General features: G+C 44.6%; 1 protein-coding gene across 3 annotated transcripts; it reads left to right on the forward strand.

Annotated features, from left to right (window-relative positions):
* Nucleotides 1–24,403: 24,403 nt before the first annotated feature.
* On the forward strand, nt 24,404–59,018 carry ANKRD10 (ankyrin repeat domain 10). Of its 3 annotated transcripts, none has more exons than XM_053563439.1 (6): nt 24,404–24,790; nt 28,488–28,640; nt 32,679–32,770; nt 44,232–44,467; nt 53,312–53,407; nt 57,481–59,018. In XM_053563439.1, exons 1-6 carry the CDS (start codon nt 24,575–24,577, stop codon nt 57,951–57,953), a joined length of 1,266 nt encoding a protein of 421 aa, XP_053419414.1. In that variant the 5' UTR covers nt 24,404–24,574; the 3' UTR covers nt 57,954–59,018. The 3 variants fall into 3 exon arrangements, with proteins under 3 accessions (XP_053419414.1, XP_053419417.1, XP_053419416.1); XM_053563441.1 differs by lacking the exon at nt 24,404–24,790 and adding an exon at nt 26,194–26,321; XM_053563442.1 differs by lacking the exons at nt 53,312–53,407; nt 57,481–59,018 and adding an exon at nt 43,235–43,329 and having other exon boundaries at nt 24,410–24,790.
* The last annotated feature ends 1,930 nt before the right edge of the window (nt 59,019–60,948 follow it).

The following is a 60,948-nucleotide window of genomic DNA, read 5'->3' on the forward strand; positions in this document are numbered from 1 at the left end:
TACTCAGAGGTGGGCCTGTAGGAAGTGATTGGTCATAGGGCTCCCCCCTCGTAAGTGGGATTGAGGCCCTTATAAAAGACACTTCTTGAGTCTCTTGCCCTCCCAGACATAGCACTCTCCTCCTCCACGGGGTGCAGAGACCAGGCCTCACCTGGGACGCACGGGGCAGCCTTCCCCACACAGCACACCTGCAGGCACCCTATCTCCAACTTCTCAGTCTCCAGAACCTTGAGAAGTACATTTCTGTTCTTTAACACTACCTGGCCTCGGGGTTTGTTACAGCAACCTGGATAGACTGGGACACTCCCCTTCCCACCTGCCCAAATTCACTGTGGACATTCATTCCTTAGGGAACGGAGTAGGTCAAAGAGATTTGGTATCTTCGATGCCCCTTATAGCTCCAGAACTCCATGGTTAGTTGTGTCCATTATATATTTTCACTTTTCATTAATCTATGGAAATGTCCTAACTTATCCAAAGTGGGGGGAGAACTCCCAAGCCTCCATGCATGCATCCCCCGTTTCAGGAACTGTGAACCTTTTCCACCTTGTTTTTACACACACACAAACACTCACTCGCTTTTGTCGTCTTGACACTATTTTAGCACAGCCCACATGTCTTATCACTTCCTGTAAAACAATTTCTTGCTAAATGTTAAAGGCATTGTTTTTATTTATCCACAATTTTGTTGTCACGCGAACAGAAATAACTCAAATCCTTTGTCAGAGCTGATTGTAATTGCTACCCAAGAGCAGGGTGTGCCAGTGCTGGCCCCTACCTGGGACCTACTTTCTCCAACCAACCCACAACGATCCCCAGAGTCAAGCTAGGGTGGATAGTCCAGCCTGGCCTGGGGCCTGTGGGGAAGGCAGTGGTCACCAGATCCCAGCAGTGTCATAGAAGCTGCTAACATTTGTAGCAGCCCGTATAGCCCTTGGCTAGGAGGAGTGAGAGTTATAAGAAATACCTGTATAGCTCAATAATGGAACACCTTGGTGAAAGGGCCTAGAGAGGGATTTAGCTCTCCTAACAAGCCTGAGAGCTCGAGAGATGAGAGCAGTGGTGAATTGGCAGTCTCTACACCTGTGGTGTTGAGAGCACGAGATCAGCCTTATATGAGGCTGGAGGAGCAGGCAGTGGGGAGCATGCGCATTCTATCACACGGACACCCTTACTCTGGCTCTGTCTCCTCTTCTGCTGCAGAACGCCAGCACGGCGTCTCTCTGCTGGAGATCACCAAGCTCTGCTAAAGACTAAGATCTATCTATTCTAAGACTGCTTTACTCTAAGACACACTCTCTCTCTATAGCTAAAGTAGATAGCCCTCATGCACCTAACAGACCTGAGCAAGGTAGCTTAGCCATCCGTGTCCGGAACCTATAAGCTGGGCCCGAGACCCGGCCTGACCCAGGCCCTGACAAGTGGTGTCAGGATTGAGTTGTGACAAACATTTCTGCAGAAACTATACTTTGAGGCGCAGAGAGGACAGTGCCTTGGAGGTGCTGGGGCCAGAGGGACCTGCGTCCTCACCTGGTGCTGCCATTCCCTGCCTACTTGCTCTGCCCACAGCTGTCCCCGCCCAGCCCTTTTGGTGAGGCTGAGTGGGACCTGCCACACGCCCTGGTTAGTAGGACTGCCAGCCACCACCGCCACTCCTGGGAGCCGACCCCTCACCTAGACAGGTAGAACCTTAGGTGACCCTCAAGGCTGCCCAGGCCAAAAGACCAATTAAGGGACAGTTCCTACAGCCCTTTCTTAGGGGACACAGGTTCCTTGCTCTGTGCGGGTCTCCTGCCTCAGTGGGCACTTTTGCCGCTTGCCACAGGTGCTGCCTCGACCGCCTGGCGTGGCTTTCTCACGCGTAGACATGTTGAGTGGAGGTAGAAAGGAGCATGGTCCACAGGGTCCTAGAGATGGCAGTCGCAGCCTTATCACCCCAAATTAACTAGAGCAAAATCCCAGAGCTGGACGGGAGGCAGAGTGTGTGTGATGTAAGTGCCGAGACAGAGCAAAGGCCATTGTGACCGGGCAGGCAATCGGGCACACTTTAAGAGGGGCACAGGGAGACTGTGGTATAAAGCAGCAGCCTGGACAGCGCTTTCAGAGGCCGCCGCCGCATGAAGCCTCCTGCCTCGCTGCACACGCTGACTGGCTGACGGGCACAATACTTCCATTATAATCACGGACACACACAAAATGAAAAGAATATTTTTAACAAAGTGCTTGCGCGACGCAGCTGTGCCCGTTCCTAATGATCATTAATGTCTCCTCCAAAGAGAACCGTACTTTTTGTTTGTTTCATTTTCTGAAGGTCAGCACACTGGAAGCAATTGTCATCACCATCACAGACCTTTTTACATATTTCCCCGCATTGTTCTAAGCGTGTGTGCAGATGAGCCCATTGGTATGCAGATTGTCTATCATTAAGACCATTTGGAAATCAGCTTTGTCACTGGTTTAGTGTAGAAACTTCAGATTCCTGCAGACACCACCCAGAGCTCTGCAGCTTGGGAGGGGAAGGTGTAGTCGCCCTGCACAGCCCCCTGTCCCTCGACCTGGGGGCGGAGGGACAAGGCTGACCTTAACCATGACCAAAGCCAAAGAAACGTACAGGACACTGAGAAGCCTCACCTCTAAGGAGGAACAGCCGTGAGTGGCAGAAAGGAGGAGCCTTGTGGTGGGTGCCACGGAAGAGAAAGCGGCACTGAGAACCATGGAGTGTCCTCGTCACTCCCGGCAGACAGGCAGCAGAGCCACAGGTCAGAAGCCCGTAGATCCTGAAGACACCAGACGTTCAGACTGTCAGGTCACCTGGGAGACTCCACCTCTTATCTCCACCTCTTATCCTGACATCCACATCGCAGTGCTTGCTACAGAGGAGAAATAGGGTGGGAGTCTCTGAGTCCTCTGGCCTCCCAGAATAGAACCAGGAAGTGAGAGAGTGTTTCATGCTGTGACTCCATCTCTCCAAACCATATTTCTAACCTTCCAGATGCATTTATTGTAGGAACTGTTCTGTTAAAAGACAAATTTGGGTACTTTAAACGTCCATGAGTTTGCTAGGCATTCAGCAATTCAGGATTGGGCAGCTCAGAGCTCCCCTGAGGGGATGGAGCGGAGATTTATATTCAGTGTCCTCAGAACCAAGACAATGAAAATATTTGATGGGGTAAAGTGGGACGTTCCTGGTTAGAGGTTGTTGGTGATTTCTGGTTGGTTTGAAAGGACCAAGCTAACTCCATTTTCTTAAAACTAACTCCATTTTGTCTCACAGCCTTCACTGACCCCACTTTGCCCCATAGCCTTAAATTTGCAGCTGCATACCAAAGGTGATAGGCAACCTGCTTCCTCCCCCATCCCCAGCTCCAGTATGTCTGCCCTGAGCAATAACAGCACTCACCCTTGACCCCAGTAGTAGTAAATCCTTCCCCAGGCTAATCAGCCCACATCAAACATTGTCCAGTTCCCTAAGCCCCTATCCCCCCTCCCTTTTTCCTTTCTGTATCTTTAAAACTGCTCTTCCCTCTGGGGTCGGGGTTTCTCTGCTCTCCTGCTGCATCAGGAACGGAGAAGCCCAAGCCCGAGCTTGTGAGTAAACTGCCTCTTGCTTTTGCATTGGACTTGGTCTTCAGGTGATTTATGAGGGGTACCCCGCGACCTGGGCACAACAAGTTAAACTCGAGTTTCCTTTTCTGTTTCCGTGGAGTTGAGCTTCAGTTTGCTTGGGTAGGAATCCAAGCAGCTAGAGCCATCTCAGTGTAATGACATCCCAATTAATTATTCTAATAGTTCATAAAGGAGGTAAAAATGTTGCTTTTTACAAAATGGAGGGTGTCTCCTCTTCCTTTGCTCGCTCAAAATGGTTGCATAAGCCAGTTACCCTTAGAACCAGCACATGGCCTCTGCACTCACAAGGGATGAGTCCAGGGACCAGGAAGGCGGCTTTTGGCTCAGAGCCCCTGGATCAATCGTCCTCCCTCCTCAGCCAGCCGTGGGTGGGCACCCTTCCCCCCATTTTCAAGATAAGAAAACCACGTCCTAGAGAACCTCCCTATGGCCAGCTCTCCTCACCCACACAAATCCTTCCCCTGTGCGGCACTCAAAAAGAAGAGCCTCATCCGTAAAAAGAAAAGTAAATGCAAGGTCAGCCCTGTAATCCCAAGTTTTTGTTTCTACTCTAGGTTCAAGTTTTGACCTGCCATCAAGTTTAAAACATCTGGGTGATGAAATGGCCTCAGTATTAGGTAAGCAGGTCCCTGGTATCACCTATCAACTTCCAGTCTGCGCATGATAATGGTGGTTGGGAGCAGGCATGTCCCCAGTAACCTGGTACAAGTGGCAGGTGGTGAAGGGAACTGACTTGGCTTGAGGCTAGAATCACGTTGCCGTGGCCCATATTAGTGCACACATTGGAGGGTCAAATCAAATTTCCAAGAAATTAAGACATAGAATTTTAGACCATTAGACTTATAAAGCTTCTGGAAATCTCGCTTCTCAAAGTGGACCCACCTGTTTTTGGCCCAATGATATGGCCACTGCCCTGCCAGCAGGAGTGTGTCTTACTGCAGCTGGACTGTCGTCCACCTATTTCAAGGACTTTGCAGGACATCACGGAGTTGGTGTCCCTAAGAAGCCATTCCCAGCTTCCTACAGGGAGCAGGTTGGATCCCATGGGCCAATTTGGTGACAGAGTAGTTAGAGAGGGCGAGTTGCAGAGATAGCCCACCCCCTGGACAAGAGGGGCCTCAGCAAGGTCGTGGGTCACTGGAGCAGGGCTTGGCCAGGTGGTTTAGGCAGAGCCCCAGGAGGAGCCTCTTGGTTGTACTGTCAGCCCAGGTCCTGCCCTCTGCCTGCCCTGGGGCCCTGTCCAGCCTCGGTGTGCACCCTGTTACCCTGACACTGTGCATAGTCACGGCTGAGGAATCTCACTTCCTATGCATAGCTGGCTGGAATGGACAGAGACCAGGGGCCAAGGCCAGGTTGTCCTTGATCCCTAGCATCTGTGTAGTGTCTGGGACAGAGTGGGTCCCCAATAAATACTTACTGTTCAAGTGAAGAGCCCCTCTTGTCCCAGACCCCACATCTATTGAGATGCCCTGACTTTTCAGGACCTTAAAATGCCTAAGACTGGTGCTTCTGTGCCACAGCTGGCCAGAGTCTTCTCCAAGTGGAAGCCGGTGCTGCTGGGCAGGACGGAGCCTGGGGGCAATGCTCGACCTTGAGGGGCTATGCTCCTGGGTCACCAGCCGTTAGCGGGAGGTGACACCTGGCTTTGGTGCATGTCCCCATGGTCATCCCGGCCGCCCCTTGGGCTCCTGCCCCACACTCAGGATGGTGTCCATGGCACAGACACCTGGTCCCCTTCCAGGCAAGAGGAAAGGGTGCAGGAGCAGACGCCTTTTCACTTTCTGTCAGTAGCTGTAGGTGTGAGTTCAGTTGCTGTGTGGGGTGCTGCATGGAGCTGAGGTCTGGGCTGGGGGCATGCCCGTCACCAGAACAGTAAGCACTGTGCTGATGGGCGACTTGCCATCCGCCCTCCCCTCCATTTCCCCATGCCTGGTGTGCACTCTGTGTGGCTGTGCGTGTCTGTCACTCAGCTTCCATTCACAAGTGAGGACATGGGGTGTCGGGATTTTGCTCCACAGTTTCTGAAGAGCCCTGTGTGGGGTGGATAGGCCACTGCCTCCCTGAACACATCCAGAAGAACCAAGACTGTCCCAACAACCTGGGCAATGAGTATGTCCCACTGAGACCACTGCTGCGTCACCTTTTCTCTCCTACTAGGAGGAGGAAACATTTTCCTCTGGTGTGTTGGTGACGTCTTCATTCCCGCGACAGTTCAATCTTCTCCCCTGTGCTCACATGTCCTGCATGGACTGATGCTGGGGTGGCCATTGTTGATGCTACTGGGGCTGCAGGACTGCAGTGGGACTTCCCGAGAGAAACCCGAGGGTTCCAGGCAGACCAGGACCAGCTGGTCACTCATGGGGCTCCAGGCTGCACTGTCCAGGCCTGCAGCCTGGGGAAGAGACTGTCACACTAGAATTAGTGGCAGCTTTTTGCTGCCATTTACTTAGTGCCCACCTTGTCTAGGCACCCTGTTGAGTGCTTTCTGCATACGCTGCTTTATTTGATCCCCCAAAAGCCCTTGAGACAAACGTACACCCCCCATTCTACATACAGGAAGCTCAGGGTCAGAGCTGTGGAGGGACCTGTCTAAGACCACAGTCTAGGGAGAGCAGAGCCTGAGTGTGAGCTGGGTCCGCTGGACACAGAGTCCAGGCATCTTGGGCTGAAAGCTACCTTGGGAGGTTGTAAGGTCATGGAGGAAGAGAAAAGAAGGCCACGTTTACATAAAAATCAGGAGAGATGCACGGAGGACAGCTTGGGAGAGTCTCAGAGACTGGACAGGTGACCACAGGGCAGGGTGGAGGATTATGGCCACATCTGGGGCCAGGTGTCCAGCACCGCATCTCAGGGGGCCACGCTAACTGTCCAGGACGTCTAGTCTCGGTTCCTCTGCACATATTCAGGGAGGCAGCAGCCTGCACACCCCAGCCAGGTTTTTCAGAAAGTCAAGTCCTAAATCCACTGAGCCCCTGGAGTGTTCTGTCTGCCGGGTTCACAGACCAGCTTGGGTGCACGGAGCAAAGGTGTCCGTGCTGCCCTGCTGGTTCTAACATGAGCTTGTGTGCTTTTCCCAAGATGAAATTCTCGTCCGAGAGATTTTAGAGCCAAATAAAGCAAAATTGTTTGAAACAAGAAGACCACTCATAACATCAACACCAGAACAAACAAAGAAAAGCAAGTATATCTTTTTCTTTTAACTCTGTGATTGGTATCGGTACATGACCCTATCTCATTACCATTCTTCAAGACCAGCTATTTCTGGGCACAGGTGAATGGACATTTGAATGGAGCAATTGTCCACAACCACTTCTGTGGCCTTCTCAAGACAGAGGAAGCCACACCTCGCCAGGCAGGGACGGAGGACCCTTATTCTAGATCTCCAGAGTGCACATCCAGGCACATCCCTTCATAGGATGTGAGCGGAGTTTAGCCAGGGTGGGAACACGAGGCACCAGGCAAATGAGAACCTTGAACTATCTTGCACTTTACAGTCAGTCCAGCATGCAGGGTCTCATCCCAGGCTCACCTGAGGCTTCTGAGAAAACAGGGCACTCACTATTTTCCCGTTTGACAGAGTGTGAAACTAAGGTCTAAGGAATGACTTGCCACGGCCACACAGTGAGTACTGAACAAAGGCAAAGAATGCACTTTTCCAAAGTGCAGCTTCCTGGTGTCAGAAATATGTGTTGTTAAATAAAACACACAGACAGCCAAGACAGAGTATTGATGAAGAGCTTGCAGGCAGAGAGCAGTGCATGGAAATGCATTTAGCATCAGGAAAGTTCAGCATTTTGTTGAGATTTTGCATCCAGATGTAAATTCTTTCTTTTTAGATGTAAATTCTAATTCCTGGGATTAATTAGTTCCCCCAACATCTGCTGAGGCCCAGACTGCTGGGTTCAAGGCATTCAGATGGCACCTGACTCTGTTTACAGATTAACTTTCCAGCACATATTTTCAAACTGAATTTGTAAACTATATTAGCATTTGAACTCAATCAACATTGTAAAATAACATATGGGCCAAAAATGTTCACAAGTGTGTAATCAAGAAACTTTTGCAAATTTTTTCATATTCTTCATCAAAGAAGTCCGTATTAAAGAGAATTTTCAGACCAGTACTCTTAAGAAACTTGAAGAAAAGCCACTCCCTTCTGAAAATATGGACATACTTCCCTTGGAAGGTAATTTCAGCCCAGCAATTACCCCTGCCTAAGTCAGACGCACCGGGAGGCAGGGGTGAGGTGGCTGCAGTGGGGAGACATTGGTGAACTAGAGAATGCGGCTGCTTCCCCGAGTTAGGCAGGTTCCCAGGTCACTGTCGAGCTGAGGACCCCCCAGCTCCCCACTCCCGTGGGCCCCCCTGGAAACCACCCCCAGGGGCACAGCCGAGTGCTGTCTTGAACAGCAGTCGCCCAGAAGGAGAGGAGGAGCTACAGGTCCCTTCAGCCAAGTCACTTCTCCCCCAGTAGAAACAAAGAGCCAGGGCATCCCCCAGAAGAGCCCCCAGGAGTGGAGAAAATCCTCCCTTCAAAGATGTATTTGCTGGGGGAAAAACACGTGCAAAAGTTCAGAGGGTGAGAAGCTTGAGCCCTATGGGGTGAAAGGGCGTGTCCGTACCCAGGACACAGGCGGGACATCTGTGGTGTGCCCTACACACAGGCCTGGGTCAGCTCCAGAGCTGATGGTGTGTCAGGCACAGGGAGGGGATCTTATTAGAAACAGTGTCCAGGGCCCTCCAAGCATTGCTGCAGGGACCCAGGAATCTTTTGCCATCCTTCCTTCTACATGGATTGGTTAAAATTGTACTGTAAGAAGAGCTGTCCCTTCTTCACTGATGTGTTCATTTTGGTGTAAACTTAGGTTTACTTCATCCCACGGGCTGCAAACCACTCACGTTCACTCCGAAGCCTTGGTGCGCTCAGGGTTCACTGCTGAGAGTGCTGGAGTCTGGCTAGCACATTGCCATCCCCTCAGCACCAGGGCTCCAGGCTTCTCTCAGAACATCCCTGCCCCCACCCTGCCATCAGCAGTTTCTCCAGAGGGTCCTGGTTTCTGTTATTGGAGGACCTGTTAGAAAACAAGCTGTGGGCCAGATGTGCTCACTGCCACTGGGTGTCCCTGCTTCCAGCCCTCCCAGCAGACGGAGCCGGGAGAGGCAAGTCTGTGTGCAGATCTGTGTCCACATCTAACTGTGCTGATGCTGAACACCACGAGCTCAGACCCAGGCCTTGCAGTCCAGTCCTGGCCCTCTCCTGTCCTTTTAGCTGTGGGAAACCTGGCTGTCGTTATCCAACGCGTTTCCCAGTCCTGGAGCACACAGGACGCGGTGTCAGGGCTGCTAACACGCACCCCGCAGAGAGACACTGGGACTCGGGGACTCGCCTGAGCCGGGGACTCGCCTGAGCCCGGGACTCGCCTGCAGCCTGGCGCCTTCTGCCTACTGGTGTTTAGTCAAGTACCAAAGTTTCTTGTCTGCTCCTTTCTTTTTCGCTGTCTTCAGTGTGGTTATGTTACATACCTCTAATATTCCATGACACGACCACGGCACTAACATGCCTGGAAGTCTCACCCCACCTCATCCCACTCACGGGCCCCACTGCGCATTCCTCCAGCCCATCCTCACCTGCTCCCTGCAGGTCCTCAGGCTCTGCACCTTCCGATTTACCCTTCCTGTATTTCTTTTTTTTTTTTTTTTTTTTTTTTTTGTAGAGACAGAGTCTCACTGTACTGCCCTCGGGTAGAGTGCTGTGGCGTCACACGGCTCACAGCAACCTCTTAACTCTTGGGCTTACGCGATTCTCTTGCCTCAGCCTCCCCAGCAGCTGGGACTACAGGCGCCCGCCACAACGCCCGGCTATTTTTTTTTTGTTGTTGTTGCAGTTTGGCCGGGGCTGGGTTTGAACCCGCCACCCTCGGCATATGGGGCCGGCACCCTACTCACTGAGCCACAGGTGCCGCCCTACCCTTCCTGTATTTCTAACAGGTGCATGTGCACTATATTATATCCTTTTCTTTCTTACACAAAAGCACACTATAAACACTCTTTTGTCCTTTTCATTTTAACCTAACAATGTACACGGTAAATCACTCCATGACACTTTTGACAGCTGCGCAGTTCCCACTGTGTGGTGTGCTACCGTTCATTCAGCCACTCTCCCATGCTGGTCACCTAGATCATCCAGTACCAAACAGTGCTGTGATGGGTAACAAGTTTTGTATTGTTGGAGGTGTATCTTCAGAATAGATATGGACAAGTGGCTTGCTGAGTTAAAAGATAAGTGCATCTGTCCTTGTGTTAGAACCAGCAAGTCCTCCCTCAGGAGGCTGCAGTTTGCACAACTGCCAGCAACAGACACAAGTGCTATTTCTCCACAGCCACAGCTGCAGAATGTCATTGTACTTTCCCGGTTCTGTCAGTGTGACAGCTGAGAAGTGGCATTTCAAGTGTCATTTCACTGAGTGAGTTCTCACATGCTTATAGATCATTTTTATGTATTTTTGTTGAAATATTTTTCTCATTTTTCTAAGCTTTAATTTTTAAGACTTTCTATTTTCAAGGTATTTTAGTCTTTTGTCTGTGATACACAAACATTTATCTTATAAACATTGTCTCTCAGTCAATTTTTTGCACATTGCCTGAGAATTTATAAACACAGGCTTGTGCGGGTTTAGGATTTAAATTGTCCTCGTCAAGTTGAGAAACACAGTGACTTTTTGTGTACTTGATAGTGAATAGAAGGGAATAGTTTGAACCAGAATGTAAAAGCAAACATGAACTCTGAGGAACAGTGCATCATGAACGAGGGAGAGTCAGTAGACATAATAATAACTGTGTTAGGTGACAAGAAAGAGACAGTGGCACAATCTCTGAAGTGTGGAATAAGTGTGCCTTGGGACACTCACTTCCGCTTAGGATGCAGAGACCTGCAAAGAACTTTGTTTCCATTCTAACAATGAGAAAAAGACAGATAATATGCAAGGCGACAACTTTTCTTGAGTCTTGCAAAAAGCTGAAGTCAAAAGGCAACCAGATGGGTAGAATCCCTGTGAGGGACGGGCATCTCTAAGGAGCTGTGAGACTTATGGACTGGCTCACATTTGGCAGAGCACAGGAAGGACAGGTAGCTATCACACAATGGGTTAGAAGAAAACAGCAAGGTTTAGACTAATTCTGAAAGGCCAAGTTTTGATTAGCTGAGCCCCAGATTCAGAGGATATTCCTACACCTTCCTGGGGACTGGAGCCTGGGAAGCCCTTGGCTGGGAGGCCAAGCAGGCAGGATGTGACTGGCTGCTGCTGGAGGCCAGGCTGTGATCTGGGCCCATTCCCCAGCACTGGAGTGGGGGGGTCTTTATACCCCAGGACACAGGCTAACACCTGCTGCTTCTGGAAAAATGGAAGAAACAAAATCCTCTGCCCCAGAGAGAGACATAGAAAGCACTCTCAGGACACGGGCAAAACTCACTGTTGTTGGCGTCATAAAATTAAAACCTTCTACCCTGAGAAAAGAACTAGAAACTGTCTTGGGCCCAGACTCTACATTAACACTACCAAAATTGCTTCATAGATTCCCCAGATTTCTTTATGTAACTAATCATATTTACAAATAAGGACAGTTTTGTTTCTTCCTTTCTAAACTTATATTTATGACTTTTAAAAAAATTTCTTGCCTTATTACATTGGCTAGTACCTCAAGCATAAAAGCATCAAAAGTAAGGGTATCTTCCAGATCTCAGTAGGAAATAATTGTGTTTTATTGCCATTAGGTATGATATTAGCTGGAGGTTTCTTATAGATGTATTTTATGAGTACATCGTCTTATTTTGGTGAGAATTTTTATCCTGAGTTCTGTCATTATTTTTCTGCATATGTGGAAATAATGATCACTTCTTTTTCTTTGTTATGTTAAAATGTTGGACTTTACTGATTGATTTTTGGTTGCTAAGCCAACCTTGCATACCTATGATAAGGACTACTTGGTAGTGTTCTATTATCAGTTTTTGCTATTTTGTTTTATTTGACTTGCAAATAATTGCTATGTATTTTTTGCATCTACATTCAAAGAATTGCTAAAGATTTTGCATCTATATTTATGAGGAATATTGGTTCATGATTTCCTTTGTTTCTTTTCTTTCTTTCTTTTTCTTTTGTCAGGGGGAATTGTCATAATATTTTGGCAATAAGGCTAAGTTAGCCCCATATAACAAATTGATATCATTTTGTTTTCTGCAAAAGTTTGAGTAAGATTGATATTATTTCTTGCTTACATGTTGGATAGAATTCACCAGTGAAACCATCTGAGCCTGGAGTTTTATATTTTGGAAAGAACTCTGATAACAAATTAAGAATTTTAAATAACTCTATGGATATTCAGATGTTTTGTTTCTTCAAATATTCAGTCAGGGTAAGCCCCTTCACCTTCCTAGTCACCAGGGACTTCAGGATGAGGGCCCTGGGTGGAAGGAGCCCAGCAGTACCACATGACGCTTCCATATGGGCACATGGAAGGGGCTTCCATCAGCTCTTGATCTAGGGCCGGCATGCTGGGGGTGGTGTGCCCAGAAGTGTCCATCACAGCATTCAATTCAAAGCCCACCTCCTGACTTGTGGTCAGTTTTGTGGTCATTCATTCCACAAGTAGCACAATCCCAAGTTTCTTGTTCCTCATGGTTCAGCCCTAAACTGAGTCCTGCCACTGACTTCCCCAAAGGTACAAGTATACACTCTGAAACATTTTCCATATGATCCACATCTTTGGATGAGGCAGAGAAGTTTCAAAGTGAGGCTCACGGGAATGAATCACTTAGTATGTGAAATTGCAGCCACTACAGCAGGGAAAACTGTGGAAACTCACTCGGTCCCCTGAGCTAGAGTAATTTTATTACACGGTGGAAAGGACTGATAGAACTTCTAATGTGGTTTCTCCTTTTCCTGACGTTCGATCTTTTTTGGCATAATCTTTTATATTTAGCGTCTTAATATTTGTCATATTCTAATGGATGGTCCATGAATGGTCCCTGAAGATAAAAGAAAAGGAGGCAAACAGAAGTTACCTGTTATGTATGTGATGGTGAACGTACATGTTTGCTGAATAATTTTAGATGCAACCTGTCAGGGCTGATGAAGAGTGGAGCGACGTTCATAGTGGCATATGGAGACTGAGGAGGGTCCAAGTTGAGCCCAGACTCTAAAGCCAGGTGGCCTGTATGAAGGAAAAACTAGAGAAAGGATTAAGCCACAATTGTTTCTCAAATCTTGATCGTTGTCCTTAACTTTTCCCACAGAAGAGGAGATAGAAACAGCGCATCAGATTAAAAGCCTGGTAGCTCTGGAGAAAGTCATTGCCGATCTTCGAAAAACTTTAGGTAAATGAAACCTAAGACCTTATTGAGGGTGGATGAGTGTGAAACATTGAGAAGTGAACACACCCACTTAGGGGACACGTGCATCTCTGAGTGGCTCTGACTTGGAAGAGCCACGCTCAGTCTCGGACCCAGGAAAACCTCCCAGGCCACATGGCATCACCAAGCCCCGCTCGACAATGCAGGCAAGACAGTTAGTGGCTGTCCCATTCAGGGTACATTCTTGGGCTGTGCTGTCATCCAGGCCAATTTTGCTGCTTTAGACACTATCCCACAAGAGATATCACAGCCCCAGTCCCCTGTAACTCAAACATGGGGAGGCGGGGCCTCCGGCTTGATCAGGCTCCTGCCATCCAACTGGCACCTCAAAGCTCTTTGAGGGACAGTGGGGACTGGCAGGGTTTGAGTCCCCGGGCAGTGCTGGGGCATCACAGGGACGGCCTCCAGCAGGCTGCCTGTGAGGGGAGGAGGGAGGACAAGCCCTGCCTGCCACACCCCAAGTCCACAGCCACCCGACTCAGCCTGCAACTCCATTTGTCTTCTGCCCAGGACCATCCTGACTACCTCCACCCCTACAGGGCCCCATCCCTGGCATGGCCTCTGTCCCTGCCATCCCTGCAGAGGTGTCCCAGATCCTGTGATCTCAGCCTGGCCTCTCTGCATCTCTCACACCTTAGCCTCCCAAACCCAGGGTACCAGCTGCACTTCTCCTCCACTTCCTCACTGTCCCCTCCCTCCAGTTTCAGCATCCTGGGACATCAGAAGTGAGCCTTCTGCTCCCACTGCCCCTCACTCACCTGTAGAGCCTGACGGCCAACTCATCGTGAGGATGGGTGCTGGGCTAGGACTGAGAACACAGGCTTGGGGTCAGTCTGGCCTGGGTTCAAATCCTGACTCAGTGGTGCAAGTGGTGTGGCCTTGGGGAGACCTTGGGTGGTGCCCACATGTGTGGAGGGCAGGGGGTGAGCTGCAGTTTGCAGAGCGCTGAGCACCCGAGGGAGGGGGTCCGACGATGCTTCAAGTCCACCCGCCACAGCCCAGCAGCCCCATAGCTCAAGCCCGTACCCAGGTGTGAATGAACCCCAGGGGAGTATGGAACGCAGGCTGTGGACCAGTGGATTACTCACAATTCCAAAGAAAATCTCCTCTTTCCAAACAGAAAATAGTCTGAATCAAAAGAGAAAGCTGAACAAAAGTATGCTGAGACCCAGACAGCACAAGGGGAGACAAGTCCTGTACTAACAGCCACGCCGACCCGAGAAGCTGCCGCTTACTCCCACCCGCAGGAACAAAAACTAAATACAATTACTAACCATTTTGTAAAAAGGAAAATTGTTTTATTATTCAAAAAGTGCCAGATAAAATTAACCTATTTAGATATTAAGTCAGAGGCAATGCATTTTTATTCCTTGTCAAAAAATAAAAATACTTTTTCATATTTGTCATATGAAAAATAACAGTATCCAAAGCTTACTATTGGCCATAGGATGAGCTTTTGAAGATACGTGCGTAATCCTAGAGACTGTGTATTGATAAGTTTCTCCAGAGAAACCAGCAGTGTGTGTGTGTGTAAGTAAAGAGGTTTATCACAAGGCATGATGAGCTCTTGTGGTGTGGAGGATGACAAGTCCAAAGACCTGCAGGCTGCAAGCTAGAGACCCAGGGAGCTGATGTTTCAGTTCAATTCTGAAGGCAGGAGAGGGACAGAGGTACCAAGAGCCTGCAGTGCCGCTGCTCTGCCCCTCCTGCTGCCCTGGGCTGGTCACAGTGAAGCCAGTGAGGAGGATTCATTTGGGTTGGTGAATTGTCCAACCAGTCCGCAGGCTGCTGGTGGGAGGTCTTGCCATGGAGGCAGGTGGTGTGATCTTGGGGGCACCTGGGTGGGTTGCAGGACCCTTAAGTGTGCCCAGGACTTTGATGGGTACCTGGGCAGGTTGGGGGGCCTTGGATGGTCCCATGACTGACAGCAGAGTGGCTCAGCCATCCATGGCTATTAGGGCCAGGGAGATACTTGGCATCCTGCCAGGGAATGGCAATGTCTGGGGCTCTCCCTCCACCCAGGTCTGACTATGGCAGCTGCCACAGTGCTATTCACATAGCAGCAGAGCTATGGAGATGGTAAGAGGATGGTGGCAAGTGCTGAGGACTCTGGGAGGCAACTGGGGGGACTTGTGGGGTACACAGTACCCAGTCACAGCGTGAGTTAGGACACTTGACCTCTTTGCTCCCTCCTTGGCCAGGTAGGGAAATGGGGAGGTGGCTGCAATGGAGCCCAATTCGCTGCAGACCAGGTGCTGGAGGGCTGAGAGTGCAGAGTGGAATTTGTTTCAATGTCCTGAGACCAGAGGTTGATGGGACCCCCCCCCCAGCCTTCTGCCCACTGCTGTTCCTCCCCTCCCCTCCCCTCCGTAGCTCCCTGATCAATGTGGAGGCCTTGCAGTGTTGGGGGAATGTGGAGCCCCAGAGATCCCTCCCCTGACCCTTCTCCACATGTGGACACTTCCCCCAGGTACTTTCCAGGTTTGCCAAGCACATCACCCCGGCCCTCTGCACTGCTGTAGGCGTCTCCCATCCCTTCTCTGATGATTCTCTCTCTGAGATGGTCCATCCGTGGGTGAGCCTCTCCCGCAGCTCTTGCTCCTGGACAGTGGCAAGTGCAGGCAGCTTCTAGTTCATCAGTTGGCCTTGGGCGGGAGTTTTAAATCTGCGGTTCCCAGATTAAATGCTCCATTTAAAAGCAAAGCAAAACCAAAACTGAGTTCCCATTGCTGGGAAATCTCCTGTTAGAGGGAACTCACTGCTTTTGCTTTGCTTTGCTTTTAACTAGAGTATTCAGTCCACTTTGATTATTCTTTTTGTCCCATCTGTTCTCTATTCCTTTTTGTCCCCTTTCTTGTCTTCTGTTACATTTATTTGATACTTTTATTTCCATTTTTCCTTCTATTGCATTATTAGTTATACATTCTGTAACGGTTATAGCTGTCACCACAAGCCTCTCTGGCTCACCAGAACTCAGACTCATCAATGCTTCTCCTATTTCATGGACAATGCAAAGGCAACAGAGTATTTCATGCTTGGGCTTTTTCCTACATTTTCCACCGTTTTTCTTCTCTGGGTTCTAACCTAGATGTACAAATGGAAACAAGGAATTTCTCCCCCTGCTGGCCACCCAGTGCCCTCATCTGGCACGGACTATTCTGGGCTCTTGTCCAGCGCAGCATAACCAGAGCAAAGCCGGTAGCCCAAGAACAAAGCCCAGAGTGGACTGGTTAGTCTCGGCAAGAGAAGCCCCATGGTCGTCTGTGCAGTTAGTGGAGAGGAGAGAATGAGGGCAAGCGGAGGACCGTCTGCAGATTGGTGTGCGGCTGCGGGCAGGCGACTTCCGCCTCTCTTCCCTGCGGGATGGAGCAAGATTCTCCTCTGAGTCCAAGCCGGGCTCAGTGGCTTCTATGGTCTGAAGCTGCATATGCATTTTAGTTTTGCAAATTAAAATCCAGACGCGTGACATATGTTCTGTGCTGGCGTCTCGGTGTTAGAGGCATTGTTCGGGGGAAGACGTACGTGCCTCAGAGCTTTTTATATATCATGTTCTTGGTGTCTTTAATCTCCATCTGCTATGTCATTTCATAGCTGGAAATTGTTAGAAGTTTGATGCTGGAAAAAGAACTTTTAATTTTCCATGAGGTTAGTTTTTTTTAATTTAAAAAAATATTTTATTATGTGCATAGATTGTTTATTGTTTATTTTTATTTTTTTTTTTTGTGTGGTTTTTGGCCGGGGCTAGGTTTGAACCCGCCACCTCCAGCATATGGGACTGGCGCTCTACTCCCTGAGCCACAGGCGCTGCCCAAGGGCATAGATTGTTTAATATTTAGGGGGAGAGGGTTTGGTGGTGATTCTTGAGATTTCCTTTTTGCAATAGAAAAAATGCAAAGGTATTTGCCAAACCATGGTTCAAAATGTATTATGAAGTTGCAGATATGAAGCAGACACAGACAAAGCGTCAACAGGGTGGAGTGACGCGCAAACAGGTGCCCCCCACATGGCGAACAATTGTCTGAGTGCCATGGAGGGTTCAGGGATGGTGGGTAAACTTCTGGAAAACCAGTAAGTTAGAACTTTAGCACATACCAAAATACATCAAGAGGAGTTAGATATTCAAATGTTAAAAGAATAATAGCACTAGAAAGGCTAAAAGAAAATATCAGAAAATTGTTCCAGTCTGAATCCAGTTTGTAATTTAAATAGGAGAGCTCTAATGTAAAGAATGTATTAAGTGTGATAAAAGGGTAAGATAAAGATGCAAAGAGCTCTAATGGGTACAGCAGGGCCGAGGGAGAGGCCCAGGGAAGGACAAGGAAGGCACCCTGTCCCCAAGATGAGGGTCCAGACTTGGTGGTAAGGCAGCTGCAGACTATGGGTGGACCCAAGCTGGCCTGGGTACACAGGGCTGTGTTGGGAAACACCTGGGCAAGGGGACCCCAGGCTGGGCTTGGAGAGGCTGAGGGGCTGTACACTCCAGGCAGGGCTGTGGCAGATCCCCCGGGGGTCCCCACCTCCCCTCACCACTGATGCTGAAGAGGCAGACACAGCAGCAAGCCCGGTCAGAGCAGGGAGAGCCTCTTCCTCCCACCTGTCCTCCTGGAGCTCCATTGAAGGCAGTTAACACTGCACCCCCTGGGAAGGGACACCAGTCCATCAGGGCAGAGCAGACGCCCAGCCTGAAGCTAAGAGGCAACTGCTGTACCCATTAGAGCTCTCTGTTCATCTTTATCTTACCCTTTTATCACACTTAACACATCCAGATAGAGCAGACACCCAGCCTGAAGTTAAGAGGCAATATGTTGATAACTGGCACAGGAATATTTTTATACTCTCAGCTCACTTTTCTAAGATTGACTCCAAGAACAGAAACTACACATAAAAAGTACTGCCAGACCTGACTGCCTAGAATAGAGACATTTTCCTGTGAGACAGGTCAGAGACCCTGCAAGGTCACAGAGTTGGTGTCCTCAATTATAAAAGGGCTCGGATAAATTAGTAAGACATTTACAAATTATCCAAAACACCAATCAACTCAGAGCAGTAATACACAATATATGAAAACATATAAAAATAGAAATATGTTCAGTAGCAGCCTCGTTAAAATTTTTAAAAGTGCAAATTAACAATGGTATTTGGTAGGCGCTTAATAAATACTTGTTGAATGAATTATTTTTGCATAGTAGACTTCCTAACTTTAAGAATATGGATAATACCTCATAGCAGCCAGGTTGTGCAGAAATAGGTACTCTCCAACCTTGTTGATGGGAATGTAAATTAGTCACAATTTTTTTGAAGGAAACCTGGGAATATTTCTAGGAAATGTGGGAAATTAGACCCAGAAATATATATCACAACACCTGGCTATTTTTTTTATTGCAGTTGTCATTGTTGTTCAGCAGGCCCAGGCCAGGTCTGAACCCGCCAGCCTCGGTGTATGTGGCCAGTGTCCTAACCACTGAGCATGGGTGCTGAGCCTGGAAAAGCCATTATAATGTGTAGAAAACTGACCCAAAGATTTTACCTCAGAAAATTGGACTGGTAAGCAAAGAACTATGTATAAATATATTCATTGTAACATTGATTATAATTGCAAAACAGATGCATCTGTCAATAAAGGATGAGTGAGTTGTCCTGCAGCACACGCTGGAACACTGCATGGCCACTGAAGAAGGGCAGATGTGTGATGGCCAGCACTGGAAGCTGTCTGAAATTCACTGAGTCAATGACTCTGGTTACAGACAGTGTGTGTAATGTGATTCTCTTACTGGAAAACTCGTGGGGATACTAACATACAAATATGCAGCTTGAGAGTCTCTTACTTGAAATTCTTGGAACCAGAAGTGTTGTGGATTTTAGATTCTTCTGGATTTGGGGATATTTGCATTTTATGCACATACAAGTCGAGTGTCCCAAATCTGGAAATCTGAAGTCTAAGGTGCTCCAGTGAGCATCTCCTGTGAGCATCATGTGGGCACTATTGGGAGCGATTTCAGATTTTCAGATCTGGGATGCTTGACTTGTATTTATATTTCTGTACATACCCTGCATGAGAAGGGTTAAAGCCAGTGCTATTAGGTTTACATTTAAAAAGATCCTCGGGCTGTTGGACAGGAAAACTTGAGAGGCTATTGCTTAGGCATGAAAGCATGGGTGGTGGTCCTGGGAATAGAAGATCCTGCACTTGAGATATATTTGGAGATAAAGCCACTAGGCCAACAGATGCAACCATCTCTGCAATAGAATTACAGGGGCTTTCATCTCACATTCTACTTCACATACTATTGCAGAAATGTCTAGACTTTGTCACAAGAACCATTATTTTTGCCAAAAAATGCCCATTTTCAAAGTCAAGCAATATAGGAATTTTCAAGAAACAAATGTTCCCACATTATACCATGCAGAAACTCTCAGGTGAAAATCATTTGCCAAATCTATTTATGGAGAGAAGTATAAACAGATAAAAGATGGCTTTTTTTTTCCAAAAAAAAAAAGAAAGACTGCATTGTACGTAGTATTTCACACGAAAAAGTTGTTAATGCAGACTCCTATCATGCACACACTCGGCTTCCTGAAGGTGGCCAGATGATTTCCACTGTACATAGCCAGCAGGGAGGGAGGAGAAAGGCATTTAAACCACAGAGGAAGGGGCCGGTGATGGGGAATTAGAAGACCTGGCCCTACAGCTGATCGGCTATTCTGTCTTGCACTGGGGGCAGGACAGTTACCAGGAGAGATGACCTAGGGAGGGTGTTCAAGGAAAACATTTCTGAGCGCAGGCCAGGAAGAAAAGCAGTGAGTTCCAAGCAGGTGTGGCACTCCCGGCAGGCCAGAGCTCGTTCCAGGAACAGGAAGCCAGAGGCTGTGTGGCCAGAGCACACAAGGACAACAGGGACCTTCACGGGGGGGGGGGCTGGAGCAACTGGCAAGTGGCAAGTGCCCATCAGCGGACCGAGTCTCTATGCTGTTTAGATTTTGCTCTAAATTCAATGAACAGGCATGGGAAGGGTTAAAGCCAGTGCTATTAGGTTTACATTTAAAAAGATCCTTGGGCTGTTGGACAGGAAAACTTGAGAGGCTATTGCTTAGGCATGAAAGCGTGGGTGGTGGTCCTGGGAATAGAAGATCCTGGACTTGAGATGTATTTGGAGATAAAGCCACCAGGGCTTGCCGATGGCCTGCACGTAGGAGTCAGGAAGCAGTGACCCGGGGTGCTGGATGCCGAGCCACTGGCTGGACACTGGTGTCATTTACAGAGGTAGAGAACATTATGTGTGTGGGGGAAGGGGCGACAGGTGTGGGAGGGTGAGTCAGGAATTCCATTTGGGGCCTAAATGGAGATGCTGCTAAGAGACCCAAATGCAGATACTAACTAGGCCACTGAGTTCACAAATCTGGTGCCCCGGCGGAGGCACAAAGTTAGGAATCATCAGCACATAAATAGTGCTCCAAAGTGCTGGGTTAAATGACACCGCTTAGGAAGGAAAAACAGAACGGAGGATCTAGGACAAAGGGTTGGGATACTTGGAGGTCCAACGAAAGAGTGTATCACAGAAGCCAGAACAGAGTGTTTCAAAGAGGAGCAAATGGCCAGCTTGTTGCATGTGACTGCAAGATAAGATAGGACACAGAATTGATCACTGGGTTAGGCAGACATGAAGGTCTGCTGTGGATCTGACTCCGGCTGTCCTCTGAGAGTGCAGGGGCTGGTGAGCAGTGGGAAGGAGCAGCAGGGCCCAGCAGGCAACGACTGTGGACTGTGCAGAGATGGGCGGTGGCCAAGAAGTCACATGCAGTGCGGAGCACTGGACTTGTTTGTAGGCTGAGTCTGGCTGCAAGTGGTCACAGCACACTTGACTGATCATGGCAGAAGTCACGGATGATAGAGGGTCTCTTGCTTATCAGACATTTACATTTCGTTATAGTAACTCGCCTGTCAATATCCTTTCCTCATTTCATTGTTCATCTTTTTCTTGCTGATTTGTACAAGTTTTTTTTATATTCTGAATACAAATCCTTTAATTATCCATTTCATAAGGATGTTTCGATGAGGGACAAGAAGATTATAACATCGCATTTTATTGACCCTTTTCTGTGTTTAGATATGGTTAGAAGCACAAATACATTCCATTATGCTATAGTTACCCACGGGATTGAGTAAGGTACCTGCTGTCCCAGGTCTTGAGGCCTGGGAGCAGCCCCAGACAGCCTCCAGATGTCTGCCAGGAATGAAATCGCCAGCACTCAAAAGGTGCTCTGTCAATGTCTGTCAGATGTCAACATCACCAACTGCACCAGTCACGCAACAAGCCCAGCCCCGCTTGAGCAGCTCCTCACACAATGCAGTCCTTGTTTGAAAAATACAAGTCCAAGCCTAAAGGCAGGCTTTTTTGGTTTTGAGGGTTTTTAAAACTTTTTAATATTTTGAGGTCTGAATCTTCTAGTCTGTTTTTTCACCCCCTTTTTTGTTTTTTAGAGACAGAGTCTCCCTCTATCACCCAGACTAGAGAGCAGTAGAGTAGTCATAGCTCACAGGAGCCTGAACTCCTGCTAGGCTCAAGCAATCCTTCTGCCTCAGCCTCCTCCAACCCCTAACTGGGACTACTCCCACCAGGCCAGATAATTTTTTTGTAGATGCGATAGGGGATCTCCCTTTGCTCAGGCTGGTCTTGAATGCCTGGTCTCTAGGGAGCCCCCTCCCCCCAAAGCTGGGATCAACAGTGTGAATCACTGTGCCCCACCCTATTTCATGTGTTTGAGTCACATCTTCAAATACCTAAACTTGCTTTTTTATGGTTAATTCAGTAAATAAAAGACAAAAATGTCAGTTATCAATCCACTTTTTTTCCTTCTCCCTAGAGGTTTCTGGACACAAGAGTCCTAAAGAAAATCTATGATTGATAATAAGAGTTGAGCAAAACTTGGGAGATCAACCATGTGGGCTGTTAGCATTTGGGAATAGATCCCATCCTGTCCACAATTCTCATGCCTGCAATTATCATGAGACATATCTGGGAACCCATCACCTCTATAGCACATGGTCTATTCCTGTACAGCTCCGTATGTATACACAAACTATATATAGTCCAAATGTGACTGGAATGTTTCTGTGGGTCCTTGATCTAGGGGGTTCAAAGAATGAAACCATGGACCACTCAAGTAGGCAAAAGGAGTTTATTGATGCAAAGATTAATAAGCGAAAGAAGGGGAACAGGATATCTGGCACCAGAGGGAGCTAAATGGGCAGCTCATTTTGGCCTTCCTGGCTTCTACCAGGGGTCCTCAAACTATGGCCTGCGGGCCACATGCCGTGGTGTGATTGTATTAGTTCCCGTTTTGTTTTTTTTACTTCAAAATAAGATATGTGCAGTGTGTATAGGAATTTGTTCATAGTTTTTTTTTTTTTTTAAACAATAGTCCGGCCCTCCAGCCATCTGAGGGACAGTGAACTGGCCCCCTGTTTAAAAAGTTTGAGGACCCCTGCGTATACTATCTAATCCCCACCACCCCATCCTGCAGGCAGGGGTATTTGGGGAAGTAAGTCACAATTGCCCAAAGGTCTCTAGGCAGAAAATACTAAAATTAGCAAAGGAATGAGGTCCTAGTAGTCTTTGCCCCAGGCAAGGCATTAAGGTGTGCCTCCCTATTCCAGGAGGAAGCTACCAGATGATGTGGCCTGGAAAGGGCCTATTTGTGCCTAAGAGATGGGGGTCTGTGATGAGACTGATTTCTGAGCTCACCCAGGCCTAGAAAATGCAGTCCCTGTCCAGCTCTGAATAGAACCCGGTATCACAAATAATCCTAAAAATCCACAGTCATTTTAAATAAGGAAAGATGGATAGTAAGTATCCTACCACATAATCTACTTTATGCACTTAAGACTCTTTTTGCAAAATAAAATCCAAAGTTAAAAAAATATACCTCATAGTGGGTCAGAAACTAGGTCTGGATATTATTCTCAGCTCTGCCACAGGCATGCAGTCTGTCCTCAGGCATGTTCCCCCAGCTCGTTTGCATCTGTTTCACCTTCTCCACACTGCAGCCTAAAGTCATCTCCCTCTAAGTATTGTAGATGACAAGACATAAACACGCTATGTTCTTTTGCAAAATGGTGTGCCTGTCTTTTGAGAAGGCTGCAGGTCATTACCAAGGGATATGTCTTCATGACATAATTAGATTAAAGCCAACAGGACATGTGCTAAGGAAAATGATTAAATTCTAGAGTGGACAAAGCTAACAATGAGTTTATACCTATTGCTACTCTTTCAAACAAAAAATATTGCTTAAACAATTACAGTATTTTTTTCTTGACCCATCTAATAGATTATAAACTCTCTGAGAGAAGGTAGATTCTATGTCTCACATTTCCCATTCATTAGTAACTGCTCACTGAATTGAAATATGTGCTGCTTTTCTGTCAATGTCTCTATTGTAGAGCATTTGCCAGGGTCTGTGTCCATCTCCCTTGTACTCAACAAATGTTTCGTTGTATGAATAGAGGCTGTGTCCCCCGTATGTTTACTCTGCTAGGTAACAATTTCCCTTTGATGAAGGTTAAGTTTCCAATTTCTTGCTTTATCAACTAATGCAGCGGTATGCTTCCTATGCATCGCTATTTCCCTAGACATCCCGTCACCTTAAAATGTGTGACGGAGAATTTTGTAAAAGGAAAAGAGAGAAACACAGGGAATAACAAATCGTACAAATTAAATATGTGGTTAGAAAACCCTATATTTGTAAGAAAAAAATATAAACATTAATAGCGCTTATTACTTGACAGTGAAATTATTGCCTTTCAAAATCAGAAACAAACTACTTATTTTAAAAAGACCACGACGTTCCGTCCTGGTCTTTGAAACAAGGAATTTAATATTTCCTTACAGTGATCTATTTCCCAGTAAAAAGCCTTTTTTTGGTTCTGTCTGATCTTACGACTGATCTTTTAGAGTGGCGCTAGGTTACGAGGCAGATGTTCCTAATTAAGACAGAAAGCCGAATAATCTGTCCTGCTCGGTAAAGAAACTGGGGCTTTTTTTTGCTTTGCAGATTTTTAACCGAAAGCCCTGCTCCCCGCAGGCGCCCAAGGCTCGCGGCCGCAGCAGACCGCCGGACCCCGCTCCCACCCGCTTCGGAAAGCCGCCTTCTCACTGACGGCAAAGGCTGCCTCTCGAGAGGGCTCCGGCAGCGAGACAGTCCCCAACCGGCGGGAGAGGCCTCTGCCGTATCAGGTACCCGGACCCCGGGGGTCCGCGGAGTTCTCCTCCCCGGCTGCCCTGCGCAGGCCTCGCCCTGTCACCACCCTCCGGGTGGTGGCCCAGGCTAGGCCCGCCCCTTTCCCCGCCCCCTCCAGGCGCAGGCCCTGCCCCTGCGCTCTAGGCCGCGCCCCGCCCCCTCAGTGCGCACTCCGTTCGGCAGCCTGTGCGACGCGGCGGCGCCAGCGCTGCTTTCAGTCCTTTGTGTTCGGACGGCGGCGGCCTCTCAGGTCCCCACTCGCGCGTCCTCTCGGGTCGCTAGCTTCGCGCTCTCTGGTGACGGACCATGTCGGCAGCGGGAGCGGGAGCGGGCGCGGGCGTGGAGGCGGGCTTTTCCAGTGAGGAACTGCTGTCGCTCCGCTTTCCGCTGCACCGCGCCTGTCGCGATGGGGACCTGGCCACCCTCTGCTCGCTGCTGCAGCAGCTGCCGCACGCCCACCTGGCCGCCGAGGACTCCTTCTATGGCTGGACGCCCGTGCACTGGGCCGCGCACTTCGGCAAGGTGGGCGCGGGTACTTTAAGGCGCCATTTTCAGCGGTTCTCCAGTCGGGGGTCGGGAAGGCGGGCTCTGGGGGGCGCGGGGCGTGCCGGGAGCTCGGGGCGGAAGCGAGGTCGGAGTCTCAGAGACCGGGGAGGCTTAGAGCGCGTGTGCGGCTGCGCGCGGTCGGGTCCTGGCGTGGGGTGGGCGCGGGGCGTGCTGGGAACGTGGGGCGGTAGCTGGGTGGGCCGCCCACGGGGCCCAAGGCGCATGTACAGGGAGGGTCTGGAGCCGGATAGCGCGTGTTTGCAGCTAGGCGGGCCCTGGAGGCGAGGCGCCCTTCGGTCCGGTGCCTCAGGTGGGGCTTTGGGGAGGGCCGTGAGGAACGGCGCGGGTCTGCAAGGGAGCCCCGGGGGAGGACTGAGCCTTCGGAGGGCCAGGAGTTCCGGAGGCTGCGCGAGGGCCGAGCCGGGGCGCGCGGACGGTCCTCTCCGCCTCTGCCCGGAGGCACTTCGCTTTTAGCTGTGGTGGTTTAGATGTGATTTCAGTCGTGGACTGAGCTGATTAGAGGGCGAGTCCCCTGACCGTCGTGCAAACTGAATAGAAGCTTTTCCGTGTTTTTAGGACGTAGAAAGTCACGTTTGTTTCTGAACTTTTAGGTTGCACAGGTGTGGTAAGATTAGTGGTTTTGTTTATCTTGGACCCAGATTACTGTACAAGTGTCTAGATTAAGTAGCATTGGCCGGGCGCGGGGCTCACGCCTGTCATCCCACTTGGCAGGCTAAGGCGGGAGAATCGCTTGAGCCCAGGGCCTGGGCAACACAGCGAGGCCCCGTGTCTACTAAAAATAGAAAAATTAGCCCGGCGTGGTGGCGCCTGTGGTCCCAGCTACTCGGGAGACCGAGAGGCAGGATGGTCGCTTGAACCCAGGAATTGAAGGTTGTAGTGAGCTGTGATCGCACCACCACTGCAGAATGGTCTCCCAAAAAACTGAATAGCGTTATCTTTCTGTGGTGCCTTTACGTTTCTCTTTACCCTTTTAATGGAAAGTTTCGGGGAAATTTTTTTCCCATCTGTGAAGTCGATTAGGATATATGCTCAGAGAAGTGAAGTAGTCTTAAACTTTCACCATGCATTTCAAAAGTTATCCACTTTAGTGATTAACCTTTTATTAATTATGTTAAATTCAAGGACATTTATAAATGTTTTTCCTTGTAACCGAGATTAGGTTGAAATAGACAGTTTTGCTGAAATACATGGGAGATAATGTAAAATAAGTTGTTCTTGTACCTGAAGAAACTGAAGGCGCCTTGCTGTCCCTAGTGACACATACTGCGCACTTGATCTTTTGAGAAGCAGTTTCTGATTCTCCTTATAAAATGGAAAACTCAAGAGACTTAAGAAATGAAAGGGAGTTTTGACAGGAGGGTGGGGCAAACAAGTTAATCAGCTCTCAAGGGCTTTTGCATCCTGGGGCTCTGTCTAAAGTTGTTACTCCAGTACCGGCTGCAGAAAATGAATGCCCCTGGGAAATGAGGTTCTCAACAAACAAGAGGTAAAGAACTGCCTTCCTGCCCTTCTGCCCCCAGTCTAGAATAGATTTCCCAAGGAAGTTAGTAATCTGAGCATTATCTCCCTCCAGAGTGCCTCTTGCGCTAGTTTATTTTTACATTAAACCTTAGTAAACTGAAAGGTCCTCAACATCTCTTCCATCCTGGTTGTTTTAGGGAGAAAACCTCACAATCAAGGACTGCTTTTATTTTTTGAGCAGGCTCCCAGGTGGTTCTCTCTTCTCTACTCTGGTTGAAGATGACACAGTATTGTGTGACAACAAGTGTATAATCTGTAGAATTCTTAAAGCTTTATTACAAATAGTTACTTAAAATACTTACTTTCCAGCCCAAGGATGCTTCCAGTTTTCCCTGGGGATAAAAATAGCCTTAAATACTTAAAAATGGTAAATTTTGTGTTGTTTGTAGTTTATCAGAATTTTTTTTTAAACAACTAAAATCACTTTTAAAAAGTCTCTGGAATTTGAATAGTAGATTTAAACCTTGGATACCAAATATCGTTTATGGAGGCAGGTCCTTTATTGTCTTCAGCTGTCTTCCATCATCGGCCTATAGGGTCCTAGGTAGGCTAGGGAAGGATCTTAGAAGTCCAGTCTCTCCTGTCCAGGCATTCCCATCATGCCCTCCTTTTATATAGGCTGTGTTCTTAGAGCGTTCTGGCAGCTCAAGTTACCTAATCATTTGTGAGGCTTATTCCCAGAGGACTAAACATTATCTAAAACTTACCATCATATCTTTCACAAAACACACTCTCGAACAGTATCTTTTCAGAATTCCAAAACCAGTTAACCTAAATTGAACAGTGTGTAACAGATTTAAGTCTGGTAAGCTCTCGATTGTTGTTAAAGATTAACCACTTTGGCATACTAAGTGATTTTCATCTTTATTTCATTTTTGTTGCGTTTCAGATCTGTTTGTTTTATTACTAGTTAATATTTTCCATTTTCATTGGGAAAATTAATAAAGGCAATAAATACAATTATACAGAAGTTGTCTCATCAGCCTTCACTCCCAGGTTTAAGTTTGTTGAAGACACGCCATGTTTTAAATCTGTGTACTCCCACCTGTTGGTTTGTCTCACAGAAGTATTTATTGGGAGTTTTAAATTACTCTGAAGGGGGGATGAGGATGGGAGCGTCATCTTTTTGCGGGTGAGGCTTTTCTTGAGAGAGAACTGGTTACAGTGCTTTTTCACTAGCCGCTCTGTGACCCAGGAGGAAAACGGGCAGGTTAGGGTTAGAGATCACCTGGAGCTGAGCAGTAGTGTGACGCCCTGTAGCCAGAGGTTAGTGTAGTATTGATCCTGCCTACAAAATCTGTCTTAACTTGCCAGTCTTCCTAGTCACCTGCAGGGTGCAGAGCTCAGCTGTGCTACCGCAGACCCTTTTTGGCATAGTTTTTTGTTTGTTTGTTTTGTTTTTTGCTATACAGTTTTAAAAGACTAAGAAATAATGGAGAATGGGCCTTAATTGAGTATTCAATGAATATTCGGTTCCGGCTTGTGTAAAAGTGTGCACTTACACACACTATAGAAAACTGACTATAGTTTACTATGGCTACAGGAAGTTCTGTAACCTACCGATTGCTTTAACATTTTCATTATTTTGGATAGTACAGTAGAACCTCTATCACTGACCACCTCCCTAGTTTTCATAGACCAGGCAAGCACAACATGTACGTTATCAGTTCAGTAGGCCTAATTCTTCATGTTGACCAGTTTAAGTCCCTTGGGTGGTCAACTTACAGAAGTTCTACTCTATGTGTAAAAACCCAGTTTTGGTATGAGGGTTTTCAGTAATCTTTCCTGATTTGGGTTAATTCAACTGTAGGGAAACAAAAAATACTTCAATCTGTATAGTGTTAGTGTTTTTTTTTCATTTCTTTCTTTTCCTGTGTACCAACTTTATAAGAACAAGGAGAAAGATTTCTTTTAAATGCCTTTTTAAATTTTCATGGTATTGGGAAGGAAGTACTTAATTGGTTTTCTTAAAAAATTGATAACAGCACATTTACTTCGTGATTGCATTATTATACACAGCTATGATTTAATAAAAAAATTGATAAGAAAAATAGCATTTGTTAGGATATTTGTGTAAACATTTAATAGTATACTGACATTTCTGTATGTTCCATCCCTCCTGTTTTTGAAGTTGGAGTGCTTAATACAGTTGGTGAGAGCCGGAGCCACACTCAATGTCTCCACCACGCGGTACTCCCAGACGCCAGCCCATATTGCAGCCTTTGGAGGACATCCTCAGTGCCTAGTCTGGCTGATTCAAGCTGGAGCCAACATTAACAAACCGGTGATTGACTTGACTTCGTTTACTTTTGTTTTTTTCTTTTCTCAGTTATAATTATGCACATGGTATTGCTTTAAATTGAGACCTTAATTAGAGTTTGGTATCTTTCCCCTCAAACTGGAATTTGTTTCTTCAATTATCTGTGAATAATAGACTCTTTCCATACAAATGCTTTCTGTTTATAGAGTGCTCTTACCTCTTTTGTGACTTAAGGTGATCAACTGTGATCCTGGGTGATTTGCCCAAGGTTATGGCCAGTAATTAAAGGAGCCTGGCCTGGAGCCCAGCTTTCCTGGCTCCCTGCTCACGGCTGCCTCAGCTCCCTTCCACAGATAACACATACACACTAGCGAAACAGGGCTACCAAGTCAGCTCTGAAGTGGGTTAACGTTGCCTGAAACACAAGTTAGGGGTGATTACTGCATGCAGGTAAGTAGCTAAGTGTTATTTACTGAGTGGGAAGCTTCTCATGGACTTGGTATTTGAGATTAAATATACAGACATGGACATAATCGTGCCAGTGTTTTCATTGTATGTTTACAGTATCTTTTCACCTAAATGAAACACATGTGCACACAAGTGCTCAGATTAGTAGGGACTTGGTTTATAAGACAAGCATCTGGGTGTAGAGGCATCCATGGATAATTTGCTCTGCAGCAGTCCCTAGACGCAGCGTCCTACTCCGAAGGTGGACTAGTCTGTGGGACTTAGGCTCTGTTCTTTATGTCTGTCTTTTTTTTTTAAACTTTGTCCTATTTTTCCATGTCTTTTCTACGTAGTTTTAAAGGTCCTATTGTGTACAAAGGAACTTTTCTCTCCTCCTTACTTCTCTGTTTCCCCTAAGATCTATTCCTCAGTTGTTACCAGGTATAAAGTAGTTGCTAGCTCCTCTTCTAAAGATAACTCAGCTACCCACAAGTGTCTGTGAGAGAAGGTGTTTTTAGCCATGGTTTAAAACAGGGATCAAGGAGAAAGAGGGTGAGCGATAAGAGGGCAATTTGTTCTTTCAGAGACTTTAGCAGGACAGTACAAAGAAAGTAGCCAGGATTTTAGACCTCTTCCTCTGACTGAACTGAAACTTGGGGTGTGGGACAACTTCTAAGCTTCCTGTGTTACCTCTTCTCTTCCTTCCACCTCCCCAGGTGTGCTGTAGGTGCCAGCTGTCTCTCTGCTGCCTTGTAGCCTGTGCGTGTGTTTTTGAGTTAGGAGTTGCCTGCTGTGCGCCTTCCAGGTGCACCAGCTGCTGGTCATCTGACGTGTCGCTTCCTCCTGTCCTGGTGGAAGGGGTATTGTGGGCTTGATTCCAAATTGTCTAATCCTGCGTTTCAGACCTCTGAACTCCAGAAGCCCCCTTTTCAGATAGCGTCTTAGAGCATTTCAGTATCTTTCTTCAAGGGGGTGGCTCTAGATAGCACCTGCCTGGAGACCTCCCCTGCACTCTGCTGCCTCTGGTGAGACTCCACATTTCTCTTTCTCCTTAATAACCATCCTCAGAGCTGACACATTGCCTGGGGTATGGTTTGGCATTATTAAGCATCACCCAACATGCAGAGCTTGGATCTGAATCTCGGGGGTTCTGTTATGTGCTAAGTGGACTATGACATCTCTTGTGAAGGGTGCCCCATGACCCTGGAAGAAATAATAGCCTTTTATTAGCTGCTCTAACATACTGTTGATTCTTCTTGAGGTAATCGTTTTTCTCATTTTTCTATATAAACTCTTATAAAGCTGGGTCCAGATAGTCTCTCTTGTTGCTTGTGTATATTTAATTTTTTGAACATGGCATAGCAAACCCATCTCCTACCGTTTCCCTGAAAATAAGACAGTGTCTTATTTTAAGGTGTGCTCCCAAAGATGCGCTAGGTCTTATTTTCAGGGGAATGTCTTATCTTTCCTGTAAGTAGGTCTTATTTTCAGAGGATGTCTTATTTTCGGGGAAACAGGATAGTTGTTAATCTCTGGGCTTGCTCACTGTGAACAGCTCTAAATTCATTTTCCTTTGACTCCTTTGGCCATCTTGAGGGTGAGCCTAGGAGATGCTGAAACTCAGATGTGCTGTCTGCACAGGTTGGCTTCTGGGTTACCCTAAAGGAAGTGAGGTGAACTTTTGGGAGCCTCTATTGACTAGGGTAGGATTTGCAGGCCTTGTCTTTAGTAACCACCCCTTCCAGAATTTTGCTGGTGTTTGATGTTGCCTTTAGTCCGTAGTATCTTCAGAGGTCCTCAAACTTTTTAAACAGGGCCAGTTCACCATCCCTCAGACCGTTGGAGGGCTGGACTGTAGTTTAAAAAAAAAAAAAACTGAACAAATTCCTATGCACACTGCACATACCTTACTTTGAAGTAAAAACACAAAACGGGAACAAATACAATCACGCCACCTCATGTGGCCCGCGGGCCTCAGTTTGAGGACCCCTGAATGATTGTTGGAAGTCAAAGTGCCTCGCCTGACTTGAGATCTCCAGCACCACTCTCAGCTGCTTTATCATCTGGAGTTTGCCAGAGTTGAGAGTGACAGGGCTGAGCTGGAGACTCAGGGTTCCTTCCCGTGGCTCTTTACTCTTTAAACAGGGGTATATGCCCTTAGAGTATTTTCCTTTTGTAATTAAAAAAAAAACCATGAGCTGGGTATCTTTGCTTTTTCTCCGTCATCTGTTAATATCCCGTGGTTACCAAACCCTTTCTTTATTTCATCTTATTCTAAGGAAAGCTTTAACTCCACCCCCACCCCCCCCTCATCTAAATCTTCTAGTTTTCCTGGCTATATTATGTAACTTTTATTTGTCCTTATTTTTCCCCTCTGCTCCTTTTTTTGGGAGGGTAGGGCTATGTTTTTACTTTTTTAAAAAAATTTGAGTTCCCTGTATAGTCGCATGGTTTTCTGTGTTTCTTTTCCTTTTAGAGCTTCACTTTGTTTGTATTCTGTGTAGAATCTTGTTTAAATAATCCTTCTGTTTTTCTGTAAATTAACCTACTACTATTTCCTTTAGGTTCAGGTGCCTCGCCTCAGCTTTCCCCTGCACTGGTGAGGGGTTCTGAGCGGGCTGTGTTCTGGTGCCACACACCGTGCACACCTGCCCCAGGCCTGCTGTGGTCTGTTTCCAAGTCACTTCTGATTGTGACTTTGAGGTGTGGTTGCTGCAGGAGCTTCTGCCCTGACCCTCAGAATCTCCACACTAAGTCTTAATTTTTCTAAAAGAAATGATGTCTTTCTCTGGGTGGCTTGTATCTTTGGTTGCATTTGATTTTTGTCTCTTACTTGGCTGACAGTGTGAGCTTGTTCTGGATGACCGTAGTCTCCGCAGCAGTTTCTCTGGGTCTGCTCCCTTCTTGCCACCTCCACCCTCGAGTCCTAAAGCATGAACCTGATTCTTATGCGGAGTTTGGTGTGTTTGACCTTTGTGTTCTCCCTTTTCTTTGCCAAACCATCTTGTCTAAATTGTCCCAATGTCATTTCAAAATAGAAAATTTAAACAAGACCCCAATGTTGGCTCAGGTTCATGTGGTAGGAACACAGGTGGAGCAGGCCGTGCGGTGGTTACTGTATGCTGTCTCTTGGACTTGATTTTGTTTTAATGTGAGAGTTTTCGTACTTGGTACAATTAACCCAACTTGGTTTTGGGTTAATGTAAACACATTTGTGCTAAGATCTACCATAAAATGATCTGTAAATCACTATGGAGAGCGTTCAGGCTCTTGCTCCTGGAGAGGCCCTGACATGCAGGTGGCTGGCCCCAGCTGAACATGCCTGGCCAGCTGTGTCCTCTGTGTGTGGCCCCAGCTGAACACGCCTAGCCAGCTGTGTCCTCTGTGTGTGGCCCCAGCTGAACACGCCTAGCTAGCTGTGTCCTCTGTGTGTGGCCCCAGCCGAATGTGCCTGTCCTCTGTGTGTGGAGATTTGTGTTCTACAGGCCATCTTCACCACAGGATTTTTATTTCAGAGACGGGCGAAGTCATCTCTGGCCTGTGCTAATTATTTTACTGTAAAATGCAGATGCTTTGGTAGGTCTGAGCATTGGTGTGTTGCTTTTGTTGTTTCAGGATTGTGAGGGTGAAACTCCCATTCACAAGGCGGCTCGTTCTGGGAGCCTGGAGTGCATCAGTGCCCTTGTGGCCAACGGGGCTTATGTCGAGTAAGTGGCTTTGTTTATTCTTCCCAAGTAAAGATGTAGTGGAGGATGTTATGTTTAAAGCCAATACTTAGAGCAGGCAGAAGTCCTAAAACTTTGTTTTTAAAATTAGTGATGTAAATTTGCCTTTTTGACTAGCAGAAGGAGGCCTAATTTCCCAGCAGCCTCAGGATTCTTGTCATGAGAAAGTATTTGTATGGAAAACAGTTAACTAATTAGATTAGGAACTTGGCATCATTGACTCTGCCACTAACTAGTGTCACCACGGGCGAGTCTTGAGACTTTTCTTTGCCAAGTTTTAATTTCAAAACAAGAAACTTGGATTGGGCTAGAATATCTTTTCAGGCCTCTCTGGCTCAGAATATTGTTGAAGACAGTTTTTCTAGGTTTTGATTTCCTCATCTTAGCAGATGTGAGAACAGTATGTTTTAAAGTCTATTATGACTTAATGATTTATAGCTTCTTGGAAGATAGGAAGGACTATGTACATTAAAAACTTCAAATTTGCCATGAGCTTCTAATACTGATAGTTTGTTCTAGAATACCTTAGTATTAGCCTAGTTTACATCAACTGCATTCCTTATAATTTGATAGAACAATCTTAATGTTTAGGTCTGTTAATTTAGAAGTGTGATCTTATATGCAGATCATTAGCCATGGCATTATACGTTTATTTTAGGTGTTAAATTCTTGTGTTTTAACTTTCTTTCAAAGATTTATATTATAAAAATTTTTCTTCTGCAGTTCACAGCATTAACAAAATGGATGCGGTTTTCACCCTTAAATGTTGAGTGTAAGCTATAGAGCCTTAATAACCAAAATAACTGATATCAGCTTTTTTGTTTTAAGTGTTCTGAATAATTCATAAAGATTATAAACCACATTATTCTAATTGGAAATGTGAAAATTTAGACTTGGAGAAATAAAACCCACAAAACTAACTTAGTTTAACCCTTTGGTTTCCATTTCATTGCTTTGACTCTGTATTATAGTAAATAGTGAAAATAGACCCTGGGCAGCAAGACCGCATAGGTTAATGCAAGGCTGGTCTGAGTGCCGGAGGCTGTCCGGGTTAATCTCGTAGCCTCTTAGCTTCTGTTTCATTGAGTTTACTGGCAAGGTTAATCATTAGAGTGGGCTGAGATCCTTTACTTCTGTAGTGACTTAGTGTTATAAATATGGCCTTTATCTACTGCTGCATTGCAGGGACCTGGTGACTTCGTATGTAGCTATGACAAGGTAATGTAAAAATAAACGATAATATGTTATACGTTATGAGAACATATTATGTATTAAGGAAATTCTCAATGGGTTGCTCTAATGCAAAGTTTGTAGGCAGTTTTCTTAGCTGTATTTAGATTTAAAATCTTTAATTTTAATAGCAGAAGCTTTGATTATAAAATACAGAGTCATATATAACGTAATTGATTAAATTGCTTAATTATCATTTCTTTAAATAATTAGAAGTTGATCTTTTTAACAACTTATTTTTCTAAATAATACTCTAATTGGTCCTGAGCATTTCATTACGAAGATGTTTTATTCATTTTAATGGATTGCTTTAATCCTTTGAGCCAGTAAATATCACAATGTCCTCTTTTTAGTAGGTGTCTTTTTAAAAATGAGAATTTTTATTTATAATTCTGTCCTTGGTTACAGGGCTATCAAGTGTCTCTTTTCTCCCAGGTGTGGCTGAGACGGCCTCAGGTGCCTGTCTGTTTTTCCTTCTCAGTATGAGAGCCACCCCTCAAGACCCTGCATTATGGTGACTTCCTTGGACTGAGCTTTCAAATTTTTTTTAGAAGAAATATTTATCCTGAGCTACCTAGCCAAATGCGTTTCTTAAAATTATAAGTCTTTGGCCTGGGGATAAAGCACAAATAATAATGATTTATTGGTATTGTATTATGTGGTTACTTAGTTTTAACGCATAGATAAAATGTCACTTTTGCCAGTAATTTAAGTTGTAAATTGCTCCTTGGTGTCTCTTCTGCACATTTTTATAATTTGCCCCTTTACTCCATCAACATTAAACGGTTTGAATCCCTAGAATGATGATGTTGGGTCTATTGGTTCATCTCCCTGTAACGCTGCCCTTGGGTAAAGTATAGTCCTAGCAAGTTATATGCCCTTTCTTTTTTAAAGAGATCAGCTTATTTAAAGTTAATTATTTTTTCCTGTTCTGAATTATTTTTCATGTTACATGCTATAATATTTAGGAGATAATATAAATTTTTCCTTTTCCTATGAATAGATTAAAAGCTGCCTTATGTCAGTATTTTTAAATTAATAATTTTCCTTTTGATTCATGCTTTACTTTCTATATATCTGTGAGATAAAGTGGCCAAAGTCTTAAATTATGCTTTTCTGGACATGAGGTAGATGGTGAGGGCGAGTGCACTGACGTGTCTCTGGCCAGACGGTCGTCACATCCCTCACTTGTTAATGTAGGTTCATCTGTAGATAACGCATTTCAGCTGCTGCATCGTATTAAATTTTCTAGCGTCACACGTGAGTATGTTAATGGACTTTGTTTTTCTTTTCTTATTTTAAATCTTGAGTTTTGGTGCCAAGTTTTCTTTTCTATGTGAGGTTCTATTTCTGGCTTACAGGATGGCCATCATTTCTGTCATCATTTATTTCTAAAAATTAAAACACACAGTATTGTGTAACAGTTCTGTGACCAAACTAAACGTTTGTGTACTTGAAAGGATCTCAACTTCTGTGTCTAAGCATGGAATTTTCATTGTGTTCAGCTATCTTCACCTGTAATCTTGCTTGGGTGGTGGTGAAGTTTCTCCATCGCAGCCAGTGTTTAAATGGTGCTTCCTTCCCACTTAGGGTTTTGATTGGAAGAAGGGCATATATTATTAACATGGTTTTTTTCTTAAGATCATTGAATAAGTAACAGCAGATTATGTCTTAATGTGATTTTGGAAAAAGTTGAAAACTTGCTGTCTGCTGGTACTTTGGAGCTTCTTGCTACTAACATTGTGAATAGGAGATCTTGAGCCTTAGGTTAGCTGTACTTTCAGTAACTTGGTACCAGTTAATTTTGTCTGCTTTATTTTCTTGAGAGATAAAGTAGAAAATGTTTCCATATCAACCAGATTTTAAAATAGCTTTATGCCACTGGGAAGGAATAAAGGGACTTAGCAGGATTTAGAGTGAAACTAGAATTACTCGCATGTCAGGCAGTTTGCTAGTCCATCTTAATACCACTTATACAGACGCTGATATTCAATGGTACAGCCTCATATCCTTCTGTAGGAGAGGATTTCTTTGCAAGCCGTTTATTTTGTGGTAACCAGATATTCAAGTGGGGTACATGTATTTTAACTGAATTAGTTTGGTCCCAAGAAAAACTTAACTATCATTAGTTAGCTGGAGAAGCATCTAGAGCATTGTTTTTCAACTTTTTTTACCTCATGGCACACCTGAACCTATAAACTGTGGTGCAGTTAAATTATGTTGATTAAAAAGAGTTAAAAAAAAAAAAAAAAAGAATGTACTGACTGTGCTTTGATCTTTTGAAAATAATTTCATGGCCTTTAAGGGTTTTTGTGGTACCCCGGTTGAAAATCCCTTGCCTTACATAAGCAAGTTTAGTGACTCACTCTAGAAAAGTCTTTCTTGCTTAGTTTAGAAAATACACACAGTTGGCTTCTAATATCAAAAGCATAAAATGTGTTAGCAGACTTACCTTAATACTTCAGAGAGTACTGCTGCACTTGTAGAAATTCTTAAGCCAAACTAAACCAGTTGAGTTTGGTTTATAATTGGTGGCATTTTTGACCTCCCTTTACTTGTTTAGCATAGAGCCCTTTCTAGAAGCCACATTTTCATCAGAGCAAAGACAGACGATGAGCATATTTAATAACAGTGTCAAGTTCATTTGCAGCTATTGCTCTTGGCAAAATCTAACTTTATAGCTAGATTTTCTTTATTAGCTACTCATTTCTTAAACTTACGTCTTGTTCTCTTACTGGCCTTTTAGAATAATAGTCCAGTTATGAAATTTATCAGAACTATGACTCTGAACTAGTATTTTCTGATTTTAGATTTTCTGAATTCTGATCATACTCAGATCCTGGTATTTGCCTCCTTTATCTAGTCGTCACTGTAGCAAACTTCTCTGATCTTGTTATTTTCTGGTGACTCTTCTTAACTATTAAACGTGTTTCAGGATGGAGAAATTATTTCCTGGGGTAGCTCTTAAAGTTTGCCTGTCAGGCAGGAACAGGTAGTGGGCAGATGGCATTCCAGAACTGTTGGCAAATTAAATTTAGAATTCTGATTATATTTCGTAACTGTGAGTATAATATATAATGAGTGTTAGTATCAGTGTAGCCACTGCTTTAAACATCGTGCTTTCAAATAAAACCAATGATTTCTAAGTCAGAATCCTTGCTAAATTATAGTGAGAGCATGTTAAATATATCATCTGACTCCTGGAATGATGGATGCTCTTGTATTTTAATGTATGCAAACATAACTGTGGTTAAGTTACAGTGTAAAACTATCCTCAGTAGTATTGAACTTGAAATGAAAACTTGGCACCAAATTTATTTAGGTAGAAACTTAAAAAAAATAGTTTCTTCCTACTGTTAAGAATATATTTAAGAAAATCTTCATAATTTTAGAGTTTGGATACCAAAGGGTTAAAATTTCTTTTACTGAAGAAGTTTTAGATATTTGCTAATGTTTTGTCTGTACAAATGGACATTTAGAAATGTTTCTTTTTTTAATGATTCCATGTATTTGCTTATTTCCATCTAGGAATAGTTACTAATGTATTTGAGATACAGCATACCAAATTTTAAAGTAACCAGAATCGTGAGTTGATGGTTTTTAGTCCGTACTGTTAAACTTTTGTTGAAATATTGACATATTTAAATTGGCTTCATGCTAAAAAATTACTGAAGGTAATTTAAAAGGCAGTGTTTTCGAGCAGTTGCTCATGGTGGAGGTGGTCACATGACAGTGGCGTAAGCTCAGTAACTGTGCTTCTGCACCTCATGTGTGTGTTTGTATCTTAATCCAAATGTTGCCTGCAAATATGTGATCCCTTATTATTGAAGTTTCCTGTTTTATGAACCATTGCCCGTTTTAAATCACACAGAAGATTCTGAATCTGTAAAAACTACACATGTCAATGTTTTACAGCTACGTAATTCGAATTGACTTGATTTTTTCAAGTAATCCTAGAAAGGGGGAGCTTTCCATATAGAAACTGCTGAAACTGCCACAGGTGCTTCTCCGAAAACCTTACGGTTGTGGCATTGAATGTTCAGTATCGCTTCCTTTCTGCACACAAGGCATACTGTTGAGGTATTTGTTGCGGTGATTGGTTTTAATGCTAATCTAGGAATTCAGATATAGATTCTTTAGATTTGCATGCTTTGCTTACCCTAATTTATGATATCTACCTTTTTATTTGTAAACTAACAATAGCTAAGTTGAGATCAGAATTTTAACAGAAATATTTATATAAAAATTGTGATTATGTTTTATTGTCATATGGCATTAACAATAAGAAAACATCCTGAAGCGTATGTGACAACTCAAAAATTTGAATTTCGAGTTATTTCCTGATCTGTGGTTTTTCAAAATTACAAAAAAATTAAAAACTTATCAGAATGGCTTCTTTATTCTGGGTTGTGGCACTATAAGTGGAAACCAGATGGCTGGCCACACTGGCTGGTGGCACAAAGGATTTGGATTTTTAAAGTGTTTTTTTGGGGGGAGTTATTAGATATATTAAATTTTAATATGCTGTATAGAATATTCTTACCAAAAATAGAGCACATAGGGCGGCGCCTGTGGCTCAGTCGGTAAGGCGCCGGCCCCATATGCCGAGGGTGGCGGGTTCAAACCCAGCCCCGGCCAAACTGCAACAAAAAATAAAAATAGCCGGGCGTTGTGGCGGGCGCCTGTAGTCCCAGCTACTCGGGAGGCTGAGGCAAGAGAATCGCTTAAGCCCAGGAGTTGGAGGTTGCTGTGAGCCGTGTGAGGCCACGGCACTCTACCGAGGGCCATAAAGTCAGACTCTGTCTCTACAAAAAAAAAAAAAAAAAAAAATAGAGCACATAAACATGTATCTTAACTTCAGTAAAGTTAATGATAGTTTGATTTGGTGTTGCCTGTTACTTGGCAGAACATTTAGTTCATAGTAAAGATGACTCAGTGTCATCTCATGTTTTAATATTCCAATTTGAAAGAATAGTAGGAACTATTGGGAAACATGGGTGGCCTCAGTGATTGCTTTTCAAAGTTTTGATGAATGTTACAGGAGGTTGAATTTATAGATATACACAGTCAAATTTCAAACTAGAACCAATTTGAATGTTGAGTTGCTTGATGTCTAATTTTTTTAAATCTCTGCTCATTTTCAAAGATTTTTCAAATGGATGTTAGGGAAGACCAGGGAGCGTGACCTACCTCGCTGTCAGAAAAATGGACAGATTCATCCTTAGTTGGGCACAGTCTGTGCCTGTGTGCAGCAAACTGAGGTTACCGAATCCAGAAGGTACACACGAAATCTCACGTCAAAGATTCAGACTAAAAATAATGTGGACACTTTGATTTGACAGCTATTACAGTATCCATTCAAAATACAGTTTTTGAGAATGTTTTTAAGCAATTTCTTTCATAGGTCCTCTTTGAAGGACTGTGTGTAAACTGCAGGGCAGGCAGATGGGTGCCATCTTTACCGACACCTCACAGGGTCGTAGGAGCTGCCAGCAGGTAACAGCCCCTCTGATCACACAGTACACTCAGTAAATATCTACAGATTGGGGTGAAGGATGGGCTGTTTGAGAATACTATGCTGGAGCAAAGTACTGGATTCAAATGTGGAATTCACATAGAACCTATAAATGGAGGTGTTTCATTTGTGTGCCCAACTCTTTGAATTTTAGGAAAATAAAGCAGAATAGTTTAGATTTAATGTGTACTTGATCTTGAAACACTAAATGGGATTCGAAGATTTAATAAATTTGACACATTTTAGCAAGGATTACCGTTCAACTATTAAAAGATTAAAATTGAAATAATTTAGCCAGGCGTTGTGGCGGGCGCCTGTAGTTCCAGCTACTCGGGAGGCTGAGGCAGGAGAATCGCCTAAGCCCAGGAGTTGGAGGTTGCTGTGAGCTGTGTGAGGCCACGGCACTCTACTGAGGGCCATGAAGTGAGACTCTGTCTCTACAAAAAAAAAAAAAAAATTTGAAATAATTGCTTAACTAATAGGAAAGCATAGTGAAAATAACAAAATTTAAGACCTCATCTTTTGTTAAGTGAAAGCATTTTGAGAATTGTATAGTTTAATGATTATTCTCATCTTTAACTTTGGAACCTGCATGATCTTAAACCTCTAGAATGCATTTGAAATTAAACTGTGAAGAACAGTTTGAAGATCTGGCTTTGTCCAGGTAAACCAGCTGCCTGGTGCCACTGTGAGCGCTGGAGTGTGATGGGAACACTGAGGTGGAGGAGGAAGGTGGTTTTCCCTCCCTGTGGTCTCTCCAGGTCTTTTGTTTTACATCCTTCTGAGGTTTAGCACTTTGTGACAGAGTCTGCAACTTTTAAAAAGTTTTCTTTTGAATTTAATAGTGAATGAATTTAAGATTAATAGACATTTTTCAGAAAATCCATTATAAAGAGTAGAATAAAAGGTAAAAGATTTCTTCAGTGAGATGTCGTCTCATCCCAGTTAGAATGGTTGTTAACCAAAGATAAAAAGCAGTTGCTGGTGAGGATGCATGAGGAGGAATCTCACACCATTGCGGGTGGCGATGAGAGCTAGTGCAGCCACCGCAAAGAACAGTTCCGGAGGGTTCTGGACAAGCTGGAAACGGAAGCGCCACATGACCCGCTGTCTCACCACTGGGGTGCAGACCCCAAAGAAAGAAAACCAGACACCAGAGAGATGCTTGACTCGGTGGTTATTGCAGCACTAAGCACAACCACTAAGGTTTGGAATCAGCCTAAATATCCATCCACAGGTGAATAGATAAAATGTGGCATCTACACACAATGGAATGTTATTTAGCTGTTAAAAAAGAAAGTTCTGTCATTGGCAACATCATACACTAAGTGAAAAGAGCCGGACACAGATCTGTGCTGAATGTTCTCATTCATGTGTGGAGGGTAGAATAGTTCCTAGAGGCCGGGAAGGGGGAGAAAGGTATAGGGTGGGATTAGTGAAGGATACACAGTTACAGCTAGACTGGAGGAATAAGTTCTGGGGTTCTCTAACACTCTAGGGGACTGTAGTCAACAATAACATTTTTAAATAGCTAGAAGAGAGGATTTTGAATGTTGCTAACACAGATAAATGATAAATGTTTGAGGTGATGGATATACTAGTTACACAAATGTCACTGTGCATAGTAATGAAACTCACAGTGTATTAATCATGTAATACAAATTTCAGTGTCCGTAACTAGCCACACTCAATTGTTTGTGCATGGCCAGTGGAGGCTCGAAGCACTTACATGGGTCTGCTATGGGTAACGGCCGTCCCGGGGACTAGTGGTGCTGGTAACTATCTAGGCCCATTTCTGCTGTGTGCACTGTGCAGTTGAGCCACCACTGACAAGTTTTTTTTAATGTGAGCAGATAAGGATTAGGGTATTTCAAACAGGGATTAGAGAGTGGTGATATTAAAGGCAGGAAATAAGGAGGGGGACGTTGGGGGCAAGAGAGGAGTGACAGCCGGCTTTATTGGGTGCAGACTCAGGCGTTGGCAGACTTCGTAAGGACATCGTACCGCTCGGTTGGACGGCATGCGGTACACCTGGTGCCTAGTATCAGAGAAGCCAGAGCGGAGATCTCCTGCAGCTTACCTAAAAGCACTCTGTTCCAGGTTCTGGTGTCTGTCCTATATACTTTGTAGAATTTTTTATCTCCCTGTCATTAACTTTTAGCGCACACACCCCAAATTATGTGAGAAGCAGAAGTTGTTTGATTTGTGATTATTTCATGCTTGCTTAGTCCATACATAGGAGCACATAGCTTTGGTGGTCATTTTTCTGAGTTCTTTTTAGTTAAATAAGTTTTAAGATGGTACCTCACACCACACGGGAATTTGGTTGGCTCTAGACAAGTACCGTGCCATGCAGTGTGTGACGACTTTGGGCAGGGGCCGACCTTGTTAGTATTAACCAGAAAGTGGGCAAGTACTCCCAGACATTTAAAATGTCCAGTAATTTTCACGTCTGGGCATTATTTTGTTGCTTTTTCAGGTTACATTTCCTTGGAAAAACAGTACTCTTAACTGTTCTGACCCACAGTCGGTCTAGTATCCAGTTTCTGAGTATAGAGGGAAGGGGTTGATTGTGTTTCAGTGTCCCTTTAACAACTTCAGAAGGCTGGCGTGCCCCTGAGCTGCTTAGTTTTCCTTAGTGAACTGGCATTTATAATTGTAAATCCCATTTTAAAAGTCTGTTTGCTGTTGTTTTTTCTCTGATCCACCAAGATTGGTTTTTACTGTCAACCTCATTAATTAGTACTTTGATTTGTCCTGGTATTAAATGATAGCTTATCATTTCTGTGTTCTTTGATTTTGGAGAGCAGGACCATGCTTTCTATAGAAATGATCATTTTTATAAACTTTATGTTCTCGGTCTTCATCTTTTCAAATTCTGAAGTTTTGAGATTTTCACATGGCAGCTTATTTTTCTACTCACATTCTTGAGAAGAGTAGACCTTTCTAGACCATCTTCACTTCTGGTGTCTTTTGAAAATGACACACCATGCTAAAAAATCAAGCTACACTTAATATTTGTGTAACTAGTCGATTTTATTTTGTACAGATACATAATTCACATTATGATTTAATATAATCTGACCATACTTTGCTATTCCCTTTCCATTTAAATCTATATCAAAATAAAAAATGTTATGAAATACTAGAATGATAATGCTGAGAATTCACAGCCTTGCAGTCCTGCGGCAGATACGTCAGTTTTAGTCCCTGATGGTTCTGCACACGGCTGCCTTATATTTTTGAACCATTTTGTTGATTTCTGGGGTTCTCAAGTCTTGCCTCTTTTATATCTGACAGAATTATGTTTGTTTTGCTCTTCAAAGTGTACATTTCTCATGCTTTAAAAAGTAGAGACGTGTTCAGTACCTGTCCACATAGGTATTTCATTGCTAAGGTTAGAACTGTGAAGATGACTGGAAACAGAAACGTAAGGCTCTTGTTACTCTTACAAAGTTAAAAACTTTTTTTGTTTTTACGTTTTCATTGTCAGATAGTTTTGAGTTTTTGTGTGTGTGTATGTATGTTTGTATGGCCCCAAGGAACACAAGCCTGGGGTTCTAGGTAGCTTATTTCAGGGACTCGCTTTGCTGTGTGGTTGGCACAGCTTGTGAACAGGTACGGGGCTGTCTTTGCTGTTTAGTGCTTCTCCCGTTTCAGTTTATAATCCTGCAGCTAACAGAATGTTTGCTTTTTTACAGGTTTATTTCACAGAGCAGTGTATATTCTTGTCTTCCAGGGGAACTTCAACATGGAGTTGCTTTTGGTCCCTCAGTTTTAATTCAGTGTCCTAAAGGTTGATAAGTTCAACTTACTCTTCCATATTTTATTCATACCTTTCCCCTATGTTCTAAGCCCTCACTGCCTGCTTTAATCTGAGTCTTAGCCACGGTAGAAGACAACAGACGGTTGCTTTTTAATGATTCGGCAAGTTAAAAGTCAGTTCTTTTAAGTGGTAGGACTCTTAGTGGCCTGAGTAGGACAATAGTGTCCGAAACACTATTTTAGGACACTATTGATAGGCTTTTCAAAGGAAACTTACATTTAGGTGTTCTAGAGTCCTGAAATGTAATACTTGTGCAGGTTTCCTAAGCAAAGCTAAAAAAAAATGAAAATAAGGCACAGAAACGCTCAGCTTTTCAGATCTCAAATCTGATTAGTTATTTCCATGTCAGGGTGTCCTTCTAAACTTCCACTTATAGTGTCACATGTTAGCATAAAATCTGGCTTGTTGGTAAGCCATCATTTTTATTTTTAGGAAGCCACTTATTAATGAATGCCATGGACAATTTAGTACATGTTTGTTTGTTATGATTTTACTCAAGCTAAAGGAGTGGGTTATTAAAATTAAGTGCAGATAAGATAGAAGTTAGTGTCAGGTAAAGTCTGAAGTTAGCATAAATTTAAATTCTTCAGACTTAAAAGAAAACATGATTTTGAGAAGTTAAATAGGAAGATGCCTTTTTTTAAGTTTAATATGTTGATTTTTTAAATTTACTATCTCCCAAATCTTGCTTAGAAATCAAATGTGTGAAAGAGAAGTTAGTTACAGAGCTAGGTTGTTGACCTTCTTTAATGGAGATTTGCTGTAAATTTTGTGTACTCTGTGGTGTCACTCAGATAGCTAGTCAGTTGGGCAGGAGCAGAGACCAGGCTGGTGCTGGACGGGCTGTGATTCGGTGTTTCTGTGTCGCACAGCCTGAGAAACGCCAGTGGCCTGACGGCAGCAGACATTGCACAGACCCAGGGTTTCCAGGAGTGTGCCCAGTTCCTCCTGAACCTCCAGAATTGTCATCTGAACCATTTCTATAATAATGGCATCTTGAATGGGGGTCATCAAAGTATATTTCCTAATCGTATTAATGTGGGAGCAAATCGAAAGAGAAGCTTGGAAGACTCGGAGCCCTTTGGAGTAAAGAAAGCTAGAACTGCAGGTGAGCCCGCTTTGTGGGTGGGAAAAACAGCTGTTTCCCTTAGTATGTTTTCTTGTTACGGCTGAGCATTCCTTGGAGAGGAGACCTTCACTGAAGAAGTGGTAATGTCCCTGGTGGATTCGGGCAGTGGTGGAGATTTCCCCTGTGTTACCACTGCGTGAAGAGGGGCCTTTTCACAAAGTAGGAGGCTGAGAGAGGCCTGTTGACAGCCCACATTACACGTGTGTGTGACCTCTGAGCACCCAGGTCGACCTGCCATGAACTAGGATGTCTCCATTTGTTGTATCTATTTGAAATATAACTATTAAAGAAATCTGCCACTGTGCCTGATTTTTTTTTTTATTTGCTTGTGAATGTTCCTGAACTTATACTAAAATTGCCAGTGGGTTGGCAGTAAAACACATTTCACATTTGGGAAGGTAAATATTTTCTGTGCTATCACCGTTTGCACTCAGCTCGTCTTCCAACCCCACAAGGTGATGTGTGCTCACTTACCACAGTGTGATCTCGTGTGTCAGTTTGATACTGAGGATTTAAATCTCTAAGGTAAGTTGTTTTAAGTATTCTGTCACCATTTTTAAAAAGGTGGTAATATTAGAGTTTGTATATAAACATAGTAAGCTAAACTAGTCTTTAATTTGAAAAAAGTCTCCCTTTCATGTAGGAAAAGTATCTGTTTCAGATATCTTAATCAGAAGATGGATTGTATCACACCTATAATCTTAGCACTGTGGGAGGCCGATGGATTTCTTGAGCTCATAAGTGTTCAAGACCAGCAAGTGCAAGAGCCTATCTCTAAAAAACAGCCAGGCCTTGTGGCAGGAGTCTATAGTCCCAACTACTCTGGAGGCTGAGGCAAGTGAATTGCTTGAGCCCAGGAGTTTGAGGTTGCTGTGAGCTGTGACACCAGGGCGACAAAGTCAAACTGTCTCAAAAAAAAAAAAAGGTAGATTGATAGGTAGGGGTGTGTAAAATTGAAAACTAAAAATGACCTCAGGTAAGGTTGAGGATAAACATGCAGTTGTACCCATTGGTTTGGGGAAAATCACCTGTGCAAGTATATATAGCACAGGAAAACCCTGAGTGAAATCAGTTATTGGAAGATCTGGAAGCTTCAGTTAACTTCACATTTTGTGTGAGTCAGCATTATCTTTCCTGCCTCGTTTAATTTAGCTAAAATGTATCCAAATGAAAATTTTTCCTTTAAAGTTGATAAAATATTCCCCAACTGTTTTAAGTCTTGTCACTGAAAAACCCTTGTGATTATGTGACCTTTTTGTAGAAATGAATTTATGAACTTGGTACAGGTTAAAGATTTTTATAAATTATGGACATAATTTCTGGAAAGATGCTATAAAAATCATGAGCATGACATGAAAGTGTGCATAGATTTCAAAATGGTGTTCTGTTTTTATTTTTTATTATTATTATTTTTTTTTTTGTAGACACAGAGTCTCACTGTACCGCCCTTGGGTAGAGTGCCGTGGCGTCACACGGCTCACAGCAACCTCTAACTCTTGGGCTTCCGCGATTCTCTTGCCTCAGCCTCCCGAGCAGCTGGGACTACAGGCGCCCGCCGCAATGCCCAGCTATTTTTTTGTTGCAGTTTGGCCGGGGCTGGGTTTGAACCCGCCACCCTCGGCATATGGGGCCCGCGCCCTACTCACTGAGCCACAGGCGCCGCCCCCAAAATGGTGTTCTGTTACAGTGAGGTGTTCAGCCTGTCATTTTTATCAGGTTTCAATTCTTTTTTCTAATATATTTTTTAAAGTACTTAATGAGCATCCATTTTTTAAAAACATTCTGTACAGGCTCAGCGCCTGTTGCTCAAGTGGCTGAGGCGCCAGCCACATACATCTGAGCTGGTGGGTTCGAACCCAGCCCAGGCCTGCCAAACAACAATGACACTGCAACCAAAAAAATAGCTACTTGGGAGGCGGAGGCAGGAGAACCACTTGAGCCCAGGAGTTTGAGGTTATTGTGAGCTGTGATGTCACGGTACTCTACCCAGTGTGACAGCTTGAGGCTCTGTCTGAAAAAACAAAAACAAACCAAAAAAAATTCTGTGCAGTTCCGTTAGTGCTCAGTTAATACAACGGCTGTATCAGGCCCTCACGTGAAGTGCAGGTATCCACCAGGTGTGTTTGTACTGTGTGCTGTTTGTACTTAAATAGCCTTTGCAGATGTTTCAGGCTGTTTTTCATCATTCTTGATAAATCCTGAATTATTTAGTTTTTTTTTTTTTTTTTTTTGAGAGACAAGAGTCTCACTTTATCACCCTTGGTAGAGTGCTGTGCTGTCGCAGCTCACAGCAACCTCCAACTCCTGGGCTTAGGTGATTCTCCTGCCACAGCCTCCCGAGCAGCTGGGACTACAGGCCCCTGCCACAACACCTGCCTATTTCTTGTTGTAGTTTGGCCGGGGCCAAGTTCAAACCTGCCACCCTTGGTATATGGGGCCGATGCCCTACTCACTGAGCCCTTTTTAGTATTTTTAAAAAGTTACTCAACATTCTACTCAGACTCAAAAAATGTACATAGTTTTTAAAACTAGTCTTAGAGTTAAGGTCAATTGAAGTAGCCAGTTAAGTCCTTAATTGACCTTAGAGTTAAGGTCAATTGAAGCAGCAATTTTGTTTTGCTGTTTAACTGTGAATCTTAAGTTTTGCTTAATCTATTTTATTAGATAAATTTTTGTTTCTCTTGCCATGATAAGTACTTTCTTTCCTCAGTGACACATTCATATAAAACATTTTTAAATTATATATAAAAATAGAGTTGTCTTTTGATTTTTCAAAAATGATAGTGCCTGGGATAATAGCATAACTGTATAGATACATAATTTGGACCTTAATAAATAACCTTAGTCTATTCTGTCTTCTAGAATTCAAGAATTACAGATACTCATGTTTTTAGCGTGAAATGTCTAAGAATAATTCCAGAAATTTTCCTGACTAAGCTAATTCTTAAATTCCTGTGATTTTTTTTTTTTCCTTCTTTTGGGGAGATGGTCTTTCTCTGTCTATTAGGCTAGAGTGTGGTGGTGTCATAGCTAACTGTAACCTCAAACTACTGGGCTCAAGCAGTCTCACGCTCGCAAGTGGCTGGGGCTGTATGCATGGACCACCGTGTCCAGCTAGTTTTTCTATTTTTAGTAGAAATGGGGTGTTGTACTTGGTCAGGCTGGTCTTGAACTTTTGGCCTCATGTAATACCCCTGCCTCAGCTTCTCAGACTGGTGGGATTACAGGACCACCCTAAATTTCATGCTTTAACTTTTTTATGTGTGTTGGAATCGTGAGGTTATCTACTCTTAGCCACGGAGAGTAGTGTCTCTGCTTCTAATGAAAGTAGCTTAAATTGAAGTGATTTCCCTTTGAAAACTATGTTGATACAAAAGATCTCTAATGAATAATAATGTGGCCTTACTGTATTGAATATTAAACTGTCTTTTGGAAGCAATTTAATGCTACAAGAATTCATACTTTAGGCCTGGGCACAGTGGCCCACACCTGTAATCCTAGCACTTGGGAGGCTGAGGCGAGTGGATTGCCCAAGCTCATGGGTTGAGACCAGCCTGAGTCAGAGCAAGACCTTGCCTCTAAAAATAGCTGGGTGTTGTCGCAGACACCGGTGGTCCCAGCTACTTGGGAGGCTGTGGCAAGAGAATAGCTTGAGCCCAAGAGTTTGAGGTTGCTGTGAGGTGTGACACCACAGCACTCTACTGAGGGCAACAAAGTAAGACTGTCTTTGAAAAAACAGAATTCATACTTTAACTTTCATCTTTGGCAAAGAAATTATTAAACTTTGATAAAGTCCTTTGTGATGCTGTTTGGTCAGAATCCAGACATAGTCATGAACCCTGGAGGAGGAAGTAAGATCCACAGTTAATTGAGCTGTTGGTTTTAGGGTTTTACTCCACTCCTTATGGGATTTTGTTTATTGGAGATGGAACTCTTTTTAAGAAAGCATCAGTGTACTGTGTTTAGTGTTTTTGTGTTTATCAACTCTTTGCTGAAGCTGGAGTGACAGGTGGCTGTGAAACCGCAGCTGCACCTGCTGTGTAAGGTGTCAGGTGTCTTCAGAATGTAATTATTTACATATGTATTTGTTGAAAGCTGTTGTTAAAATTTTCAGTGATCTATTAGAAAAGAATGCCACTTCCTTCCATGAGTGAAAAATGGTCATCTTGCTAATGCAGTAGAACCTCTTTAAGTTGACCACCTAAGGGATATACAGGTGGTCACCATAAAGAAGTACGCCTGCTGTACACGTGCCTGTCCAGTCTGACCATTAGGGTAACTTAGGGAGGTGGTCAGCTGTGGAGGTCTGCTGTGTGTTTTGGTTGGAGCCCCGGAGTGGTGGTGGGGGTGCACTGTGAGTTAAAAAAACTGAACAACCTTCAGTTTCATAATTAGGAAAACAGTTGCCACAGAAGTAGGGTGTGTTAATAACAGGTCTTCACAGTTCTGTTAATCAAATAGGTATATCATTGCTCTCAGAATCTCATTCAAAATGCATAGGTATTTGATGTAAAAACACTTCATAGGAAAGATACCTGCAACATTGTGACTTAGTTTAAAATTAGCAAGAACTTCCTCAGCACACTTTCCCCAGATTGAATTTGATGTGCATGAAGGACCTTCACTTCTGTCTGTGTTGAGTGGGTGGCAGCAGGGAGATGGGGCCAGCAAGTTTGGTAAGTAGTAGATGTTAGCAAATGCCTTGGAACTTGAGATTCAGAGAATAAAGTGCCTGCCAGGAGTAAAATTTTAATTTAGTTCCTTCTAGTTTGGTTAGTTGTGTACAGTATATTTTTGTTTTGTTTTAATTTGGTCACGATGACAGAACATGCATAATTGTGCTCAGATATCAAGTGTTTTGATCACTAAAGTTTAGTGTCACTTCTTAGAAATGGGATCTGAATTACTCTACAGACTAAACAGCTTCCACAGTTGTCCTCAAGCACCTCATTTGTTCCCACAGATGGACGCTGTGGTGGAGACATGCAGCTCCCCTTTGTGTGTTCTGAACAAACCCAGGTCCCCAGTCTCCCGAAGCCTCCCTGCTGCAGACACTGGCTGCGTCCTCCTGTGTCCTGCATCCTCGCCACCTCTACTGGGCTTCCAGCCAAGTCCAGCAGAAGGTCACCTCATAACAAAAGAGCCTTCATTTTTGCTAAAGTGCTGTTTTGTTTTAACAAGATCTTTAAGGAAAAAAAAGTTTTTGAGTAAAGTGTGCTGTGTAGCAGGACAAGCATTCTCATCAGGAAGGCTGAAGGGACCATGAAGGAAGGTGGTGGGGAGAGGCTTCCCCAGTGGTCTGCTGCTCAGCAGTGGGATTGCCCCTTTAGGTGAAAGGGTTGCAGAGGCCTAAGGTGTTCTGGGTACCTGGCCACATAGAGGTTCTGAGTCAGCACCTGGGGGTCCTCTCGTATGGCACCTGGAGGTACAGTATGATTACCAATCTACCGTAGTCCTAATCTTCACTGAAATTCATGGAATAAAACTATTTGGCAGTATTTGCACTTGTAAGGTGTGTCTCCTGCTTTGGTCTTGGGATATGACCAGTATGGGGCAGGTCAGAGCACTTAATGTCCACATCTTAAAATACACGTGTGACTACAGTGCTTTTTCTTCCAGCTAGTTTAGAGACGGTTAGCCTCGGCATGATCAGGCATTCCCACGAGCCCTAGGTGTGTCTGGCGGGGGGTGCGCAGCAGGACAGCCCGCATCAGACTGCCGGTACCACGCTGTCTGGTTGTGCTCACCTCTAAGATGCGGCAGGCCTTCCCTGGCTTTCCAAACGGGGCAAGACATTTCCTAAGTTTCAGACTGCTTGATCATAAATAGTTCTTGTAGTTACAGTCTTGAGGAAAATTGGCTTGAGACATTTTGACCAACCCTTACACACTGGATGTAAGTACAAGTGCAGACTGCTGGGTCCTGGGTGGCCGCCCCAAAGGGAGCGTCTCCCGTGTCCCCGACACAGCCAGTGGCTGTGCACCTATGTGGGGAGGCTGGGAGGCTTTGGGCCAATCCTGGGTAGTTTTCTTTCCTGGATATTCAGTATCCAACTTGTCCTAAGAAGCCTATCTTCTCCACAGATGGCTGCTTGGCAGTCAGAAGGCAAGGACACCGTACAAAGCGGTCGTGTTGAGTAGAATTTTCAGAATTCTGAGTTAACTTTAATTGTGAAAGTCAAATGGAAGTGCTTCCTTCCAAAACTAGACTAGAAATTGGTAACTTTGGAAGAAGATAGTGTATTTTTCTGAGATGTCTGTATGTACAGTACTTTTATGTCTGTACCTTTTTCAAGTGTGGGGTGTGATGGTGTGTGTGGGAGAAGGTGCCGGCAGAGTCAAGTCCAAATCCATTGTCCTTAAAATTTGGAGAAAACAAAACATACGGGCTTGTAACCTAGAACTTTAAATGCTGAATAATTGGAGCTGCAGTGCTGCCCCCTGACCCCCAGCGGTTTGAGAACTTCCTTAAGGCCGCTGGGAATAAAGACTGGAAGAAAGCTCCATGTCCAGTATCACCTGAGGCTCTGGAGAAAGGGACGGGATGCCAGGACGCTGTGTTAGCACGGAAGCCTTTTATTTTTATCCACATTAACAAAAGACACATCTGCCGTGTGGGGCAGTTTCAGAGAAGTCGCTGGGTGGGTCGTTCGCTGTGCATTAACTTTGCCTGTGGTGTGGGCCTGAGTTCCCTTTGGGGCAGGTGTGTGATGTCCCGGACTCCCCCTAGTGGCCTCAGCCTTGGCTGCCTTTGGGCACCAGCACGTCCCCACTCCCGCCTGAGGTTAGCCTGAGGTTACTGAGGGTCTCCAGGCTTCCTTGCAGGTTATGCTAGTTATCCTTAATAGTTTGCTTCCTTTCTGTGTTGTTTATTCTGGCTGGCCAGTGGGCTTCTCTAATTTACTATTACAAGCACTGGGGCTTAGTGAAAAGATTGAGCTCTGCTTTCTTAAGCTTTCCTTCTTCTACTCTTACCTGTGGGGATTTTTTTAACCTGCTTTTCAGAGGTGAGAAATTGCCAATACAACCTCCAGTGGGCACTTGACCCAGGGAATATTAGCCTATAAATTCCAAAGTTAAGCCTGTGGATACTTGGAGCTGTCTGTCAGCACTTCACGGTGTGGAGGGAGTGAGCCACTGGAATGCTGTGAAATCCCTTGTCACCTGGCACAGTTGGGGGCCCTGCTCCACCCACCCCTGTGGGTATGTTTCCTAAGGTGCTGCAGGCCTCTGGTTTCTGGGAAGTGTTAGCTTGCTCCTTCAGATAGAGCCCTGCCCGTCTGTAGGACCTGCACAGGGTTAAGAAAAGCTCCGAATGGAAGCCACAGTTCAAGGGCTCTGGTTTTAAGCACGCCTGCCTTTGAAAAATGCTTTTGGCGGCATACCTGTTCGGACAGAACATCTTCCCAACTGCACAAATCACACTGTTCTGTTTTCTCTCTCTCCTTCATACTAATTGCTCAGAAATTGGGGTTTCTCATTCCGTACATTAGCATCCTTGGGGAATAATCTGGAAGATATACACAGTGTAATTAGAAATGACTTGTGTGCCTCTAAAATTAGAACTAATTAAAGCTACAAAGTTCAGATCTTCCTATTTTTAAATGTTTATTTGAAAGAAGTTTAGCTCTGAAACATATATGTATTCTTTGGCCCAGGAATGTGCACAGAGCTATTTTACAGGGATGTTAATTAGGAGGGTCATGACAGGGAAGGAGAGTGAAGCAACCTAGATGGCTGTAGAGATTTGGCTAGATGGATTATAATGCAGCCAAATGGCAGGTGAAGGATTCTGTTTAAATTAGTTGGTAATGGAATTCTTGCCATGGTAAATGAATAAAGCAAGTCGTAACTGATTGGTTAGAACCTTTTTGATAAAAACCCATTAAGGTTAGACACTATCAAGCAGGAAGGGCTGTTCCTGGGAAGGGAAGGGTTTGTGCACAGCGTGTGGAACTTGGGGAGGGGGGTTGTGAGCATTGGCACCCCAGACACAACTGGGGACCTTGTACACAGAGACTAGGTGTGAGGGTTAGTCGCCCCTTCAGACACACAGCTGGAGACTTTGTACACGGTGACTAGGTATGAGGGTTGGCCCCTCCTTCATATGCACAGCTGGAGACCTTGTACACGGTCAGTGACAAGATGGGAACATTGGCATCATCAGATGCACAGCTGGAGACCTTGTACACGGTGACTAGGTGTGAGGGTTGGCATCCTCCAGACATAGCTGGTGACTTTGGACATGGCCTGTGTTGCTTTAGGTCCAAATGTCCTGGAACTAAAACTTAATGTAATGTTTTCAATTTTACTGTATTTTGGTGCTTCGATCACATGCCTTTTAGGGTAGTATGTTCACAGACTAGTCTTGAGTTTCAGCCTTTATGTTATTTTTTGTTAATGAATTTTAAAAAGAATATCGATTGTTTTATGGTTTTTGCGTTGTCACTTATGAATTATGAAAGGAATTACTTCTTAGGAAAACACTTGCTGAATTTGAGAAAGTGTAGAATTGTCTCTAGGTTATATAACTACTTTATATTTTCCAAATAGCATCCTGAAAATTAGGATATTTGCCATCAAGTAAACCTGTAATAGTTATCTGAAATTCCATAACTTTTAACTGAAATTGCACATTTCAAGGAATAATCTTTACAGTGGAAAAGTTTCTCAGTACTATGCTAAGCTTATTAGTTATCTGTAGAGATTTTAATTATTCAATAGTTTAAAGAATTTAGTGGTCCAAAAAAGGAATGAAAACCTGTCTTTAAAGCTTTCTGGTTATGTACCAAAGAATCTGAAGTCGTCTTTGTTTTCTGTACAGCTCAGAGCTTGGATTATGCCGTACCACTCATGAACGGCGAGACGGAAGATGAGGCTGACAAAATGCACATTGATAGAGAGATTGCCGTTGTAACAGGTGGGAGTGGACAGTTTCCTGTTAGCTGCAACAACAGTCCAGTGGGCGAAGACACCAAGCAGCAGGAGAGTGGTTCTGTTGGACCAAAAGAAATAGAAATCTATACTGTTTCGGCAATGCAAACCCCTTGTCGTTGCAAGAATCAGTATGCATATTATTTCTAACGTAATGTTTTTCTTAAACCATCTTGCACTTTGTTGTCCAGTGTCTACAAAATGTTATAATTTGCATATCTTAAGCATATTTGTAGATAAAGGATAAGTGTTCTGGGTGCATTCTGTGGATATGAAAAGTATAAGTGCAATCTTCCTGTTCTGATTTGAAGCTGTTGCTTACTGTGCCTTGCTTGTTTTTGATAAGATTTGCATTTTTTACTTTCTGACCTGCGACCTTGGGGTGAACATTCTGAACCGTGCTATGGTTAGTGTTTTTTCAAAGCAGCCCAACACACGGATGACTCCTGGCAGCAAAGCTTGAGAACTAGTGGGTTTGGTTTCACAGTACAGGGTCTTCTGTCCAACACTCCGGGTTGCTCTAGTTTCTGTGACCTTCACTCTGAGTTTGTCAGATTGCTGAACACTGGTGTTTTACAGAACACATTGAAACATTAACATTTTTAGTATACTAAAACAGTCCTGTTTCTAATTTGTAAAAGGCAGCAGCTCAGTTCTTATAGCATTTAGAATATCTAAAAAAGATTGGTGCATTTAGCTGATGCTTTTTCCTACTGTTCTTTATTTAGGTGATAACAAAGTTTTAGCCATTCTGTCAACGTGCAGACATTGGTACTTATTTAAGTTTTTTTATTATTATGTCTTTTTCTTTCCTTTTTTTTTTTGTAGAGACAGAGTCTCACTTTATTTCCCTTGGTAGAGTGCTGTGCCATCACAGTTCACAGCAACCTCCTGCTCCTGGGCCTAGGCGATTCTCTTGCCTCAGCCTCCCCAGTGGCTGGGACTACAGGCGCCCGCCACAACGCCCGGCTATTTTTTGTTGCAGTTTGGTGGGGGCTGGGTTTGAACCCACCACCCTCAGTATATGGGGTCGGTGCCCCACTCACTGAGCCACAGGCACCGCTCTGTTACGTCTTTTTCTATGCTAAATTTTTCACTGGAGTTAGATTATGAATTTGTTTACCAAACCTATATAAAAAAATCATTTCTGTTGATATTTCTATGCCTCTTTGTTAGGGGCAGTATAAACTTTTTGCCAAATAACTAAGTGACACCAGTAGATTTTCCGAAAGATATTCTGATTGGATGGAACGTTTATAATAAAAGGTTTTCTGTGGTTAGGAGCTGTCTGACTTTGGCTAAAGATGCATAACAGAACTCAAAGTCTGCTTTTTTAAAAAGTGGCATTGCTGCATGCTTTTGAACAGGCAGAAGTAATCCTGCTTTATTCTTTAAACGTTATTCTGTGTCACACTTTGTCCAAGCTTGGACATCGTGGTGGAAAAGCTGTGTTTTATTCCCAGCCCAGGCCACATAGCTGATGCTGCCCACGCGCTCCCCGTGCTCTCCCTCACTTGACTCCTGGCACTCGGACTGCGTAGACATGCCGTGTCGAGTCACGAGGAATCACCGCATCTCCTCAGTGAAGTAGCATCCCATGTCCACAAGCATCTGAGGGAGCTGCCTCTTCTCTTTGAGAAGCATCACAGAAGTGAGGGGGTTCTTTAAATACTTCCAATTTTTTTTTTTTTTTTTTTAATTTTGGTGAGATTATTTTTCAGGGGTCATACATTTTTTAAAAACTGCACAAATAATGCCCCTTTTTTGGCCACAGTTCAGCAGGGATGTCTTTGCATTTTAAATGTTCCTAGTTTGAGACTCAAGGTAGGGTTGGGGGGCTGCTTTCTTAGAAACCCAGATCTTCCCATTAGAGGGGCTGCAAGTGAAGCAGGATATTGGCAGAAACTTCATTCCAGGCCAATCCTGGTTGCCCACGCTGTGTTCTTTGGGTGTTGGCCAGATGGTCGGCTAGCTGGGCAAACATGAAGAAGGAAGCACCAGTCTTCACAGGTAGCTCAGAGCAGGGCGAGTGCCACTGAGAGCTGGGCGCTGCGGGCCAGCCAGCAGGGGCCTTGGCGAGTCTCCAGAATGTCTGCTATTCTTTTGTTGTTTTTTTAGGTTTTTCATAATGATAGGGAGTTATCAACCTTGATTTCGAGATTAAGTAATAGAACTAATTTATGTCTAGGCATTGAAGAAAAATTTTACTTTATTCTTTTGGTAAACTGCACACAGTGAACCTTAGTAACTGTCCGGGTTGCCATCACGTGGTTTTTTCACTTAGGAAAGTTAGTTTGCACTTTATCTTTGAAAAAAATTAGTTTAAATTTTCTGCAGGGAATAACTTATTTCATTTGTTTTTATATTTAGTCCTTGAAACACTTGTTTCTAGTCTTGAGTTTTAACTAAATAGAAAAAACTATCATTTAATTTGAAAAATTATCCATTATCTTTTAAAGAATTTATAATTTATGATTGTTGCTTAAATCACCAAAAAATTGATTGGTGGAATGTGTAGAAGATATTTGTTCATTGAACAAGCTGTGATCTTTTGTTGGCAGAAGACATCAGAACACAACAGACGTCTGTCTGGGGTGTGTAGATGGAGAAGCGGGAGGGACGCCTTGGGACAAGTCACGCGGTACCGTGCAGTGAGTGACGTGTAGGGTAGTCAGATGTGTTTATACTGGGTCCTGATTCTAAAGGTTATCAGAACTGAGCTCTTCTGTGTTGAATATTGTGCCTTGCTTTGATAATGTAGACTGCTGAGAGAAAATTTATCATTACTGAGCAAGAGATAATTTTACATCATTCTCATTACTGTGAGTCCTGTGAACATGAATATTATTACTTCTCAAGTTCCGGTATACAGAACAATAACCTGTAATTGTTCCAGGGTGCCCAAACGTTTTGTGGTGGAATTTTTTTCTGTCAGACATGGCCCTTGTAATGGATGCTACATATGCAGATTAAACTGGCAGCATTTTTTCTGGGTGTGGTGGCTCAGGCCTGTAATCCTAGCATGTGGGAAGCTGAAGCAGGAGGATCCCTTGAGGCCAGGGGTTTGAATCCAGCCTGGGTAACATAGCAAGGTCCCATCTGTGCAAAAATAGAAAAACTAGCCCAGCATGTTGGCTAGCAACTGCGGTCCCAGCTACTCAGGAGGCAAAGGCAGGAGGATCACTTTGAGCCCAGAAGTTCGAAGTTGCAGTGAGCTGTGATGATGCCACTGTACTCTAGCCTGGGCAGTGGAGTAAGACCTTGCCTCAAACAAACCGAAAACTAAATAAGACTATCAGCATTTTTGCTAGAACAACCTAACAAAATGAAACCGTGGCCATCACAGTCATTTTAATTGCTGAACTCAGAAGAAACTATTCAAAAACTATTGGTCCAAGACCACGTGCATTGGGATCATTAACAGTCCTGTCCTTGCTGTAGTTGCTGGCTTCTCCAGACTTTGCCGGTGCTCCTAACGTGGCATTTTGCAGGAGTACTACGTAGATCTGAGTGTTACCAAGAAAAAAACTGTCCTTTTCGTACTCCTATACCTGCTTCCCTGACTTCAAGAAGGTTTTTAAAAAACATTCTGTGACACTGTCCTGCATAGTTGGAAGAACTTCCCTGACTCACTTGCTTCATTCCTCTCTTTTTGTGCTTTGTGATAGCCTTTTGTAGAAAATCCTTCTCTCCAGTTCTGATGGACCTTCTCTCGTGATTGATTTTTGAAACAGCTCTCTGAACATAATCTTAAAACAAGAACAGTTTCTATGTGGTGTGCTGGTATTTTTCATGCAGTGTGTTGGCTTATGTTTTTTAGTTCAGCTACTTGGTGCTCTAAACTGCACACTTTCCTATCTTACTAGGAAAATACCATGGTTTTATTTTTAAGTCTTGCCTGTGCACGTTGTTTTTATTTTGGAAAAGGAACTGGTTTGTTTGTAAGAAAAAAGCAAAAGAAACTAAATTTTTTTGCATTGTAGCAACAGTGAAACATTTTATAGTTGCTCCTCTCCCACTGGTTCTGAATTTTGGTGACAGGTGTATTTCTTAATGCAGATGTGAAAAACAGTAGCTCCGTGTCGAGCACAGTGACAAATGGATGTGTCATCAGTGGACACGCGGACTTCTCCACCACCCAGCTCAATGGGATGGAAAGCGGGACTGGCCAGCGCTTGGCAGGATCTGCTGGTGTTAGCAGTGGGTCAGTTCCAGGACAGCCGTTGCCCAGTAGCGAGGGTCCTCTCAGTGTTAACGGGACTGAGGAGCCAGAAAAGACCACGAGCGTGAACCCCGAGATGTGCGGCTCCCTGCACCTCAACGGGAGCCCCAGCAGTTGCGTCGCCAGCAGACCTTCCTGGGTGGAAGACATGGGGGATAACTTGCACTATGGACACTACCATGGGTTTGGGGACACTGCAGAAAGCATCCCCGAGCTGAACAGCGTGATGGAGCACTCCAACTCAGTGAAGGTGGAGGAGCGGTACACCTGCGCCGTGCTGGGCACCATGCACCTGTACCACGGTTCCTAGGGACAGCGCTGCTCCCAGAGAGGCAGGCGTCCTCCCTGCTGGCCGGCTCAGAACACGCGTGTAGTAATGTCACGATTACATCGACTTGAAGTAATGTCACGATTTGTACTGTTTTTTATATTTTCTGAAAAAGTAAACTTCTTGGACAAGTTCCTAGTGAGTGCTTGTTTGTGCATGAGTAGGGCTTACCTAGTCTAGGTGTTTCTAAGTGGTGTATATTGGTCCTTTTGTAAAACACACTTTTGAGATTTTTCTGATGCCAGTCTCAATATTTTGTTTCTAATTCTGTCACCAGATGACTGCCATTTTCCCTTTTGTGCAATTAAATCTCACTTATCAAGATAATCTGGGACAGTAAAGGAGGTGCCTGGTGCCTGCCCTCTGTCTGCACAGGGGCTCCCCCCAAGCCTGCTTCACTCTGCCCGTGAATCCCCTGGCAGCACAGCGGCTGCCTGGGCCGGGCACCCAGACTTCTTGCAGTGATTGTATCAAGAAAAGAATGACTGTCTTTTTCAGTGTCTTTGAAGCTTGGCACATTGCTGTGTATGGGTCAGTGGCGCCTGGAATGAGGCAGCCCTGCCCTGGGTTGCAGCCTGGCTGGGTTCTGTTTACTGTTTTTATCCCACTCCTCCCACTCGGGCCCTGCAACTTTCACCACAGATCGCAGATTCCTTTGTACTAGTGGAAGTTACTATTAATATTTGTAGGAACTGTCAGGTCAAAATATTTAACTGACTCTTTTGACTTATATTTTCTTTTTTCTTTGTTTTGGGTTTTTGGTTTTGGAAGTTTTCTGTTTTAAATATGTACTACTATGTATATCCAAGATAAATTGGGTGTCTCTTAATAAAACTGCAATTAATTTCATGATTTTATAGAAAATAGCTTTTGTTTAGGCAACTAGCGTTTGCACTGCAAATATGTAATGAATTTTCACTTTTCTGATTTTTGTAATAAAATTGGTGAAATAGAGAAGAAACAGCTAATGAACAGTGTTCTAAGCGTGTTACTAACATTTTGTTTTACAACTATCCTTTACAAATTTAATAAAAAGCTCCAGTTTGTTCCTGGGGTGTAGTTTCTTTCCACGGTGGGCATTTGCGGGGAGAAGGTGTGAGTGGGAGGGGTGCTAGAAGGTTAGTATTGTTTTATTTTGTCTGTGATTTTACGTTATTCTGATTCTCTTTGTATGGTATGTTTTGCACTTTGGATTTGTTCATATACTCTAGTTTTCCAGGCCCTTTGTCTTACCGAAACTTCACAGACAAGTATAAATTGCGCGTGTCCTGTCTCAGTATCCTCCCTGGGCTCTCGTTTCCATCGCAGACAGCCATAATGTTCTCAGCTTCCTGGGCGTTAGCAAATATTATTGAGTATAAGCCTCTTACAGGTATAAATTGTAGTTAGCTAATGGCAACAAAATAGCCATCTGGCGCGTTCATGCCTTTGTGCACATTCTTGTAAAACATAGTAGAATTGGGGACATTAGCTTTCCAAGTTTTGCAGAAATGCTGCTGAGAGGAGGGAGAGGGCACGGGCTGTGGGCTGCCGCCGCCTCCGCACATGACAGGTAGCAAGGCTCAAGCTCAGAACTTAGATTTGGCCTCAAAACCCATTTTAACAGACTGATCCAAGAAGCCATCCATGTTGCTCTGAGTTGAGCTGAACGAAACCCAGCGCCATCTCCTGCGGGGGCTGTTTCTTGAGGAATTGTACTTCGAAGACCTGATAGTTAATAATTCGCTGAAGAACATTCAGGGATCTCTAATAGGTGTTTGAAATTCCACAACCTGTCACTGACACTGCACATGTCAAGAAATAGTTTTCACTCTGGAAAAGTAATGAGTACTCAGCAGGGTCCTAAGTTAAGCAGGGATGCAGGCCCCATACGGGGGTGCTGGCCTCCTAAGTTAAGCAGGGACGCAGGCCCCATACAGGGGGTGCTGCCTCCTAAGTTAAGCAGGGATGCAGGCCCCATACAGGGGTGCTGGCCTCCTAAGTTAAGCAGGGATGCAGGCCCCATACAGGGGTGCTGGCCTCCTAAGTTAAGCAGGGATGCAGGCCCCATACAGGGGGTGCTGGCCTCCTAAGTTAAGCAGGGATGCAGGCCCCATACAGGGGTGCTGCCTCCTAAGTTAAGCAGGGACGCAGGCCCCATACAGGGGTGCTGGCCTCCTAAGTTAAACAGGATGCAGGCCCCATACAGGGGTGCTGCCTCCTAAGTTAAGCAGGGACGCAGGCCCCATACAGGGGGTGCTGCCTCCTAAGTTAAGCAGGGATGCAGGCCCCATACAGGGGTGCTGGCCTCCTAAGTTAAGCAGGGATGCAGGCCCCATACAGGGGTGCTGGCCTCCTAAGTTAAGCAGGGATGCAGGCCCCATACAGGGGGTGCTGGCCTCCTAAGTTAAGCAGGGATGCAGGCCCCATACAGGGGTGCTGCCTCCTAAGTTAAGCAGGGACGCAGGCCCCATACAGGGGTGCTGGCCTCCTAAGTTAAACAGGATGCAGGCCCCATACAGGGGTGCTGCCTCCTAAGTTAAGCAGGGACGCAGGCCCCATACAGGGGGTGCTGCCTCCTAAGTTAAGCAGGGACGCAGGCCCCATAAAGGGGTGCTGGCCTCCTAAGTTAAGCAGGGACGCAGGCCCCATACAGGGGTGCTGGCCTCCTAAGTTAAGCAGGGATGCAGGCCCCATACAGGGGTGCTGCCTCCTAAGTTAAGCAGGGATGCAGGCCCCATACAGGGGTGCTGGCCTCCTAAGTTAAGCAGGGATGCAGGCCCCATACAGGGGTGCTGGCCTTGGGGTGTTTGAGTGTTGGGCTGTGGAGGGGTGCCTGTGGTCAGAGGAGCCGAGTCAGGATGGGAAGGAGCTGGGAGGAGGGGGAGGGTGGCCTGGTGGAAAGCAGTGGGGCTCGGGGCTCTGAGCTGGGGTATAGGGTGGTGGCACTGGGGGGGAATGCAGGTGCTTAAGGATGCCATCGACCTTATGGGGTCTC

This window comes from Nycticebus coucang, chromosome 15 (assembly GCF_027406575.1).
Source record: "Nycticebus coucang isolate mNycCou1 chromosome 15, mNycCou1.pri, whole genome shotgun sequence".
Classification (NCBI taxonomy): domain Eukaryota; kingdom Metazoa; phylum Chordata; class Mammalia; order Primates; family Lorisidae; genus Nycticebus; species Nycticebus coucang.

Coding starts and splice junctions, on each gene's coding strand:
- ANKRD10 (XM_053563439.1), top strand. CDS start 24,575: ATGTCGGCAGCGGGAGCGGGAGCGGGCGCGGGCGTGGAGGCGGGCTTT. Junction 28,641..32,678: donor GAGCCAACATTAACAAACCG/GTGATTGACTTG, acceptor TTGTTGTTTCAG/GATTGTGAGGGTGAAACTCC. Junction 53,408..57,480: donor AGAGATTGCCGTTGTAACAG/GTGGGAGTGGAC, acceptor TTCTTAATGCAG/ATGTGAAAAACAGTAGCTCC.